At 45.0% G+C, this 71,196-nt stretch overlaps 3 protein-coding genes across 3 annotated transcripts; 1 reads left to right on the top strand and 2 right to left on the bottom strand.

The window, feature by feature from the left end:
- Positions 1-1,493: 1,493 nt before the first annotated feature.
- On the bottom strand, positions 1,494-5,799 carry LOC120017828 (leucine zipper putative tumor suppressor 2 homolog). Its single transcript, XM_038960797.1, has 5 exons — positions 5,068-5,799; positions 3,944-4,066; positions 2,769-2,915; positions 2,127-2,657; positions 1,494-1,781 (listed from the first exon to the last, which is right to left on the bottom strand). The coding sequence occupies exons 1-5, from the start codon at positions 5,797-5,799 to the stop codon at positions 1,494-1,496; spliced, it is 1,821 nt and encodes a 606-aa protein (XP_038816725.1).
- Positions 5,800-23,946: 18,147 nt separating this feature from the next.
- Positions 23,947-32,702, top strand: LOC120017724 (PDZ domain-containing protein 7-like). The gene is made up of 5 exons (XM_038960672.1): positions 23,947-25,096; positions 25,462-25,555; positions 26,350-26,900; positions 27,219-27,295; positions 32,425-32,702. The coding sequence occupies exons 3-5, from the start codon at positions 26,648-26,650 to the stop codon at positions 32,608-32,610; spliced, it is 516 nt and encodes a 171-aa protein (XP_038816600.1). The 5' UTR covers positions 23,947-25,096; positions 25,462-25,555; positions 26,350-26,647; the 3' UTR covers positions 32,611-32,702.
- A 5,722-nt stretch (positions 32,703-38,424) lies between these two features.
- LOC120017723 (leucine zipper putative tumor suppressor 2 homolog) lies at positions 38,425-49,911 on the bottom strand. The gene is made up of 7 exons (XM_038960671.1): positions 49,608-49,911; positions 48,818-49,232; positions 44,522-45,256; positions 43,406-43,528; positions 42,360-42,506; positions 41,718-42,248; positions 38,425-41,372 (listed from the first exon to the last, which is right to left on the bottom strand). Exons 1-7 carry the CDS (start codon positions 49,808-49,810, stop codon positions 41,085-41,087), a joined length of 2,442 nt encoding a protein of 813 aa, XP_038816599.1. The 5' UTR covers positions 49,811-49,911; the 3' UTR covers positions 38,425-41,084.
- Between the last annotated feature and the right edge of the window lie 21,285 nt (positions 49,912-71,196).

The raw sequence follows: 71,196 nt of genomic DNA, 5'->3' as shown, positions 1-71,196 counted from the left end.
GAGATCTCCCAAGCTGCACTCTCTCTTATTGCTACATGCTTCTATCTCTTCTGTGTCCATACAAAGAGGTCAACTACATGAGAAAGACAGAACAGTCACGTCCAGAACTGAAAAGAGCATTATGAATTTTTGTGCAAAATGATCCCAGGTATTCTCTTGGTGTAGCCTAGTTTGTGTCTTAGCCGGTGTTGATAACTGAATGGTTGACACTTACTATGTGCCAAGAATCCTTATACATTCCATTAAAATACTCCAGTGTTTCTGTAACTCAGAAAAGACCAGGCTGTAGCTTAAAATTGCTACGTCTAGATCAGTTGATGATCCATTGAATAGTGTATATGTAACATGAGAACACATTGTAAAAGTGGGACTTTTGCTCTGAGTCCTGTGGACAAACGTAAACACAGTCGAGGGGTGATGTCATCTTTATTGTGATGTCATCATTATGTGCTGGTCGTCAGATAGTCACCCCTGTGTGCTATATACAGATATGATTTCACTTGATCTGAGATCTGTGCCCTTTTTCTGCGACTCCCATTGCTTTCAATACCCTGATTTGAGCAAGGTTTGAGTGATGCCTGCTTGTTTCTCAAGTCAAAAGTCTACGTCCCATAGAGTGCTGGTACTATAGCTGGGAAATCAAACCCATGTGAGAAGGCAATGAGGATGTGTTGGTCTGAGGGTGAATCTCAATCTGGAAAGGAAGCCACTTTAAACTGTTGAGATACACCCTAAACTTCTTTCAAGTCCGAATGACGAAATGATGGAGTCCTTTCTGACTGCAGGTAGTCAGCTGTTCCTGTGAGGGCCTAGAGGAGGGTGCATCCCAGTGTCTAGTAGAGTAAATCAACCCTGAGACAGAGATGCTCCCTTAATGTCCATGACAGCATACACACTTAGAAAAAAGGGTTCCAAAAGTATACTTCGGCTGTCCCAATGGGGGAACCCTTTTTGGTTTGAGGTTCTGCCTGGAACCAAAAGGGTTCTATCTGGAACCAAAACTAGTTATTCAAAGGGTTATCCTATGGGAACAGACAAAGAACCCGTTTAGGTTCTAGATAGCACATTCTTTCCCAAGAGTGTAGAGAAGTAAAGAGTGCTGGTACTGTGGTTAGGGGAGTAAGTCCAGGTACACCCTCTGTAGTCTGGATGCAAATTTAAAACGGTAACCTGTTCTCTATCCAAAATAAGTGCACTACATAGCGAATAGGGTTCCATTTTGGACGCAGACCTCTCAGTAGCAGTGATGGGGAAATCAGATCAAATCAGGGTGCTGGTACTAATTGTCATGGGAGCGAGAGGACACTGGGGTTAGACAACGCCCTGTCTGGTCTCTAAATCTCACTGGGGTTAGACTACGCCCTGTCTGGTGTCTAAATCTCACTGGGGTTAGACTACGCCCTGTCTGGTCTCTAAATCTCACTGGGGTTAGACAACGCCCCTGTCTGGTCTCTAAATCTCACTGGGGCGAGAGGACACCCTGTATGGTCCCTCTAGATCTCAGTAGCGGCGATCTCCTCGAAGTGGATGTCGTTGCTGCCACTGTGGATGTCGTAGTCCTCTACATCTCTGTTCTCCAGCTCTAGACTGAGCTCTCTCATCACTCTCTCCAGATCTCTGTTCCTCCTGTACATCTGGATGTAGTTCTGCTGCAGCTGCTTCTGGTAGCGGATCACCTTTTCCTTTTCCTGCTGCCAGACCCTCCTCTCCTCCTCAAATCCGCCCAGCTGCTCCTCACTGCTCCTCCTCTCGTACATCAGCTCTGCCCTCAGCCTCTCCACCTGACACACAACACATGGATTGATTGGTTGATTAACTGATTAATGGAAGTTATTTGATAATTTCAAAATCCATATGAAGTTGTTCTATCACAATGTTAAAACAATACACAACAGAGCAGTATAAGTATTATTCAAGCACTATTCTGCAATGAAAATGGTAAAAAAATTATTGAAACAAGGTCGGTCATTGTTTTTTCAAGTGTGTGGTTTTAACATGTATTACAGTACAGGTTTTACTGTCTGAACACCAATAGAGAAACCACAGAAACTAGTGCAATGGTGTGAGGGTTGGGGGTTCATATGAGACTGAAAGAAAGTATAAACATCGTTGTTGTTGGAGCTCACCTGTTGCCTGAGTCCCAGCACAGCTTCAGCACTCTGCCTCTGAGCCTTGGTCTCATCACTCTCCCCACCCCAACCCAGCCTCCCCTCCTCCGCATCTCGGTACCCCACAGAGGGGCTGAGGCCCTCCCTTCCACCCCCCACACCCCCACGCCCCTGGGGGAGGGGCAGGCTCATACATTGGCCCTTAGTGGCTGATGCCTGGCCTCCAGGAAGATAACCTCCTTCCTGATTGGCCAGGGCATCTCGGAGGCGGGCCAACTCTTCCTCCAAGCGTCCGACTTTCTCGCGGAGCAGCTCGGCTTCGCTCTTCCTGCGCTGGAGCTCATTCTCGCAGACCTCCAGCTCCAGGGAGCGTGTTCGTAGGGCCGGCCCAGCCTCCTGGGTCGTAGCCTGGCTGTTCTGGAGATCGGACCTTAGCTCTCTCAACTGGGACTTCAGGACCACCAGCTCCCCGCCCTTCTGGCTCAGCTCTGACTGGCACTCCTTCAGTTGCTGTTTCAAAAGGGAGATCTCACCTGATTTCTGACACACCTGGGGAGGGAAGGAAGGAGGAAATGAGGGAGAATAAATATTTTGTGAATATTGAGATCACTTACTTTGAAATGGTGTACATGAATCAACCCTAATGTCTGACCCACCCACCTCCCACTTGGTCTCTTCTAGGCGTGGTCCCAGCTGGGTCTGCTCTCTCTGTATAGAGGCACACCTCCTCTCCAGCTCTTCCCTGTTCTGCAGCAGAGAGGAGAAGTCCTCCTGAAGCTTCTTCTTCTCTTCCTGCAGTTGGAACACCTGAAATAAAGACACAGACAGTTACATGCTGACCACACCGCTCACGTCGCATTTGCGAGCATTGCAAAATAAATTGTAACATACATGTTATTCAATTATTGCACCCACACTGCTCGCGTGCCCCATTGAGCGTCTGCATTGCCAAGCGCTAATATAGAAGTCAGTTCTATTTGTGACGCTGAATGGAGTGCAAGTCCTGCCTCTCCCATCTCCTCATTGGTTTATAGAAGCAGATACCCACGTGCCATCTCCTCATTGGTTATGCCCACGTGGGTGATTGAAAGATGAACTGAGTTCGGTCGGTCATCGTGGTAACTATGGAAGTTAGATGCCAATCGCCATATAAAGTCCAAAGAAGAAAAAGCCTGGAAGGAGGAGGGATGACTAGAAACGATTCGGTTGACCGTTTTATGTGTGGATTAATTTTCGGAGTAGAGGACCTTGTGCCCCGTGTGGCTCAGTTGGTAGAGCATGGCGCTTGCAACGCCAGGGTTGTGGGTTCGATTCCCACGGGGGGCCAGTACAAAAAAAGTATGAATGTATGTACTTGTAAGTCGCTCTGGATAAGAGAGTCTGCTAAATGACTTAAATGTAAATGTAAATGTAATGTGCATTTCAGGTAAGATAGCAACTCAACGTTTATATCCCAGGACAAATTAGCTAGCAACAGCAAGCTAGCTAGCTAAATTGCCATAAATGTTTAATGCTTTTCAACCTGTCCCCAAATTAATATAATTGGTTCAGAGTTTGTTTTGATATTTCAACCTGCGTGTCGGGATCGCGTTTGGTGTGGGGAACAAAATCAATTTGCGCACAATGGTGCACGTGCGCGGCCTGTTTGGGTACGGTGTTAGGGTGACATTTTGACAGTCCGAAAATGAAGAGACGCTACCGAAACAGAAGTAACATATCATACAGTAATAAACAATAATAATAATAGCTTTTTATGTAACTTGCAACAATACCTGTCACACAAAGAAGGGCCCTGCTTCTCAAACTAAGTTGACTGAAGTATCTCTGTCTGTTACCTGTAGCTGTAAGGCCTGTTGTACTCTCTGGGCCTTCTGTGAAGCCTGTTTCATCTTAGAGGAACAGCTCTGTCTCAGCTCTTCCAGCTCTCTCTCACAGCGAAGCTGCTTCTTCTCGTATACCTACAGGACAGGAGGTCAGGGGTTAGACGTCACAGTTTAGAGGTTACATACAGTTACCACATCCAGAGGTCAAACTGTGAACCAGCACTAGTATGGCTCAAAAGTATACCGGTACACTGAACAAAAATATAAATGTAACATGTAATGTGTTGTTGCCATGTTTCATGAGCTGAAATAAAAGATCCCAGACATTTTCCATACGCACAAAAAGCTTATTTTTTCCGCAAATTATGTGCACAAATGTATTTACATCCCTGTTAGTGAGCATTTCTCCTTTGCCAAGTTAATCCATCCACCTGACAGGTGTGGCATATCAAGAAGCTGATAAAATAACATGATCATTACACAGGTGCTCCTTGTGCTGGGTACAATAAAAAAACACTCTAAAATATGCAGTTTTGTCACACAACACAATGCCACAGATGTCTCAAGTTTTGAGGGAGCGTGCAATTGGCATGCTGACTGCAGGAATGTCCACCAGAGCTGTTGCCAGACAATCTAATGTTCATAAGCCACCTCCCACATCGTTTTAGTGAATTTGGCAGTACGGCCAACAGGCCTCACAACCGCAGACCATGTTTAACCACGCCAGCCCAGGACCTCCACATACGGCTTCTTCACCTGCGGGATCGTCTGAAACCAGCCACCCAGACAGCTAATGAAACTGAGGAGTATTTCTGTCTGTAATAAAGCCCTTTTGTGGGAAAAACTAATTCTGATTGGCTGGGCCTGGCTCCCAAGTGGGTGGGCCTAGGCCTTCCCAGGCCAATCCCTAGCTGCGCCCCTGCCCAGTCATGTGAAATCCATAGATTAGGGCGTAATTTATTTATTTAAATATCAACTGTATCATTGAAATTGTAGCATGTTTCATTTATATTTTCGTTCAGTATATATGGAATAATTGAGCTTAGTAATAGAACCAGCAGAAATGACAGAAACAAACATTTTAATCATATTGCTCCTCGAGGAAACACTTTAGGCCTGCTTAAATCCCCTCTCACCTGACAGATGGCGGCCTCGTTCTCGTCCAGGTTCTCTCTGAGTTGCTGCAGCTCCAGGTCTCTCTCCCTCAACTTCTCCTCCAGCTCCCTAACCACCCCCTCGTAACCCTCCAGGGTCGGGGGCGAGCGCCCACACGACCCGCTGTCCGACAGGGGCTGGCCTCGCCCACTCAGCGACCCTGTGCTCTTACTGGACGACGACCGCCCGCTGTCCGAGTTTGAGTGACCGTGGGAGGTAGAGTGGGCGTGACCTCCGTTGATCCCCGACCCCCCGTTTGTGGTGGTGGTTCTCCCAGGCTCCGGGCCCACCCCGGACCCCACAGACCCTGAACCCGACCCGGAGGCCTCGCTATTGGCCAGGCTGCTGTGGGTGGGCAGGCTGGACAGGGAGTTACGGCCAGAGTCTGACATGGAGCAGGAATGGCTGCTGCGAGCGTTGCGTCCTCCGCTGTATGAGTTCCTCTTGCTATCTGAGGAAGAGGACGAGCCGACCAGAGGTACAACGTTCCCGTAGCTCCCCGTGCCATTGACCACGTTATTGAACACGGTATTCACGTTATTGACCACTGTATTTCCGTTATTCCCGTTGATAGACAGGGGCATGAGGAGGTTGAGGGTGCCTTGGCTCTCAGAGAGGTTGCCCCCTGGTCTCGGGGAGAGGTACTGCACTGAGTGGCGGTTCATCGGGACCACCGGTTTGAACGCGGTGGGACGGATCAGAACCTTCTCCATGTTCTGCAATGGAAGACAGTATTTGTTAATGAAGACAGTATTTGTTAATGAAGACATTATTTGTTAATGGGAGACAGTATTTGTTAATGAAAACACTATTTGTTAATGAAGATAGTATTTGTTAATGAAGACATTATTTGTTAATGGGAGACAGTATTTGTTAATGAAAACACTATTTGTTAATGAAGATAGTATTTGTTAATGAAGACAGTATTTGTTAATGGAAGACAGTATTTGTTAATGGAAGACAGTATTTGTTAATGAAGACATTATTTGTTAATGAAGACAGTATTTGTTAATGAAGACAGTATTTGTTAATGGTTCCTGTTGTTCGTATCAAGTGCATTTCCAGAAAACTCACTTTAATACATCTTAACATTGTTGTTGTTAACGATAAATAATGAATTATTATCATGTTCATGATTTTCCTTATTGCCTGATATCAAAATCAATTGAATCTAGACAAGACCCTCTCAATCCTGTAGTATCATAGCTCCGACCAACACTTTACTGGCATTACCTTGTTAAATAAAGGGAAAGAAATATAAAAGAAACTGACGTTGGTGATTTATACCAGCAGTGTTAATTAGAAATGCCTGGTCTCCTCCCATTGAAGACAGGCACACTGATAGGACGGAAGGTCATTCTGAAAGCTCTGATTGGCTTCATTAATAGTCACAGGTTTCCAGTACGCAGCTTTTGTAATGATTTTGAGTATAACTTTTTGAGGCTCTGAGGACCCGTGCCAAATCTTTTCAGCCTCCTGAGGGGGAAGAGGTGTTGTGTCCTTTTCACAACTGTAGATGTGTGTGGACCATGACAGTTCCTTAGTGATGTGGACACCGAGGAACTTGAAGCTCTCGACCTGCTCTACAAGAGCCCTGTCGATGTGGAAGGGGGCGAGCTCGGTCCTCCGTTTCTTGTAGTCCACAACCAGCTCCTTTGTCTTGTTGACGTTGAGGAAGAGGTTGTTGCCCTAGCACCGCACTGCCAGGTCTCTGACCTCCTCCCTGTTGGCCGTCTCATCGGCATCGGTGATCAGGCATACCACCATTGTGTCATCAGTAAACGTAATGATGATATTGGAGTTGTGCACTACCACACAGTCGTGGGTGAACAGGGAGTACAAGAGGGGACTAAGCACGCACCCGATGGGCCCCCGTGTTGATGGTCAGTGTGGCGGATGTGTTGTTGCCTACCCTTACCCACTGGTCCAGGATCCAGTTGCAGAGGGAGGTGTTCAGTCCCAGGGTCCTTAGCTTAGAGATGAGCTTGGAGGGCACTATGGTGTTGAACTCTGAGCTGTTTTCAATTAACAGCATTCTGACATAGGTGGTCCTCTTGTCCAGGTGGGAGAAGGCAGTGTGGACTGCAGTAGAGATTGCTGTCATGCAGAGCAGTGGAATGACTCTTCAGCTGTGAAAAGCTGCCTTGTCTCATTGAGGCTCTCTGCTCCCTCTGATACCTGTTGACCCTCACCTGCACATCTTTGGAGTTCCATTCATGAAGTGTGTCGTGTCTTTGGCTATGCCGGATTAAGTGATATGACATGCTATTCTATAAAATCCTTTCTCTGTAATTAATATTACCTGATTGAGCTAATCATGTAAATGTAATTAACTAGAAAGTTGGGGCACCACAAAATAATATTTATAGAGCAGTTAACTTCTGAATAAACTCTTAAAGACCTAGTAATATTTTACATCAATAGCAGTCAATATTAATCGTCACCTTATTTCAGTCTCATCTGAAAGTTGTAAATTCTTGGTTATCTTCACAAACCCTGGCTAACAAGTTGAATCAGCAATAGAAAATTGGGTTTAATTATTTATTAACTAAATACCTAACTAATCACACAGAATTACATATACACAGAATGAATCATACGTTGATTACAAATTATATCATAAAGGAAAACGTCCCTAGCGGACGGAACAGATATGACAGCTGGTTACACAAAGAAAAGGGGGCTGGGTTTGAGTGAAAGAGCGGGAAGACTGAAGAACAAAGGGAGAAGCGATGTCTATCGTAAATACAGAATCTTATGCATTCTAAATTACCGCCCTGTCACGCCCTGGCCTTAGTATTCTTTGTTTTCTTTATTATTTTAGTTAGGTCAGGGTGTGACATGGGGAATGTTTGTGTTTTGTCGGTTTTGGGTGATTATATGGTAAAGGGGGTGTTGGGTGTAGTGTATGGGTTTGTGTTGAGTGCATGTGTCTATGTTGGTTTAGTTTTCTAGGAGAGTCTATGGTTGCCTGAATGAGTTCCCAATTAGAGACAGCTGATTTCTGTTGTCTCTGATTGGGAGCCATATTTAGGGTAGCCATAGCCTTTCATTGGATGTGGGTAAGTGTCTATGTTATACGTTTGTAGCCTGTATGTGCACTTCGTTCTTAGCTTCACGATCGTTTTCTTGTTTTGTTAGTGTGTAAGTGTTTTTTGTTTCGTTTTTGCCTTCGTATTCATTAAAAGGAATATGGCTTATTTTCCTACTGCTGCGTTTTGGTCCGTCAATCCTCCACACGATCGTGACAGAATTACCCACCAATACAGGACCAAGCGGCATGTAAAGCGGCAACAGGACCCACCTACACAGGATTCTTGGACATGGGAGGAGATACTGGATGGTAAGGGGCCGTGGGCACAACCGGGAGAATATCGCCTTCCTCGTGAAGAGCTGGAGGCAGCTAAAGCCGAGAGGAGGCGATATGAGGAGGCAGCACGGAGACAAGGCTGGAAGCCCGTGAGTACAACCCAAAAATTTCTTGGGGGGGGCCTTAAAGGGAGTGTGGCGAAGTCAGGTAGGAAACGTGCGCCTACTCCCTGTACTTACCGTGGAGAGCGAGAGTACGGGCAGACACCGTGTTACGCAGTAGAGCGCAAGGTGTCTCCTGTACGCGTGCATAGCCCGGTTCGGTACATTTCAGCTCCTCGTATCGGCCGGGCTAGACTGAGTGTTGAGCCGTATGTCATGAAGCCGGCCCAACGCATCTGGTCACCAGTGCGTCTCCTCGGGCCGGCGTACATGACACCAGCCTTACGCATGGTGTCCCCGGTTCGCCAACATAGCCCTGTGCGGGTTTTTCCACCTCCCCGCACTGGTCAGGCGACGGGGAGCATACAACCAGGTAAGGTTGGGCAGGCTCGGCGCTCAAGGGAGCCAGTACGCATGCACGGTCCGGTATTTCCGGCGCCACCTCCCCGCCCCTACCCAGTACCACCAGTGCCTCCTCCACGCACTAGCCCTATGGTGCGTGTCTCCAGCCCTTTACCACCAGTGCATAAACCACGCACCAAGCCTCCTGTGTGTCCCCAGAGTCCTGTGCGTCCTGTTGCTGCTCCCCGCACTAGCCCTGAGATGCGTGTCCCCAGTCCGGTACCACCAGTTCCGGCACCACGCACTAGGCCTAATGTGCGCTCCCAGGGTCCAGTATGCCCTGTTCCTGCTCCCCGCACTAGCCCTGAGATGCGTGTCCCCAGCCCGGTACCACCAGTTCCGGCACCACGCACCAGGCCTACAGTGCGCCTCAGCCGGCAAGAGTCTGTCGTCTGCACAGCGATGCCTGAACTGCCCGTCTGCCAAGCGCCATCTGAGCCATCCGTCTACCCAGCGCCATCTGAGCCATCCGTCTACCCAGCGCCATCTGAGCCATCCGTCTACCCAGCGCCATCTGAGCCATCCGTCTGCCCCGAGCCATTAGAGCCGCCCGTCTGTCCCGAGCCGTTAGAGCCGTTCGTCAGTCAGGAGCCGCTAGAGCCATTCGTCAGACAGGATCTGCCAGAGCCGCCAACCAGACAGGATCTGCCAGAGCCGCCAACCAGACAGGATCTGCCAGAGCCGCCAACCAGACAGGATCTGCCAGAGCCGCCAACCAGACAGGATCTGCCAGATCCGCCAGCTAGCCATGAGCAGCCAGATCCGTCCGCTAGCCATGAGCAGCCAGATCCGTCCGCTAGCCATGAGCAGCCAGATCCGTCAGCCAGCCATGAGCAGCCAGATCCGTCAGCCAGCCATGAGCAGCCAGATCCGTCAGCCAGCCATGAGCAGCCAGATCCGTCAGCCAGCCATGAGCAGCCAGATCCGTCAGCCAGCCATGAGCAGCCAGATCCGTCAGCCAGCCATGAGCAGCCAGATCCGTCAGCCAGCCATGAGCAGCCAGATCCGTCAGCCAGCCATGAGCAGCCAGATCCGTCAGCCAGCCATGAGCAGCCAGATCCGTCAGCCAGCCATGAGCAGCCAGATCCGTCAGCCAGCCATGAGCAGCCAGATCCGTCAGCCAGCCATGAGCAGCCAGATCTGTCAGCCAGCCATGGGCCGTCCCTCAGTCCGGAGCTGCAGTCCCTCAGTCCGGAGCTGCAGTCCCTCAGTCCGGAGCTGCAGTCCCTCAGTCCGGAGCTGCAGTCCCTCAGTCCGGAGCTGCAGTCCCTCAGTCCGGAGCTGCAGTCCCTCAGTCCGGAGCTGCAGTCCCTCAGTCCGGAGCTGCAGTCCCTCAGTCCGGAGCTGCCGTTCCTCAGTCCGGAGCTGCCCCTTATCCTGGTGCTGCCCCTTATCCTGGTGCTGCCCCTTAGTCCGGAGCTGCCCCTTAGTCCGGAGCTGCCCCTTAGTCCGGAGCTGCCCCTTAGTCCGGAGCTGCCCCTTAATTCAGTGGGGTTAATGTGGAGGGGGGTCATTTGGAGGAAGCTAAGGAGGCGGTTAGTGACTGTGGTGGGGTGGGGACCACGACCAGTGCCGGAGCCGCCACCGTGGAAGGAAGCCCACCCAGACCCTCCCCTAGACTGTGTAATGGTGCGCCCGGAGTTCGCACCTTAAGGGGGGGGTTATGTCACGCCCTGGCCTTAGTATTCTTTGTTTTCTTTATTATTTTAGTTAGGTCAGGGTGTGACATGGGGAATGTTTGTGTTTTGGGTGATTATATGGTAAAGGGGGTGTTGGGTGTAGTGTATGGGTTTGTGTTGAGTGCATGTGTCTAGCTGTGTCTATGTTGGTTTAGTTTTCTAGGAGAGTCTATGGTTGCCTGAATGAGTTCCCAATTAGACAGCTGATTTCTGTTGTCTCTGATTGGGAGCCATATTTAGGGTAGCCATAGGCTTTCATTGGATGTGGGTAAGTGTCTATGTTATACGTTTGTAGCCTGTATGTGCACTTCGTTCTTAGCTTCACGATCGTTTTCTTGTTTTGTTAGTGTGTAAGTGTTTTTTGTTTCGTTTTTGCCTTCGTATTCATTAAAAGGAATATGGCTTATTTTCCTACTGCTGCGTTTTGGTCCGTCAATCCTCCACACGATCGTGACACGCCCATTTGGAAAAGGAAAATGCAATAAATATTTACTCTGAGCTGCGCTTCGGTAGGTTGGTGGTAGATGGAAGGCCTTTGTCCTTTGAAGAATGTCTCTGCTGATAAATTGGATGCGTTGTAGTAACATCGTTGTGTGGTAGACGGGATACTCTGTCTGTTCTTTCCTAGCCCACGTTTGCAGCTGCTGTTGCTAAGTCAACGGCTAGGAGGTATCACTTCTGTAGTGAATAAGAGTTCAAAGTTCATACCATTCGCAACCAAAGCTCACGCTGAGGTTGGCTACGTTCTGTAGTCATTTTCTTGTTTAAAAAAATGACGGCTAGCCAGGGGCACACTCCAACACTCAGACATTATTTACAAACAATGCATTTGTGTTTAGTGAGTCCACCAGACCATAGGCAGTAGGGATAACCACGTGTTCTGTGGATAAGTGTGTGAATTTCACAATTTTCCTGTAAATGTAACGAGTACTTTGGGTTGTCAGGGAAAATGTATGGAGTAAAAAGTACAATATTTTCTTTAGGAATGTAGTGAAGTAAAAGTTGTCAAAAAGATAAATAGTAAAGTACAGATACCCCCCAAAACAACTTAAGTAGAACTTTAAAGTATGTTTACTTACAGTGGGAAGACAAAGTATGTGAACCCTTTAGAATTACCAGGATTTCTGCATAAATTGGTCAGAAAATTGTATCTGATCTTCATCTAAGTCACAACAATAGACAAACAGTCTGCTTAAACTAATAACACACAAACAATGATAATTGTTCATGTCTTTATTGAACACACTGTGTAAACATTCACAGTGCAGGTTGGAAAAAGTATGTGAACCCTTGGATATAATAACAGGTTGACCCTCCTTTGGCAGTGTAACCGATGTGAAATGGCTAGCTAGTTAGCGGTGGTGTTGGTTTTGTCTTGATTGTTTTCACCTGTTGCTTATTTTGGTTCATTAAGGGTCTATTTAAACTTCCAGTGCCCGCCTGCTTTTTTGCGGGCTTATTCTTACTGTCAGTGGTGAAGTTGTTTTCCTCCTGCGTAATTTGTTGTATGTTATTTTCCTTGTTTTTGGAGACATACCTGTTTTATGGTCATTGCCTGTTTGTTGGCTAGACCAAGCGAAATAAACACATCTATTGGAAGTATTGCTCTCTGCGCCTGACTCTACACCCACCACTCCTAGAATTCCATGACAGACGCATACCATTACATATTTGTGATCATTGTTGAGTGGTCCCTGCAGCGTACTATCGCAAATATGTGTTTGGAACAGGAGCAACAGAATGTATGATGCAACACATATGTTTAAACAGCATTATTGTCTTAAAAGCATCTAAACAATATTTTGTGCTATTTTTCTTCAATTTCACCTTTTATTGTAAAAGATAAATGTGAACTTCCTTATCCAAGCATCACGGAACACATCCACAGCCAAACTCTATAAACCAGTCTAAATAACAGGCAAATAATAAAGTTAGCGACCTAACAGCTAGACTTGTTTACAATGTACCACATCTCTAGTAAGCACATGAGAGAAATGTAATATTGTTTAGAAAAGAGATACATTTCAGCTAAGCTAACAGCAGCTAAATTCTTTATGATGTCAGCCATGTTTGTTTATGTTTAACAAGCTAAAAACTCCCTTATCCCAGAATGCCATTCACTATAAGACGCAAATAAACAAAGTCAAAGTTGTCAGCGCCCATTGTCCGAAAAATATCAACTTAGTATGAACACTTTTCAGCATATTACAAATCTTCGATGTGCTTGCTACAGTGTATTCAAGAACCGGAGCACATGACTTGACAAGTCGTTTACAGTTTTTGACGAATCACAAAGCAAATCAAATGCTATCACCTCACAGATCATCACCCCAAATACAAGTCTACTGCCTAGACGTAGCGCGAAAGCTAAACAGGATTGCCAGATTTATTTCAAACCATTTTAGGGGGGGTATATCGGGGGGTCATTTAATTTGTGGGGGGTTTTCAATTCATCGGGTAGAAATGGGGGAAGGTATCATGAGGGGATATGATGGAGGAAATATTACTATGATGGGTGATTCATCAATAAACACAGATGTTTATAATCTGAATAAAAATAAAACTCCTGGGAAGGAAAGGTCTAAGCTGGCAACCCAGAGTAACCATACCTAGAATCTAAGTCAGTCATGACAAAAAATCGTAACTCTTGACAGACACTGATAGCCTTTGAGTATAGAGATAATGTCCGGTTTCAAAAGGAAACGCCTCACTGATGAGGAGGTACAATAAATATTTTGTAATTCTGAAGAACCTGTGTATGAGAGTGACAAGGGTGCCCAGTCCAACCTTGCAGGCAATAAGCATCCCTCACCTTCCCAAGATGCTGGTGCTACTGCCAATCTTGTAGGCTGTAAGAGAGAAGAGGTTGAAGTTGAGGAGGTCGCTCCCCGCTGCTGGAGATCCTGTCACATCAAACAATCAGAGATAGACTTCAATGACACCCTGTCTGGTGTACAAAGCACCCTGCCTACCTCCTCAGAGGCAGAGTGTTTTAAACTGTTCCTTGAGGAATTGGTGGAGAGTGTGGTGCAGGAAACCAACAGGTATTATCATTATCATATTACAGAAAACCCCAAGGCTCTTTTCAAATGTATCAAAATTCATAATGCCTTTAGCCTACTAAATGTGCATAACTTGTTTGCAGGTATTCTCATGAACTGAAAGAAAAGACTGTCGCTGGCATAAAGGGAAGTTCTCAAAATGGGTGAACAATACCATCAGTGAAATGTATACCTTCCAGGTCGCGGTGCTGCTGATGGGGCTAGTGAAGAAGGGCTCTGTGAGGGACTACTGGACCACTGACCCCATGCTGCAGACCCATTTTTCCCAACCCTTATCTCCCAGGACCGCTTCCTTGTCTTGCCGAGTGCGCTCCACTTTATGAACAACGCCACTGCCAACCTTGCCAACCCCCTTCACAAAATCAGGAATGTCCTGGGCAGCTTGACCAGGGCATTTGGAAGAATTTTTGTGCTTTACAAGGACTTGTGCTTTGATGAGCCTCTCATGGCTTGGAAAGGGAGGCTTACATTCTGCCAATACATCCCATCAAAGCATCACAGATTTGGAGTCAAGTTCTCTGTTTACGTGGCTCTCTGACAGGATATGTACAGGACCTGATCATCTACACCGATGCCACCACAGATATAAGGCATTTTGAGGGTCTTGGCATATCTGGGTCAGTGGTGATCACCATACTGCAGCCTTATTTATTAAAATATATATATATTTAACTAGGCAAGTCAGTTAAGATTTTTATTTTATTTACAATGACAGCCTAGGAACAGTGGGTTAACTGCCTTGTTCGGGAAAAGAACGACAGATTTTTAACTTGTCAGCTTGGGGATTCTATCTTGCAACCTTTCGGTTACTAGTCACTATAGTCTCTGGTCAATATAACGGATCATCTGTGACTACATGTAAAATTAGTCAAAACCGAATTGCACGGCGGGAGAATAACGTCACGTTCGTCTGTAGCTGTACCCCAACTAGCCACAACCACCTGACGAGGGACTTAAAGTGCTACTTAAAAATTCCACTCCGGCGCATGCTGCTGCTAGCTAGCAGGCGGTTTTAAGAAATAATGCTGAACAGATCTGTGAACTCAACTTTTTGTGTCTCGATTTTCTTTAAACACAATGCAGGCCAAGGGATTTGCTGTAGTCCACCACCAGTAAAGGTAACGGTACGTTATCTTAGGTAGGTAGCCTAGTAGCAAACTTAACGCTAACTAGTTATGTTACGGACAACTAGCTAGCTTGCTAACGATTGGTTAGCAGTTGCTAACCGCATTAACCTAGTTAGCAAAATACAATAAAAAGTTAAATCTAAATAGCTAACGTTAGATACATCGCCAAATACGATGTAGGCGTTTGTTGCCATTTAGCTAGCTAGCTAGCTCGTTAGCTAGCTAGGAAGTTGGCTGGCTAGCAGCTAGCTAGCTAGGAAGTTGACTGGCTAGCTTGGTCAGATCAGTTGTATGGTAATTTTTATAGCCCATGCATGTATTGGAAAGACACGGGTAGTCGCAAATTGGTGAATTATATATTTTTAGCAGTCTGACAGGGAGTATGATTCCCGGGGGGGTCTGAAATAGAATTTACAGTGTTTATCAATATTAAATAAATGACCAATTGCTGCTGGTGACTGGTTGTACCGTAAAGTGACGTTGACATTCCTTTTTTTTTAATAAGTTGTAATGTCAGATATCTAACAATCGACTGTTCTCAGTTTAGAGATTGTCATTTTTGACGAGTTTGTTTTTGTAGTTTATTGGTGCAAAATGGATGTTAAGATGGAGGACGATGAAGCAGAGAGTTCCCAAGTAACCATTTGGTCTGATTCAATTAATGCCTGCATAGATTACCCAAATTCTCCAGTGTCAGGAAACACAGAAACAAGTTATCTGGAAACCAAAACCAATTCAACATATGAACATGACTATACAGTGATCCAAACTACCAACAATTTATCAGACAGTTATTTTCCTTCTGAGATTGATGTAAAGCTTGAGGAGAATGACATGGGAATAACCCCAACTGTCCCATGGTCTTCATGTTCCTATGTGGGTTTACCAAAAGAGCATTCACATGTACCTTCCATCAGTTCCCAAACAACAAGTCAAGGGCAGATTTTACGTCTTTTCCCTGAAAAGACAGGCACAAGTGATGGGGAGAATAACGCTGTCAAAATGGTTTATTTCTGTAATGCCCAAGATCCCGTTAGTACATCTGAAGGGCATTTTCTCAAAGAGGAGTCATGGCATGGATCACCGTCCAGTGATATTCCCATAGCAAATGCATTCACCCTATGTGGTTCATTTGAAGCTCAAATCAACCCATCTTCACAGGTGTTTAGCGTAAACCAAACCCAGACCAATAATGAATTGCCATTGCCTGCTGAAAATGTTCATCTAGCAAGATATAGTACTGACATTCCTTCTGTGCTAACCTCACCTGCTACAGAAAGCGGATGTAATTTAGCTGTATCTACTAGATCGAGGCCTATTCTTTCTGACTACTGTGAGCCATTCAACTTTCCTTCTGATGAAGACTACAATGGCGATGGAAGACGAAGACTTCAATGCCAAAAAACAGTAGAGGATGAGTATATACGGCAGTGTCGTGTCAGTTACTCAAGAAAAACCCCAAGACATTTTGGAACGTATTGGAAAGCTCCATACAAGAAGTGCAAGGAAATGGGTGTAGTTTTCAATGTTGGATCTGGAGCGAAACAGAAACTTGATCGTCATTTACTGACAAATGGTGTAATGGTTGAGGTGTCTGAATATGCTAAAGAGATTAAAAGAGCTCACCGGCATGTTATCTATGATATTCTAGAATACAACTTTGATCTTGGTGTTGGTAGTGAATTACAATTTGATTTTGGCAGCCGGATTATGTTAAAACTAAAAGACATGAAAAATAATTACAAGAGGACACAACCTGGATGGTTAGCAGAAGTGTTTGAACTTCCTGATCCAAAGACAATGAAAGCAAGTAACGTCTCTCTTCAATGGGCAGGGTCCAATTTGCATAACGGCGTCTCAAAAAATCTAACACCCTTTGACACCTGTATAAAGGTTGTGGACCTGATATCTCCTCCGCATGTGAAGACTGAAAGCCTCTTTACTGAGACAGTTTTAACACGGTGTGCGGATGAGACTGCACTCATTGGCCCTGAAAATGGACCTAATGAAATATGCACAAAGGATGAGGCTCATCTGGATGTGATCTATCTTCGACATGTCCAGACAGAAAGCGTCTTCACTCAGACAGACATAACAATGGAGCAATCCTCAATGATGCCCACATTAGAAGAAGCATTGGAGTACCTCTACCCTCTCTGTAAGGAAAAAGGACTTGACCTGGATGTGAAATCTAAATGTGTGAAAAAGGAGAAACTTGACTTGCATCTATTGACCAGAGATGTAATGTTTGAAGTGGCTGATTTTGCTTCAGACGTGTGTGGAAATTACAGGCAGATTGTCTGTGATGTTCTAGACCAAAATTTTGATCTGGATTTACAACGTGGGAAAACTGAGCTGGCTCAAGAGATTATGGTTGCGTTAGGAGCAGTTTGGCAGAGAAAGACACATTTACATGGTCGAAAGAGATGTGAATTTTACAAGGATACTTTCATGAAAAAATGTCGCAAACGAAAGAATCCTGCAGAGATTTGCAGTAACCAGAATTTCACTACATCATCACTTGAGCTGAAATACCGAAGACGGAAAGAAGTAACAAAAAGGAGGAGGTTGGATTTAATGAGAAAAAAAAAAGAAATGGACATGTTATTAGCCAGGGTGTCGAAGGGAGGCGATTTGCTGGAAGTCAGACAAGTAGAACCTCATTGGGTCCAGCTAGAGAGCATCTCTGATAAGATTGACCTTGCACTTTGTGCTGATGAAACGAAGCAAAATGTTACCAACTTAGACCATTCAAATGTGACGTTTAACACCAAAGAACTGGTGAAAGACTGCTACCCACTCTGTCATGAAATAGGTCTGGGCCTTGATGTTGCATCCAAACCTGCATTCACTCACTGTGGTTATTTTGAAGCTCAAATCAACCCAACTTCACAGGTGTTTAGCGTAAACCAAACCCAGACCAATATTGAATTGCCATTGCCTGCTGAAAATGTTCATCTAGCAAGATATAGTACTGCCGTTCCTTCTGTGCTAACCTCACCTGCTACAGAAAGCGGATGTAATTTAGCTGTATCTACTAGATCGAGTCCTATTCTTTCTGACTACTGTGAGCCATTCAACTTTCTTTCTGATGAAGACGAAGACTACAATGGCGATGGAAGACGAAGACTTCAATGCCAAAAAACAGTAGAGGATGAGTATATACGGCAGTGTCGTGTCAGTTACTCAAGAAAAACCCCAAGACATTATGGAATGAATTGGAAAGCTCCATACAAGAAGTGCAAGGAAATGGGTGTAGATTTCAATGTTGGATCTGGAGTGAAACAGAAACTTGATCGTCATTTACTGACAAATGGTGTAATGGTTGAGGTGTCTGAATATGCTAGAGAGATTAAAACAGCTCAACCGCGTGTTATCTATGATATTCTAGAATACAACTTTGATCTTGGTGTTGGTAATGAAGTACAATATACTTTTTCCTCCCGGACTATGGCAAAACTAAAAGACATGAAAAAGAAGTACAAGAAGAAACAACCTGGGTGGTTAGCAGAAGTGTTTGAACTTCCTGATCCAAAGACAATGAAAGCAAGTAACCACTCTCTTACATGGGCAAGGTCCTTTTTGCATGACAGCGTCTCAGAAAATCGTACACCCTTTGACATCTGCATAAAGGAGGAGCCTGTTGTGGACCTGATATCTCCTCCGCATGTGAAGACTGAAAACCTCTTTACTGAGACAGTTTTAACACGGTGTGCGGATGAGACCGCACTCTTTGGTCCTGAAAATGGACCTCATGAAATATGCACAAAGGATGAGGCTGATCTGGCTGTGATCTATCCTCAACATGTCCAGACAGAAAGCGTCTTCACTCAGAAAGACATAAAAATGGAGGAATCCTTAATGATGCCCACAATAGAAGAAGCATTGGAGTACCTCTACCCTCTCTGTAAGGAAAAAGGACTTGACCTGGATGTGAAATCTAAATGTGTGAAAAAGGAGAAACTTGACTTGCATCTATTGACCAGAGATGTAATGTTTGAAGTGGCTGATTTTGCTTCAGAAGTGTGTGGAAATTACAGGCAGATTGTCTGTGATGTTCTAGACCAAAATTTTGATCTGGATTTACAAAGTGGGAAAACTGAGCTGGCTCAAGAGATTATGGTTGCGTTAGGAGCAGTTTGGCAGAGAAAGACACGTTTACATGGTCGATATAGATGTGAATTTTACAAGGATACTTTCATGAAAAAACGTCGCAAACAAAGGAATTCTTCAGAGTTTTCAAATCACCAGAAGGCCACTACAGTAACACTTGAGCCGAATTACCAAGGACTGAAAGAAGTAACAAAAAGGAGGAGGTTGGCTTTCATGAGAAAAAGAAAAGAAATGGACATGTTATTAGCCAGGGTGTCGAAGGGAGGCGATTTGCTGGAAGTCAGACAAGTAGAACCTCATTGGGTCAAGCTAGAGAGCATCTCTGATAAGATTGACCTTGCACTTTGTGCTGATGAAACGAAGCAAAATGTTACCAACTTAGACCATTCAAATGTGACGTTTAACACCAAAGAACTGGTGAAAGACTGCTACCCACTCTGTCATGAAATAGTTCTGGGCCTTGATGTTGCATCCAAACCTGCATTCACTCACTGTGGTTATTTTGAAGCTCAAATCAACCCAACTTCACAGGTGTTTAGCATAAACCAAACCCAGACCAATATTGAATTGCCATTGCCTGCTGAAAATGTTCATCTAGCAAGATATACTACTGCCGTTCCTTCTGTGCTAACCTCACCTGCTACAGAAAGCGGATGTAATTTAGCTGTATCTACTAGACCGAGGCCTATTCTTTCAGATTGTTGTGAACCATTCAACTTTCCTTCTGATGAAGACGAAGACTACAATGCCGATAGAAGACTAAGACTGCAATGCCAAAAAGCGGTAGAGGATAAATATATACGGCAGTGGCGTGTCAGTTACTCAAAACATAACCCAAGAGATTGTGGAAAGTATTGGAAAGCTCCATACACGAAGTGCAAGGAAATTGGTGTAGATTTCAATGTTGGATCTGGAGTGAAACAGAAACTTGATCGTCATTTACTGACAAATGGTGTAATGGTTGAGGTGGCTGAATATGCTAAAGCGATTAAAAGCGCTGAACAGCGTGTTATCTATGATATTCTAGAATACAACTTTGATCTTGGTGTTTGTAATGAAGTACAATATACTTTTTCTGCCCGGACTATGGCAAAACTAAAAGACATGAAAAAGAATTACAAGAAGATACAACCTGGGTGGTTAGCAGAAGTGTTTGAACTTCCTGATCCAAAGACAATGAAAGCAAGTAACCTCTCTCTTACATGGGCAAGGTCCAATTTGCATGACAGCGTCTCAGAAAATCGTACACCCTTTGACATCTGCATAAAGGAGGAGCCTGTTGTGGACCTGATATCTCCTCCGCATGTGAAGACTGAAAGCCTCTTTACTGAGACAGTTTTAACACGGTGTGCGGATGAGACCGCACTCTTTGGTCCTGAAAATGGACCTCATGAAATATGCACAAAGGATGAGGCTGATCTAGCTGTGATCTATCCTCAACATGTCCAGACAGAAAGCGTCTTCACTCAGACAGACATAACAATGAAGGAATCCTTAATGATGCCTACATTAGAAGAAGCATTGGAGTACCTCTACCCTCTCTGTAAGGAAAAAGGACTTGACCTGGATGTGAAATTTAAATGTGTGAAAAAGGAGAAACTTGACTTGCATCTATTGACCAGAGATGTAATGTTTGAAGTGGCTGATTTTGCTTCAGAAGTGTGTGGAAATTACAGGCAGATTGTCTGTGATGTTCTAGACCAAAATTTTGATCTGGATTTACAAAGTGGGAAAACTGAGCTGGCTCAAGAGATTATGGATGGGTTAGGAATGGTTTGGATGAGAAAGACACATTTACAAGGTCGAAAGAGATGTGAATTTTACAAGGATACTTTCATGAAAAAACGTCGCAAACAAAAGAATTCTGCAGAGTTTTCCAATCACCAGAAGGCCACTACAGTAACACTTGAGCCGAAATACCAAAGACTGAAAGAAGTAACAAAAAGGAGGAGGTTGGCTTTAATGATGAAAAAAAAAAAAGAAATGGACATGTTAATAGCCAGGGTGTCGAAGGGAGGCAATTTGCTGGAAGTTAGACAAGTAGAACCTCATTGGGTCCAGCTAGAGAGCATCTCTGATAAGATTGACCTTGCACTTTGTGCTGATGAATCGAAGCAAAATGTTACCAACTTAGATATGTGAAGTTTAACACACAAATGGGTGTAAGAGTGCTACCCGATCTCTCATGAAATAGGTCTGGACATTGATGTTGCATCCTAACCTGCAAAAACGAAACTGGAATTGAATTTACTGACTAACAGTGTCGTTATCGAGGTTCATACATACTTGCGTAAGAATCGTTGAGGTAAGATTGGAAAAGATGGGTGGATATTTTGTTTGCTCTCTGATATTCTAGAATACAATTTTGATCGTAGTTTGCAAAATCAGAGACGTTATCAAGCTCAATTATGTATTTAGAGTAAAGTGACGGTTCGAAAACACAAACCTGAGCTCTTGGGAAAGGGTCAAATGTCGAAAGAAGTGTTCATAATACCTAATGTGATTTCAAAGCCGTGCAACAACAAAAAAAAACAGTGCTTTCAGATGATTTACCTAAAGGAATATCAAAGAAATCTCACGGAAAACCATGGAACAAGATGCAAGACTGGTATAACCTAATCATGGCAAACACTATCGCCACGAAGAGCATTTAATCAAAGATTGTTCATGGAATGGCTCAACGCCAATTGATATTCTGATAGGAAATGTATTCAGCCTCCCAGAATTGTCACTACGCATTGCAGAAAAGGGTTCTTTTGAAAGTCAAGTCAACCCAACTTCAGATATTTAGCCAAACACCAACTGAACGACAAGATCAGGCCAACAATCTCCCAAAACATGGTACTGCCATACCTTTTGTTCTATCCTCATCTGCTACAGAAATCGGCTGCAATGTAGAACTACCTACTAGTCCTCCTCTTTCAGCCAATTGTGAATCATTTGAACTTTCCCTCTGAAGTCTTGAATGTCAAAACTGTAGAGGATGAATATAAACTCAGCAGAAAAAGAAATGTCCTCTCACTGTCAACTGCATTTATTTTCAGCAAACTTAACGTGTAAATATTTGTATGAACATGATTCAACAACTGAGACATAAACTGAACAAGTTCCACAGACATCTGACTAACCGTAATGGAATAATGTGTCCCTGAACAAGGGGGGTCAAAATCAAAAGTAACAGTCAGTATCTGGTGTGGCCACCAGCTGCATTAAGTACTGCAGTAAATCTCCTCATGGACTGCACCAGATTTACCAGTTCTTGCTGTGCGATACCCCACTCTTCCACCAAGGCACCTGCAAGTTTCCAGACATTTCTGAGGGGATTGGCCCTAACCCTTATCCTCCGATCCAACAGTTCCCAGACGTGCTCAATGGGATTGAGAGCCGGGCTCTTTGCTGGCCATGGCAGAACACTGACATTCATGTCTTGCAGGAAATCACGCACAGAATGAGCAGTATGGCTGGTGGCATTGTCATGCTGGAGGGTTATGTCAGGATGAGCCTGCAGGAAGGGTACCACATGAGGGAGGAGGATGCCTTCCCTGTAACGCACAACTTTGAGATTGCCTGCAATGACAACAAACTCAGTCCGATGATGCTGTGACACCGCCCCAGACCTTGACTGACCCTCCACCTCCAAATCGATCCCTCGCCAGGGTACAGGCCTCGGTGTAATGCTCATTCCTTCGACGATAAATGCAAATCTGACCATCACCCCTTGTGAGACAAAACTGCGACTCGGCAGTGAAGAGCACTTTTTGCCAGTCCTGTCTGGTCTAGCGACGGTGGGTTACAATTTGTTGCCCTGGCCACATCTGCAGTCCTCATGCCTCCTTGCATGCCTAAGGTACATTCATGCAGATGAGCAGGGACCTTGGGCATTTTCTTTTGGTGTTTTTCAGAGTCAGTAGAACGGTGTCTTCAGTGTCCTAAGTTTTTATAACTGTGACCTTAATTGCCTACTGTCTTTAAGCTGTTAGTATCTTAACGACTGTTCCACAGCTGCATGTTTGTTAATTGTTTATGGTTCATTGAACAAGCATGGGAAACAGTGTTTAAACCCTTTACAATGAAGATCTGTGAAGTTATTTGGATTTTTACGAATTATCTTTGAAAGACAGGATCCTGAAAAAGGGACATTTCTTTTTTTCCTGAGTTTATTTGTCAGTGTCGTCAGTTACTCAACCTTCCCCAAAATGGACTGGAAGATATTTGAAAGTGCCAAGAAATAGGCTTAGAATTGAATGTTGGAATTGGAGCAAAATATTATCTTGATTTGCATTTTTACTGGCTAATGCTGTAATGGTTGAGGTTTTGGATTTAGGTAAGTGGATTAGTAGAGCTTGCCAACATGATGGCTGAGATATTGTAGAATACAACTTTGATCTTCTTTTGCAAAATGAGTAACGATATGACTTTAAAAATGGCCAGAAGCAAGATGCATTACAAGAGAAGAAAACCTGGGTGGTTAACAGAAGTGTTTGAACTTCCTGATCCAAAGACAATGAAAGCAGGACAATACTCCCTTACATGGGCAAAAACCTATTTGCATACAGTGCCTTCGGAAAGTTTTCAGACCCCTTGACTTTTTCCACATTTTGTTACGTTACAGCCATATTGTAAAATTTATTAAATTAAACAATGTCCTTAGCAATCTGCGTTCAAAAGTGCTACCCACGCTGCAAGGAAATAGGCCTGGACCTCGACATTGCATCCAAACCTGCAAAAAACAAAACTTAAATTTCAGTTACTGGTAATGGTGTAAATATTTACTAATAGGATGTAAAAAGGCTAAAGGATATGCGTCTTCTCTATGATAGCCTAGAATACATTTTTGATCTTAAAGTGGAACTGACAGCGTTTTAGCAATATGTAATCTTAGATCTGTTCATATACATCCCAGGAAGATTATATATATATAATATATATATATATATATATATATATATATATATATATATATATATATAAAAAAAAATTATAAAAAAAAACGTTTTCTGACACATGATCACTTTTAGATATGCTCGTTTTTATAAATTCATTGAATGTTTGAGAATGAAGTATAGTAAGGCATTTGTGAAAATTCTATAAGAATATAGTCAGAGGTGTCCACATACTTTTGTGTATGGGATTTGTGTTAACGGTTAAATCTTTAAATAGTGGATTTTGCAGATTCCCTTGGCCTCCTGTTGGTTCACTTTTGTTCTTGCTGTGAAGACTGATTTATTTCTAGACTTATTTTTTCTTCACCATTAAACGACATGTTCATTGACTAGCCTAACTTTTCTACCTTTCAAAGCCTCTGTAGATGAACCTCCTGATCTTTTTTGATGTAAATAAGGTGAACAAGGATATTTTTTCTAAATAAGAGTAGCCCTAGGCATTGGTAAAAAAATCCTATGGATAATCTTTTTCTTTTTGCAAGTTTGTTTTTCAGCCATTTTTGGAGGTACTTATCAGTGGGCTATTTCTTTTTCATAAAAAAAAAAAATTTGAGGAAAGATTAAGAAAGACACTGCATCAAGACTTGCTTTGCAGTTACCCATACTTTTCTATTCTAAGGTCAACTATGAAGTGAAAGTATTTTTATTTTTAAGGACACTTTCATTGACATTCTCAGGTGTTCCTCTGACACCTGTGGCATTACAAGGTATGCAAGTAAATGTGTGACTGAGATGCACATTGCAGCTTTTTCTACTGCTTGCCATTCAAACTTTAAAACTTGCAAACCGGTCTATCCGGGATCCTTGAGACATCGCTACCGCATTGTTTTGAAACACCATGGAAACACTAAGAATGTACAGCAACTTTTTTTTAATGTCTACTTGGCATTTTCTTTGTTGGACTTTTTGTCACCTTTTTTAGACAAATGAGTGGATTGTCTTTGTTTATATTTTAATGAATAAATATCTACTTTTTTTGTCATTTAGACACTTATCCAAGTGCTTACAGGTTCGTGGATGTTTTTGTGATATACATTTTTCTGAGCAGATGTTAGTTTCAGCCATTTTTGGAGGCTGATTTATTTTATTTTTTTCCTTTTTTTTCTTGGGAGGATTAACACACGTTTTTGAAAGTCTTCATACTTCTCCCATTTGTGGACTGCTTAAAAGGAGTTTCTTTCTGGCATACTTTGGAGTGTCTTTGGAACAAAGGGTATGTAGCCTTTATGCTGCATTTTTGTTAATGAAATGTTAACTGTTAATTAGCTTATTCAAGACTTTTGCTATTTCAGTTATCATCTTGTGTTATCATGTAGTGTTGTAAATGTATATTTCTTAATTTCCACTCTTGAATGTATTTTGTAATCACTTGGGCCCTCCCTTGAAGCTACCACTATCCCCCAACCCCTAGGATTAGAAAGTATTTGATATGTTAAGGCCATATGGTAATAGCTCCAGCATGCCTTCTGATGGACTTTCAGCATTTTAGCCATATTCTTTTCATATCTAAGTGTAAGGGTTAGTAGTGTTTGCTGGATCCTGCCCTGTTCTGGTAACTGAATACACATTTCTTCCCAGGTGCTGCGTCTCTGTGTCAACCGGCTGAGCATGCGCCCCAAAAGCAGAATGGGCTTTCCGTCCTTTCTGCCATGTTTGACAGAACTCTTCAGAAGTGAGTAGCCTACCTCAAAGCCCTGAAGGGGTGTTATAGTCAGAGAATCAACTGGCAGCTTAAAAAATATATATATATTTTAATTAACCTTTAATTTAACCAGGTAGGCCAGTTGAGAACACGTTCTCATTTACCACTGCGACCTGGCGAAGATAAAGCAAAGCAGTGCGAGAGTTAAACATAGACAAAAGTACAGTCAATAACACAAAATAAAAGAAATTGAAAAATCTATGTACAGTGTGTGCAAATGTAGAAGAGTAGGGAGGTAGGCAATAAATAGGCCCTACAGGCGAAAATATTTACAATTTAGCGTTAATACTGGAGTGATAGATGTGCAGATGATGATGTGCAAGTAGAGATACTGGGGTGCAAGAGGGTAAGTAATAACATGGAGAGGAGGTAGTCGGGTGTGCTATTTACAGATTGGCTGTGTACAGGTAGTTCTTCTTTTGGTGTTTTTCAGAGTCAGTAGAATGGTGTCTTCAGTGTTCTAAGTTTTTATAACTGTGACCTTAATTGCCTACTATTACTCATGTTACTGAGTAGGTGGGTGTGATGGCTTCCGATAGAGAGTTGCTGATGGTTCCTGGGGTGAATGGACTCCATTTTGTGTTGACTGACACAAGAGAACTCCCACGCAATGTCACTGTCAAACACAGAGGGTTGACCAGGGCTGGGAGGGTGTAAAACTATAGTACAATACTGTTGGTCTACTGGGGTTAAAGGACTGAGTCTGTGTCTGTCTTCGCGTGTGTCTGCTAATATGTATGATGTCATGTATATCTTCTCTCCAGACTACCATGGTGGTTTCCAGCTTCAGCCAGCCCAGGACTTTAAGATAGACCGTCTGTCTGGCCTCTCTTAGGTCTCCTGCAACAAACACCACACCTTCCGCTCATGATCCCCTCACCGCTCAAATGGCTCCTCGCCAAGTCCCCACACACCACCCTACGCCAACGCCAACCGATCTACTCCCCACGTAGTGAGAATGGTACGCCCCGGCTCTATGATTAGACCTCATTGCTGTCGGAAGATACCACTCCAGAGCGGGGGTGGTCGCCTGTGAGGAATGGACACAGCGGGAGGGGCAAAATGGACCAATGGGAGTGCAGTGCTGAGAGGGGAGGTAGGAACACTCAACCCCTCCCCCTGAGCCCCCTCCGCAGGACTGAACCCTCTCGACAGGGAGGGAGAGGGGGGACTGGGACAGACAGGGAAGGGGAAACAAGTGAACAGATATTCGCCAGGACAGTCGCAGAATGGTCACCATGGAAACATACCACCTGTACCAGTTCAGGACATGAGATCGCCACGTTGACCATCTTTAAGACGAAACAGTCTCTGGGTGAGTATGCCCATCAGTCAGCCGCCCACTAATCAGTAGCCTAGTACCCGGCCCCACCAGTAGAGGTCAGTGCATCACCTGCTTATTGTTATTAATGGCCCAGTCTGAAAAATACCCTTAGTAAGGCTATTTACTGTGTCTCTTTAGTCTACAGCAACAGTTGGTCATCTTCCCCTGTAGATGCAGGATTTCAATCTTGCCAAAGCAGTAACACAACTGATTCAACTTAGTCTTGTACTAAAGACTATGATTTTTAGTTGATTGGCAAAAGCCTACACCTACACTGGCACTCTGTGGAGATATTCCGTGTCTCTACAGGTATCAGTATCTCAGGTGGGATGGAGAATGAGATGATGTTTCCAGGAGGAGCTGCCTCTACCAGTGACGCTCTGATGGTAAGCTTCTTTAGGAGATCACTGTAATATTCCGGCAGCTCATGCTTTAATCCAAGCTGAGCCATATAATACAAGGTGATGTGTTTAGCGATATGTATTGGTCTGTGACGTTTGTAAACAACACTCAAGTTTGGCCTGGGCTCAGAACTCTGAGTCTACAATACCTGAATGAAAAGGCTTTGCTAGTGTGTGTGCCTGTGTTGGTGTGTCAGGCTTTTGTCTGACTGACAGTCTTATGAGTGGTAGAATGAGAGCGAAGTGGTGGAGAGAGGAAACTATTTTAAGACACCCGCATGCTTCCCATCCAGAACAGTTTGCGTATACACTACATGACCAAAATTACGTGGACACCAGCTCGTCAAACATCTCATTCCAAAATCATGGGCATTAATATGGAGTTGGTCCCCCCCTTTGCTGCTATAGCAGCCTCTACTCTTCTGGGAAGAATTTCCACTTGGTGTTGGAACACTGCTGCGGGTACTTTATTTAAATATTTTTTACCTTTTATTTAACTAGGCAAGTCATATTTACAATGACGGCCTACCCTGGCCAAACCCTAACCCAGACAACGCTGGGCCAATTGTGCGCCGCCCTATGGGACTCCCAATCACGGCCGGTTGTGATACAGCCTGGAATCGAACCAGGGTCTGTTGTGACGCCTCAGGCACTTATATGTAGTGCCTTAGACCGCTGTGCCGCTCGGGGTTGTTCAATAACTTGCTTCCATTCAGCCACGAGCATTCGTGAGGTTGGGCACTAATGCTCGCAGTCGGCGTTCCAATTCATCCCAAAGGTGTTCATGGGGTTGAGGTCAGGGCCCTGTGCAGGCCAGTCAAGTTCTTCCACACCGATCTCAACAAACTATTTCTGTATGGACCTCGCTTTGTGCACAGGGGCGTTGTCATGCTGAAACAGGAAAGGGCCTTCACCAAACTGTTGCCACAAAGTTGGAAGCACAGAATCATCTAGAATGTCATTGTATGCTGTAGCTTTAACGTTTTCCTTCACTTGAAATACGGGGCCCAAACCATGAAAAACAGCCCCAGACCATTATTCCTTCTCCACCAAACTTTACAGTTGATGCTATGTATTGGGGCAGGTAGCGTTCTCTTGGCATCCGCCAAACCCAGATTCGTCAGTCGGACTTCCAGATAGTGACGTTTGATTCATCACTCCAGAGAATGCGTTTCCACTGCTCCAGAGTCCAATGGCGGCGAGCTTTACACCACTCCAGCCGATGCTTGGGATTGCGCATGGTGATCTTAGGCTTGTAAGCGGCTGCTCGGCCATTTCATGATGCTCCCGACAAACAGCTCTTATGGTGACGCTGCTTCCAGAGGCCGTTTGGAACTAGTGAGTGTTGCAACCGAGAACAGACGATTCTACTACAAATGTTTGTCTATGGAGATTGCAATGCTTTGTGCTCGAAGCAACAGTTGTGGCAGAAAAATCAGTGTCCACATACTTTTGTATTTATAATGCATTATAATGTTTTGTGATGTTTTTGTTCGTTTTGTTCATCAAAGGGTTTTTTCAGCTGTTCGTGCACACTTTTTTTTCCCTTCTCGAGGCAAGACTAAGTTCAGTGCCGAAGTCTTTGCCCCGTCGTTGGTTATTGGTCAACAGTAGGGATTGTTCAATGAAGTGTTTGTCATTCAATGATAGCCGACTCGTTTTCATGCAAATTTTTTCACTGGAGAAATACTGCACCAAACATCTTAGTTAGATGTAAAGTTGAGTGACGAAGATATCCTCGGCAAAAACGCCAAAATGAATTCCTTAATTACATACATTTTGACTATTTTGAGGAAGTGTATATTGACAACGGTGTCTGAACATAGTACTGTCTTTCAAGTGAGTATTTGAGTATAATCGTTCGGTTCACCTCGCCGAGTTCGGATGGGCGCCAGCTGACCAAAACATGAGGAAGTCACCTTGCTCACAGCTCTGTGAGGAGAATAGTGTACAATAGCTGAGTGTGTGAGTGTGCGTCTCCTGAATGATATGTAGGGTGTCCACTCCACTCACCCACTCTAACCAGAGTGGGTGAAAACACGCTTTGGTGATGACGTTTCACTTTCTTATGTTATAAAATACATTTGACCAAGACAAATATGATTCTTCATGTTATGAATCGCTCAGTGGGGTCGTTCTCTGACATCATTAATATTATGTCCTAGAGGTCATATTTCATAACCTAATACATCTGATAATATGCACTGAGCTCTGTCGACAGTGGTGCAGCCTCATCGGATTTCACTTCTTCCAAGTTGTTTCCGTGGGTCGCAAATAGCTAAATTAGCATGACACGAGCTGAAATAAATGTAAAAGGCTTTGAAAATAAAAAGCTTGTGGTACGCTCAGTGCTCCGTCTGTTTTTGTTCATATTAAAATTAAAAGCATAGAATTAAATATGAAAATACAAAATGTCATGTCTCAACATTGATATCGATCTTACCTCTATTGTTTTATGTCCTCCGGATTTGAGAAGAAAAATGAGTTAGCCTTAATTCTCTCACAGCATCCAGCCTGGCTGACACAATGCTTTTCTCCTGATTTATGACCACTGTTCTCTGGCCTCCATTGATTTAGTCACTCTAATTTTGACCATCCTACAAGGGTAAAAACACCAATAACTTTTCAACGGATTATGATGGAGACCATGGGGTTTCTTAGAGGAGTATCTACACAATTAACATATTATTTTACATATTGGTCAAAATGTTTTTGATTGGACACCCTATAATATCTTAGCCAGAGTGTATTACCAGAAAGAAAGATCCTGAATGAAGCAGGGGGATCAGGTCAGAGGTTACAGTGAGGTGAAAGGGGGGTGATGTCTGAGAGACATACTGTAGCTCTGTAACCTAAGAGATACTAGGTCACAGCTCTGTAACCTAAGATATACTAGGTCACAGCTCTGTAACCTAAGATATACTAGGCCACAGCTCTGTAACCTGAGAGATACTAGGTCACAGCTCTGTAACCTGAGAGATACTAGGTCACAGCTCTGTAACCTGAGAGATACTAGGTCACAGCTCTGTAACCTGAGAGATACTAGGTCACAGCTCTCTAACCTGAGAGATACTAGGTCACAGCTCTCTAACCTGAGAGATACTAGGTCACAGCTCTCTAACCTGAGAGATACTAGGTCACAGCTCTCTAACCTGAGAGATACTAGGTCACAGCTCTCTAACCTGCGAGATACTAGGTCACAGCTTCATTTATTGGTCACGTACAGTAGAGTTTTGCAGATGTTATCGCAGGTGCAGCAAAATGCTTATGTTTCTAGCTCCAACAGTGCAGCAATATCGTGTGTGTGTTGCTGCCGTGAACCTGGTGACAGCACTTCCCAGGTCCGATTAGTGTCATACACTCTGGGGATCTGGTGTCGGCTAAGCCTGTCAGTTTCTAAGAACTTCCCCTTAGAATCCCCCTTTCACACACACATACATACGCATGCGACAGAGACCTTTGAGGAGGGGAAGGACAAGGAGGGAGAGAAATGGTTGGGAGAGAGAGGGAAACAGACATGGTTGGTTTGCTCTACTCTGACCCCCCCCCCCCCCCCCCCCCCCCATCTCCAGTTTCTTAACTCAGCCTCACACCTCGCTGGCGTAGTCTGATAGCCGGTCCTTATCTGGTGTGTCTGCTGGCTGTCTCCCACACAGAGACCAAGTAGACAACTACAGCAGGCTTTCCTGTCCCCCTGTTCCTGTCTGAAAACACCCTACCTTTTAGCTAGCCACCAGGTGTGTGTGTGTCTCTCTCTGTGTGTCTCTCTCTGTGTGTCTCTCTCTGTGTGTCTCTCTCTGTGTGTCTCTCTCTGTGTGTCTCTCTCTGTGTGTCTCTCTCTGTGTCTCTCTCTCTGTGTCTCTCTCTCTGTGTCTCTCTCTCTGTGTCTCTCTCTCTGTGTCTCTCTCTGTGTCTCTCTGTGTGTGTCTCTCTCTGTGTCTCTCTCTGTGTGTGTCTCTCTGTGTCTCTGTGTCTCTCTCTGTGTCTCTCTGTGTGTGTCTCTCTGTGTCTCTCTCTGTGTCTCTCTCTCTGTGTCTCTCTCTGTGTCTCTCTCTGTGTCTCTCTGTGTGTGTCTCTCTCTGTGTCTCTCTCTCTGTGTGTCTCTCTGTGTGTCTCTCTGTGTCTCTCTCTGTGTCTCTCTCTGTGTCTCTCTCTCTATGTCTCTCTCTCTGTGTCTCTCTCTGTGTCTCTCTCTGTCTCTCTCTCTGTGTCTCTCTCTGTGTCTCTCTCTGTGTGTCTCTCTCTCTGTGTCTCTCTCTCTGTGTCTCTCTCTCTGTGTCTCTCTGTGTGTGTGTGTGTCTCTCCTTTTCATCTGTGCTGTTAGCTGAGTAAGGTCACTGTGTAGTCAACAGCACCAGGATTATACTATTTACCCTGTCCTAGAGTTCTGGTGTTGCTGTCTCCAGACATATGACCTGGAGTCTGGACAGTGATCCACTACCTACTAGGAGCAATGCCCATCTAACTAATGTTAAACACACTTACATGTGGATGATGCCCATTGGCTAGACAGGGACAGGGCGAGAGAGAAAGGCCCAAAAAGATAAATAAATGTTTACCTAAGAGGATGAATGAGATTGTCTAATATTCAAAATTACTTTGCTTTATAGATAAATGGATTGAAGTATTTTGGTGCTGGTGCCACGGAAGGGAAGGCAGCAATGTTTTGGGTTAACCAACGCTATCAAACATTAGTTTCATGAGGGGAGATGTATTTTCAGAGTTCCAACAGGGCCCTGGTTTGGGGGAAATCGAGAAGAGACCTTGTAATGTCACATACCTCTTGCCTTGTGATTGTGTGTGACCCTTCATTGGGGTTGTCAACCAGGTGCATCCTCAGCGAGCCCTGATGACATCACAGGAAGTTTCTCTCCTCAGGGTTCTAGAACTCTTCCTGCATTAAACAATGCATTGTGTGTGTGTGTGTGTGTTTTCAACATAACCTTCCGCTGAGGGTAAACCTTGAGCGTGTGTGTGTGAGCGAGCGAGAGAATATGGTAATGAATGTACTGGGATGAAGGAGAGCAGTAGATGCTGAGTGGGAGCCCAGGTCACTGCACAGTAAGCATGTGTTGGCGTCTGTACCTCTAACCTGTCTTTGTGTGTGTCTCCAGGCGAGGTATGAGCTGGTTTCAGTGGGCGGTGAGTCTCTGCAGCGTGTGACCCATCCGCATGCAGTGTTCAGCAACAAGGCCAATGACCCAGTGGTGTTCGTCAAGATTTTCAAGGGAACAGCTGACTTGCATCAGAGGAATCCACTGTCAGGCTTACACAAGTACTACACACAGTATTTTTATTGAACCTTTATTTAACTAGGCAAGTCAGTTACAATGACGGCCTACACCGGCCAAACCCGGAAGACGCTAGGCCAATTGTGCGCCGCCCTATGGGACTCCCAATCACAAACATATGTGATGCGTTCTGGATTCGAACCAGAGACTGTAGTGACGGCTCTTGCACTGAGATGTAGTGCCTTAGACCGCTGCCCCACTCGGGAGCCCAGTACTACTGGCCTGTCTACAAGGATGCTCTGAGGTGCAGTTCACCCATCCACTGGAAATGATCTGAGATGGTGTTCAAACCAGAACACATGTCGACTTAAAGAGGAGGAGATGGCTCGCTCCAGCTAGGCTGCAATGGAAGGGAATGGTCTATTCTCAGAGGAGAGCAGCATGGGTACCTCGACACTGACCAATAAGCTTGCTTCTCCTCTAGGGCAAAAAGGATAATGGTTGTTTCCATAGCAAACAGGAAATACTGCCAAAATTAAAATGTTTTTACATTTTGTTGTAACTGCAGTCGACATGTGGGACTATTGTGCTTGCTTTGTGTATAACAATAATGTGATAAATACTATTTATCAAAGATGGACTTGATTATATGTATCCTTTTTCTTATATGAACTTAAATTTTTGGAGAAAACACCCCATAGAATAAAAAGGTTATCTAGCATTGTCAGAAGTCAGCAGCTAGCTATCCATATTAGTATATGGATCATCAATGGACGGGAACTTTATTTTGTGAAAGCAGAGAACAAAAAACATGCACACGTAACCACACGCACCGTTCCAGGGAGCATCTCAGTCCATAGGGGTCCTGCCAGAGAGCGATGACTGTATCCAGCGTTATGAGATTTATAGTCCAGATTAAGCCTCTGTATTATGTCAAAAGTCATCGTTGTAGTTTAATAGATGTCTAGTACATTGGTACAAAATTCAGCTCTGTTTAAAGTAGTGTTTCTGGCCTGTTTAAAACTGTTTCTGGCCAACAGAGCCATGTTTCTGGATCAGGCTTGATGACATGCTTGTGGACTGAGCCTGTGAAGACGTGTAGGAGTTGGAGAACCTAAATGTTAAATGCAGGATATGAGGACCAGTGGCATGGCTTAAACTAGGACTGGGGTGAGAGAAGGTAGGAGAGAGGGGCTGGGTAGAGAGAAGGTATGAGAGAGGGGCTGGGTAGAGAGAAGGTAGGAGAGAGGGGCTGGGTAGAGAGAAGGTAGGAGAGAGGGGCTGGGTAGAGAGAAGGTATGAGAGAGGGGCTGGGTAGAGAGAAGGTAGGAGAGAGGGGCTAGGGCTGGGTGAGAGAAGTTGGGGGTAGAGAGAAGGTAGGAGAGAGGGGCTGGTGAGAGAAGTTGGGGGTAGGAGAGGGGCTGGGGTGAGAGAAGTTGGGGGTAGAGAGAAGGTAGGAGGGGCTGGGGTGAGAGAAGTTGGGGGTAGCGAGAAGGTAGGAGAGGGGCTAGGGTAAGAGAAGGTAGGAGAGAGGGGCTAGGGTTGGGGTAAGAGAAGTTGGGGGTAGCTAGAAGGTAGGAGAGGGGCTGGGGTGAGAGAAGGTAGGAGAGAGGGGCTAGGGTTGGGGTAAGAGAAGTTGGGGGTAGCGAGAAGGTAGGAGAGGGGCTGGGGTGAGAGAAGTTGGGGGTAGCGAGAAGGTAGGAGAGGGGCTGGGGTGAGAGAAGTTGAGGGGTAGAGAGAAGGTAGGAGAGGGGCTGGGGTGAGAGAAGGTAGGAGAGTGGCTGGGGTGAGAGAGAAGGGAGGAGAGAGGGGCTGGGTTGAGAAGTTTGGGGTAGAGGGGCTGGGGTGAGAAGGTAGGAGAGGGGCTGGGGTGAGAAGGGGGTAGAGAGAAGGTAGGAGATAGGGGCTAGGGCTGGGGTGAGAGAAGTTGGGGGTAGCGAGAAGGTAGGAGAGGGGCTGGGGTGAGAGAAGTTGGAGGTAAGAGAGAAGGTAGGAGAGGTGCTAGGGCTGGGGTAAGAGAAGTTGGGGGTAGAGAGAAGGTAGGAGAGAGGGGCTGGGGTGAGAGAAGGTAGGAGAGGGGCTAGGACTGGGGTGAGAGGGTGGGAGACGGACTGTGTGGGTCTGGTGCAGGGAGTGGGGCTAAGGCTGGGAAAGATTGGCTAGAGCTGGGATAGATCCATGGAAAAGAGGGACTACATGGGTCTGGGAAGGACTGATGCCAGGTCAAAGGCTAAGTTTAGGTTCCTAACTCCAAAGAATCACCAGTGTAGTACATTACGCATAGTGCCTTTTACATTTATGAGACAAAGAGAGATGCTTACATATGACTTGCTGGAGTGTCTGGCTGCTGTATAATGTTCAAAGGCAGTATGGTGAAATAAGCTTCTGTTTTATACATTTAGTTGATGCATACTACGCACGTAACTAGCATGTAATCAGGTGCATCTATAATGCCTTTTGATCATCATACAAATTGATCACAGTAAATGTTCATTTTATTTACACTTTACACAGTCTTCCTGTGTCTCTGGATCGTGTTCTGTCGTTAATGGAAGTAGTTCAGTTATCAACTGATAAATGTGAATCCTAACTTCCACTTAAGTCACATTTTTACTAAGGCCGGGATTCGTCCAAAGGCGCATTGTGCACTGCACAGTGCACCATCTCGCCTTTTATATAGATATGCTCTAGTCGTGCATTAATATCAATGGCAGAGAGTGAAAATGTGTTAGGATTCGCCCCGAAAAGCCTTCTTCACTTCAGCCAGTTGCAACATATATATATATATATATATATATATATATATATATATATATATATATATATATATATATATATATATAGTGGGGCAAAAAACGTATTTAGTCAGCCACCAATTGTGCAAGTTCTCCCACTTAAAAAGATGAGAGAGGCCTGTAATTTTCATCATAGGTACACTTCAACTATGACAGACAAAATGAGAAAAAGAAATCCAGAAAATCACATTGTAGGATTTTTAATGAATTTATTTGCAAATTATGGTGGAAAATAAGTATTTGGTCACCTACAAACAAGCAAGATTTCTGGCTCTCACAGACCTGTAACTTCTTCTTTAAGAGGCTCCTCTGTCCTCCACTCGTTACCTGTATTAATGGCAACTGTTTGAACTTGTTATCAGTATAAAAGACACCTGTCCACAACCTCAAACAGTCACACTCCAAACTCCACTATGGCCAAGACCAAAGAGCTGTCAAAGGACACCAGAAACAAAATTGTAGACCTGCATCAGGCTGGGAAGACTGAATCTGCAATAGGTAAGCAGCTTGGTTTGAAGAAATCAACTGTGGGAGCAATTATTAGGAAATGGAAGACATACAAGACCACTGATAATCTCCCTCGATCTGGGGCTCCACGCAAGATCTCACCCCGTGGGGTCAAAATGATCACAAGAACGGTGAGCAGAAATCCCAGAACCACACAGGGGGACCTAGTGAATGACCTGCAGAGAGCTGGGACCAAAGTAACAAAGCCTACCATCAGTAACGCACTACGCCACCAGGGACTCAAATCCTGCAGTGCCCGACGTGTCCCCCTGCTTAAGCAAGTACATGTCCAGGCCCGTCTGAAGTTTGCTAGAGAGCATTTGGATGATCCAGAAGAAGATTGGGAGAATGTCATATGGTCAGATGAAACCAAAATATAACTTTTTGGTAAAAACTCAACTCGTCGTGTTTGGAGGACAAAGAATGCTGAGTTGCATCCAAAGAACACCATACCTACTGTGAAGCATGGGGGTGGAAATATCATGCTTTGGGGCTGTTTTTCTGCAAAGGGACCAGGACGACTGATCAGTGTAAAGGAAAGAATGAATGGGGCCATGTATCGTGAGATTTTGAGTGAAAACCTCCTTCCATCAGCAAGGGCATTGAAGATGAAACATGGCTGGGTCTTTCAGCATGACAATGATCCCAAACACACCGCCCGGGCAACGAAGGAGTGGCTTCGTAAGAAGCATTTCAAGGTCCTGGAGTGGCCTAGCCAGTCTCCAGATCTCAACCCCATAGAAAATCTTTGGAGGGAGTTGAAAGTCTGTGTTGCCCAGCAACAGCCCCAAAACATCACTGCTCTAGAGGAGATCTGCATGGAGGAATGGGCCAAAATACCAGCAACAGTGTGTGAAAACCTTGTGAAGACTTACAGAAAACGTTTGACCTCTGTCATTGCCAAAAAAGGGTATATAACAAAGTATTGAGATAAACTTTTCTTATTGACCAAATACTTATTTTCCACCATATAAATTAAATTCATAAAAAATCCTACAATGTGATTTTCTGGATTTTTTTTCTCATTATGTCTGTCTTATTTGAAGTGTACCTATGATGAAAATTACAGGCCTCTCTCATCTTTTTAAGTGGGAGAACTTGCACAATTGGTGGCTGACTTTGCCCCACTGTATATACACACACACACACACACACACACACACACACACACACACACACACACACACACACATATATATATATATATATATGTATATGTATGTGTACCAATGCACCACAGGGAATTCCAACAACCATGGGGACATTGTGTATCTTTTCATAAAAAGTCATTTTGTCGAAGAAATTTACAGCATGAAAATATACATGAATGACTACAAACACCACAGATTAATAAACAAAACACTAAATACACAAATATATAATTGTATATTTATGCACACTAAGGAAGAAAACAAACAAGACTAATAAACAAACGCGTTGCTTTGGTCTAGACGCAGTGGCTACATTTGAAATATATATTTTGTCTGCGTAAAGGACTAGAATGTCGTTCGTTGTTAGACATTTACACAGCAAATGGTTATTATGGGATACTGAAAAACAGTGAGAGATGTGAAAAGGGTTCACTACACCTGTGCTACTTATTCCACTTGTGTTAAAATCATGCTACAGAGGATATGATGGAGGTATCTGTTTCTATGTGATGAACACACATTAAATATTATTTGGATTAAATGCTTTGTGTTAACACATGTAGTCTGAAGATGCCAAACACAACAAATTATGAAGATATGTGACATGAATGATGATGACAGCCAAATGAAAGATCAATCTCATTGAACAATGATGACCATTAACGTGCTGACCAATGTAAACCTTGGCTAAAAGCTGGATATTTCCCAAATTTTTGTATATACACTGAACAAAAATATAAATGGAACATGTAAAGTGTTGGTCCCCCCCAAAAAATCACACATTTTCCATATGCACAAAAAGCTTATTTCTCTCAAATTTGTTTACATCCCTGTTAGTGAGCATTTCTCCTTTGCTAAAATAATCCAACCACTTTACAGGTATGGCATAAAAAGAAGCTGATTAAACAGGATTATTACACAGGTGCACCTTGTGCTGGGGACAATAAAAGGCCACTTTAAAATGTGCAGTTTTGTCACACAACACAATGCCACAGATGTGTCAGGTTTTGAGGGAGCGTGCAATTGGCAGCTGACTGCAGGAATGTCCACCAGAGCTGTTGCCAGATAATTAAATGTTTATTTGTCTACCATAATCCACCTCCCACGTTGTTTTAGAGAATTTTGCAGTACGTCCAACCGGTCTCAGAACCGCAGACCATGTGTAACCACGCCAGCCCAGGACCTCCACATCTGGCTTCTTCACCTGTGAGATTGTCTGGGGGGTATTTATGTCATTAATAAAGCTCTTTTGTGGGGAAAAAATTGTCTGGGTCTGGCTCCCCAGTGGGTGGGCCTATGCCCTCCAAGGCCCACCCATGGCTGCACCTGTGCCCAGTCATGTGGAATCCATAGATTATGGCCTAATTTATTTATTTCAATTGACTGATTTCCTTATATGAACGGTAACTCAGTAAAATCTTTGAAATTGTTGCATGTTGCGTTTATATTACAGTAAGTTGAATCAAAATGCAGCTTGGTCAACAAAAAATTATTGAGTTTGTAAAATATGATGTAAAAAATGATTTTTAATGCATGCAATAGATCACTCCACTCTTTCTAGACATTTTCCAATTCTTATTGATCATCTCATTGGGATATGTGTGGTCCTGCAAAGATATATAAAAATCTTTATTATACTTTGTATATTAAACCCACAATGGTACCGGTTTTACCACAAAATATCTTCAGGCGCTATATAAAAAATATACACATCATCATCATAGATCATATTGATTTTTATTTTATCTGTTAAGAATTTTTTTTATATACTTTGTTTTACTCTGTAATACAAAAGATCACACCTCTAGTTGAATCCATTCTTATGAGAAAGCACAACTGAAGACCACCTTATTAATTCATGGTTCCCAGCATAGACATAGAATTACATTATAGTAAGTATATTTCTATGGTTCCCAGTGGCTGCCAATATGTTGACCAGAGATTTCAGTCCCATCCCCCTTGGAGCTCCCAAGGCAATAACATAACCAGTGTAACAGTTCCATAATGACCGGGGTGTCATGCCTTAGGCTACTCTATCATGCAATGTCCAGCACAAACCCCTACATTATCTGGACCGACTCTGACAGACAGGGAAAGACATGCAATCATGCCACCCACATTATCTACATGTCAGTGAGGGAGTCTCACAGTCATGGACAGGAAGACTAGGAAGTGTTATTTGTTTTTTTTGAGTGAGGGAGGGAGAGGGGGGGGTCTAGTAATACTCGGAAGAGTATTCACAGTCCAGAGTGTGTGACAGTGAGAGAGGACAAGGGAGGGAGGTCTACAGTACAGTTTGGCATTGATGTTTTGTTGCTTTCACTGTGATACCATCAGGGAAAGTGCCACCAAAGGCTTCCTGATCCACGACCCCTGACCTCACGGATCCAAGAAGGCTCCATAACAGTCCCAGCAGCCGATGCAGCATCAATATCTTTGACGGGCAGCTTTAGTTTTAACCAATAAATGTTTGTTTTTTCCTTTGATATGAAAATCTGTGCTAGTTAACAGGAAAGAGAGAGAGATTTGTTTCTTCCTTTGATATGAGAGCGAGATCTCCCAAGCTGCACTCTCTCTTATTGCTACATGCTTCTATCTCTTCTGTGTCCATACAAAGAGGTCAACTACATGAGAAAGACAGAACAGTCACGTCCAGAACTGAAAAGAGCATTATGAGTTTTTGTGCACAATGATCCCAGGTATTCTCTTGGTGTAGCCTAGTTTGTGTCTTAGCCGGTGTTGATAACTGAATGGTTGACACCTACTATGTGCAAAGAGTCCTTATACATTCCATTAAAATACTCCAGTGTTTCTGTAACTCAGAAAAGACCAGGCTGTAGCTTAAAATTGCTACGTCTAGATCAGTTGATGATCCATTGAATAGTGTATATGTAACATGAGAAGACATTGTAAAAGTGGGACTTTTGCTCTGAGTCCTGTGGACAAACGTAAACACAGTCGAGGGGTGATGTCATCTTTATTGTGATGTCATCATTATGTGCTGGTCGTCAGATAGTCACCCCTGTGTGCTATATACAGATATGATTTCACTTGATCTGAGATCTGTGCCCTTTTTCTGCGACTCCCATTGCTTTCAATACCCTGATTTGAGCAAGGTTTGAGTGATGCCTGCTTGTTTCTCAAGTCAAAAGTCATAGTATACGTCCCATAGAGTGCTGGTACTATAGCTGGGAAATCAAACCCATGTGAGAAGGCAATGAGGATGTGTTGGTCTGAGGGTGAATCTCAATCTGGAAAGGAAGCCACTTTAAACTGTTGAGATACACCCTAAACTTCTTTCAAGTCCGAATGACGAAGTGATGGAGTCCTTTCTGACTGCAGGTAGTCAGCTGTTCCTGTGAGGGCCTAGAGGAGGGTGCATCCCAGTGTCTAGTACAGTAAATCAACCCTGAGACAGAGATGCTCCCTTAATGTCCATGCCAGCATACACACTTAGAAAAAAGGGTTCCAAAAGTATACTTCGGCTGTCCCAATGGGGGAACCCTTTTTGGTTTGAGGTTCTGCCTGGAACCAAAAGGGTTCTATCTGGAACCAAAACTAGTTATTCAAAGGGTTATCCTATGGGAACAGACAAAGAACCCGTTTAGGTTCTAGATAGCACATTCTTTCCCAAGAGTGTAGAGAAGTAAAGAGTGCTGGTACTGTGGTTAGGGGAGTAAGTCCAGGTACACCCTCTGTAGTCTGGATGCAAATTTAAAACGGTAACCTGTTCTCTATCCAAAATAAGTGCACTACATAGCGAATAGGGTTCCATTTTGGACGCAGACCTCTCAGTAGCAGTGATGGGGAAATCAGATCAAATCAGGGTGCTGGTACTAATTGTCATGGGAGCGAGAGGACACTGGGGTTAGACAACGCCCTGTCTGGTCTCTAAATCTCACTGGGGTTAGACAACGCCCTGTCTGGTCTCTAAATCTCACTGGGGTTAGACTACGCCCTGTCTGGTCTCTAAATCTCACTGGGGTTAGACTACGCCCTGTCTGGTCTCTAAATCTCACTGGGGTTAGACAACGCCCCTGTCTGGTCTCTAAATCTCACTGGGGCAAGAGGACACCCTTGTATGGTCCCTCTAGATCTCAGTAGCGGCGATCTCCTCGAAGTGGATGTCGTTGCTGCCGCTGTGGATGTCGTAGTCCTCTACATCTCTGTTCTCCAGCTCTAGACTGAGCTCTCTCATCACTCTCTCCAGATCTCTGTTCCTCCTGTACATCTGGATGTAGTTCTGCTGCAGCTGCTTCTGGTAGCGGATCACCTTTTCCTTTTCCTGCTGCCAGACCCTCCTCTCCTCCTCAAATCCGCCCAGCTGCTCCTCACTGCTCCTCCTCTCGTACATCAGCTCTGCCCTCAGCCTCTCCACCTGACACACAACACATGGATTGATTGGTTGATTAACTGATTAATGGAAGTTATTTGATAATTTCAAAATCCATATGAAGTTGTTCTATCACAATGTTAAAACAATACACAACAGAGCAGTATAAGTATTATTCAAGCACTATTCTGCAATGAAAATGGTAAAAAAATTATTGAAACAAGGTCGGTCATTGTTTTTTCAAGTGTGTGGTTTTAACATGTATTACAGTACAGGTTTTACTGTCTGAACACCAATAGAGAAACCACAGAAACTAGTGCAATGGTGTGAGGGTTGGGGGTTCATATGAGACTGAAAGAAAGTATAAACATCGTTGTTGTTGGAGCTCACCTGTTGCCTGAGTCCCAGCACAGCTTCAGCACTCTGCCTCTGAGCCTTGGTCTCATCACTCTCCCCTCCCCAACCCAGCCTCCCCTCCTCCGCATCTCGGTACCCCACAGAGGGGCTGAGGCCCTCCCTTCCACCCCCCACACCCCCACGCCCCTGGGGGAGGGGCAGGCTCATACATTGGCCCTTAGTGGCTAGTGCCTGGCCTCCAGGAAGATAACCTCCTTCCTGATTGGCCAGGGTATCTCGGAGGCGGGCCAACTCTTCGTCCAAGCGTCCGACTTTCTCGCGGAGCAGCTCGGCTTCGCTCTTCCTGCGCTGGAGCTCATTCTCGCAGACCTCCAGCTCCAGGGAGCGTGTTCGTAGGGCCGACCCAGCCTCCTGGGTCGTAGCCTGGCTGTTCTGGAGATCGGACCTGACCTCTCTCAACTGGGACTTCAGGACCACCAGCTCCCCGCCCTTCTGGCTCAGCTCTGACTGGCTCTCCTTCAGTTGCTGTTTCAAAAGGGAGATCTCACCTGATTTCTGACACACCTGGGGAGGGAAGGAAGGAGGAAATGAGGGAGAATAAATATTTTATGAATATTGAGATCACTTACTTTGAAATGGTGTACATGAATCAACCCTAATGTCTGACCCACCCACCTCCCACTTGGTCTCTTCTAGGCGTGGTCCCAGCTGGGTCTGCTCTCTCTGTATAGAGGCACACCTCCTCTCCAGCTCTTCCCTGTTCTGCAGCAGAGAGGAGAAGTCCTCCTGAAGCTTCTTCTTCTCTTGCTGCAGTTGGAACACCTGAAATAAAGACACAGACAGTTACATGCTGACCACACCGCTCACGTCGCGTTTGCGAGCATTGCAAAATAAATTGTAACATACATGTTATTCAATTATTGCACCCACACTGCTCGCGTGCGCCATTGAGCGTCTGCGTTGGCAAGCGCTAATATAGAAGTCAGTTCTATTTGTGACGCTGAATGGAGTGCAAGTCCTGCCTCTCCCATCTCCTCATTGGTTTATAGAAGCAGATACCCACGTGCCATCTCCTCATTGGTTATGCCCACGTGGGTGATTGAAAGATGAACTGAGTTCGGTCGGTCATCGTGGTAACTATGGAAGTTAGATGCCAATCGCCATATAAAGTCCAAAGAAGAAAAAGCCTGGAAGGAGGAGGGATGACTAGAAACGATTCGGTTGACCGTTTTATGTGTGGATTAATTTTCGGAGTAGAGGACCTTGTGCATTTCAGGTAAGATAGCAACTCAACGTTTATATCCCAGGACAAATTAGCTAGCAACAGCAAGCTAGCTAAATAGGACAAATTAGCTAGCATTTGCAAGCTAGCTAGCTAAATTGCCATAAATGTTTAATGCTTTTCAACCTGTCCCCAAATTAATATAATTGGTTCAGAGTTTGTTTTGATATTTCAACCTGCGTGTCGGGATCGCGTTTGGTGTGGGGAACAAAATCAATTTGCGCACAATGGTGCACGTGCGCGGCCTGTTTGGGTACGGTGTTAGGGTGACATTTTGACAGTCCGAAAATGAAGAGACGCTACCGAAACAGAAGTAACATATCATACAGTAATAAACAATAATAATAATAGCTTTTTATGTAACTTGCAACAATACCTGTCACACAAAGAAGGGCCCTGCTTCTCAAACTAAGTTGACTGAAGTATCTCTCTCTGTTACCTGTAGCTGTAAGGCCTGTTGTACTCTCTGGGCCTTCTGTGAAGCCTGTTTCATCTTAGAGGAACAGCTCTGTCTCAGCTCTTCCAGCTCTCTCTCACAGCGAAGCTGCTTCTTCTCGTATACCTACAGGACAGGAGGTCAGGGGTTAGACGTCACAGTTTAGAGGTTACATACAGTTACCACATCCAGAGGTCAAACTGTGAACCAGCACTAGTATGGCTCAAAAGTATACACTGAACAAAAATATAAATGTAACATGTAATGTGTTGTTGCCATGTTTCATGAGCTGAAATAAAAGATCCCAGACATTTTCCATACGCACAAAAAGCTTATTTTTTCGCAAATGATGTGCACAAATGTATTTACATCCCTGTTAGTGAGCATTTCTCCTTTGCCAAGTTAATCCATCCACCTGACAGGTGTGGCATATCAAGAAGCTGATAAAATAACATGATCATTACACAGGTGCTCCTTGTGCTGGGTACAATAAAAAAACACTCTAAAATATGCAGTTTTGTCACACAACACAATGCCACAGATGTCTCAAGTTTTGAGGGAGCGTGCAATTGGCATGCTGACTGCAGGAATGTCCACCAGAGCTGTTGCCAGACAATCTAATGTTCATAAGCCACCTCCCACATCGTTTTAGTGAATTTGGCAGTACGGCCAACAGGCCTCACAACCGCAGACCATGTTTAACCACGCCAGCCCAGGACCTCCACATACGCTTCTTCACCTGCGGGATCGTCTGAAACCAGCCACCCAGACAGCTAATGAAACTGAGGAGTATTTCTGTCTGTAATAAAGCCCTTTTGTGGGAAAAACTAATTCTGATTGGCTGGGCCTGGCTCCCAAGTGGGTGGGCCTAGGCCTTCCCAGGCCAATCCCTGGCTGCGCCCCTGCCCAGTCATGTGAAATCCATAGATTAGGGCGTAATTTATTTATTTAAATATCAACTGTATCATTGAAATTGTAGCATGTTTCATTTATATTTTCGTTCAGTATATATGGAATAATTGAGCTTAGTAATAGAACCAGCAGAAATGACAGAAACAAACATTTTAATCATATTGCTCCTCGAGGAAACACTTTAGGCCTGCTTAAATCCCCTCTCACCTGACAGATGGCGGCCTCGTTCTCGTCCAGGTTCTCTCTGAGTTGCTGCAGCTCCAGGTCTCTCTCCCTCAACTTCTCCTCCAGCTCCCTAACCACCCCCTCGTAACCCTCCAAGGTCGGGGGCGAGCGCCCACACGACCCGCTGTCCGACAGGGGCTGGCCTCGCCCACTCAGCGACCCTGTGCTCTTACTGGACGACGACCGCCCGCTGTCCGAGTTTGAGTGACCGTGGGAGGTAGAGTGGGCGTGACCTCCGTTTATCCCCGAACCTCCGTTTGTGGTGGTGGTTCTCCCAGGCTCCGGGCCCACCCCGGACCCCACAGACCCTGAACCCGACCCGGAGGCCTCGCTATTGGCCAGGCTGCTGTGGGTGGGCAGGCTGGACAGGGAGTTACGGCCAGAGTCTGACATGGAGCAGGAATGGCTGCTGCGAGCGTTGCGTCCTCCGCTGTATGAGTTCCTCTTGCTATCTGAGGAAGAGGACGAGCCGACCAGAGGTACAACGTTCCCGTAGCTCCCCGTGCCATTGACCACATTATTGAACACGGTATTCACGTTATTGACCACTGTATTTCCGTTATTCCCGTTGATAGACAGGGGCAGGAGGAGGTTGAGGGTGCCTTGGCTCTCAGAGAGGTTGCCCCCTGGTCTCGGGGAGAGGTACTGCACTGAGTGGCGGTTCTTCGGGACCACCGGTTTGAACGCGGTGGGACGGATCAGAATCTTCTCCATGTTCTGCAATGGAAGACAGTATTTGTTAATGAAGACAGTATTTGTTAATGAAGACAGTATTTGTTAATGAAGACATTATTTGTTAATGGGAGACAGTATTTGTTAATGAAAACACTATTTGTTAATGAAGATAGTATTTGTTAATGGAAGATAGTATTTGTTAATGAAGACATTATTTGTTAATGAAGACAGTATTTGTTAATGAAGACAGTATTTGTTAATGAAGACAGTATTTGTTAATGAAGACAGTATTTGTTAATGAAGACAGTATTTGTTAATGAAGACAGTATTAGTTAATGAAGACATTCTTTGTTAATGAAGACATTCTTTGTTAATGAAGACAGTATTTGTTAATGAAGACAGTATTTGTTAATGAAGACAGTATTTGTTAATGAAGACAGTATTTGTTAATGAAGACAGTATTTGTTAATGAAGACAGTATTTGTTAATGAAGACAGTATTTGTTAATGAAGACAGTATTTGTTAATGAAGACATTATTTGTTAATGAAGACAGTATTTGTTAATGAAGACAGTATTTGTTAATGAAGACAGTATTTGTTAATGAAGACAGTATTTGTTAACGAAGACAGTATTTGTTAACGAAGACAGTATTTGTTAATGAAGACATTATTTGTTAATGAAGACAGTATTTGTTAATGAAGACAGTATTTGTTAATGAAGACAGTATTTGTTAATGAAGACAGTATTTGTTAATGAAGACAGTATTTGTTAATGAAGACAGTATTTGTTAATGAAGACAGTAATAGTTAATGAAGACAGTATTTGTTAATGAAGACAGTATTTGTTAATGAAGACAGTATTAGTTAATGAAGACATTATTTCTTAATGAAGACATTATTTGTTAATGAAGACAGTATTTGTTAATGAAGACATAATTTGTTAATGAAGACAGTATTAGTTAATGAAGACAGTATTTGTTAATGAAGACAGTATTTGTTAATGAAGACAGTATTAGTTAATGAAGACATTATTTGTTAATGAAGACATTATTTGTTAATGAAGACAGTATTTGTTAATGAAGACAGTATTTGTTAATGAAGACAGTATTTGTTAATGAAGACAGTATTAGTTAATGAAGACAGTATTAGTTAATGAAGACATTATTTGTTAATGAAGACAGTATTTGTTAATGAAGACAGTATTTGTTAATGAAGACAGTATTTGTTAATGAAGACATTATTTGTTAATGAAGACAGTATTTGTTAATGAAGACATTATTTGTTAATGAAGACAGTATTTGTTAATGAAGACATTATTTGTTAATGAAGACAGTATTTGTTAATGAAGACAGTATTTGTTAATGAAGACAGTATTAGTTAATGATTTCACGATCGTCTTGTGAAGAGCGTGAGGACCAACATGCAGCGCGTGGAAAATACAACTTCTTTTTATTTTGAAGAAGGTAAAACGAAACAAAACAATTACAAACTAACAAAACAACAAACGACCGTGAAGCTACAAAACGAAAGTGCACACACAAGCTACTAACGTTTAGACATAGACAATTCCCCACAACAAACTAAAGCCTATGGCTACCTTAAATATGGCTCCCAATCAGAGACAACAGAAACCAGCTGTCTCTAATTGGGAACCCATTCAGGCAACCATAGACTTTCCTAGACAACTACACACAACATAGACACAGCTAGACAACTATACTAAACATAAACCCAACTACTCTAAATAAACCCCCTAAACCTTACAACCACCCTGGACACTACAAAACCCACATAAATTACCCATGTCACACCCTGACCTAACTAAAATAATAAAGAAAACAAAGAATACTAAGGCCAGGGCGTGACAAATGAAGACATTATTTGTTAATGAAGACATTATTTGTTAATGAAGACAGTATTTGTTAATGAAGACAGTATTTGTTAATGAAGACAGTATTTGTTAATGAAGACAGTATTTGTTAATGAAGACAGTATTAGTTAATAAAGACATTATTTGTTAATGAAGACAGCATTTGTTAATGAAGACAGTATTTGTTAATGAAGACATTATTTGTTAATGAAGACATTATTTGTTAATGAAGACAGTATTAGTTAATGAAGACATTATTTGTTAATGAAGACATTATTTGTTAATGAAGACAGTATTTGTTAATGAAGACAGTATTTGTTAATGAAGACAGTATTTGTTAATGAAGACAGTATTAGTTAATGAAGACATTATTTGTTAATGAAGACAGTATTTGTTAATGAAGACAGTATTTGTTAATGGAAGACAGTATTTGTTAATGAAGACATTATTTGTTAATGAAGACAGTATTTGTTAATGAAGACAGTATTTGTTAATGGTTCCTGTTGTTCGTATCAAGTGCATTTCCAGAAAACTCACTTTAATACATCTTAACATTGTTGTTGTTAACGATAAATAATGAATTATTATCATGTTCATGATTTTCCTTATTGCCTGATATCAAAATCAATTGAATCTAGACAAGACCCTCTCAATCCTGTAGTATCATAGCTCCGACCAACACTTTACTGGCATTACCTTGTTAAATAAAGGGAAAGAAATATAAAAGAAACTGACGTTGGTGATTTATACCAGCAGTGTTAATTCCTGGTCTCCTCCCATTGAAGACAGGCACACTGATAGGACGGAAGGTCATTCTGAAAGCTCTGATTGGCTTCATTAATAGTCACAGGTTTCCAGTACGCAGCTTTTCTAATGATTTTGAGTATGTCACGACATAAGAGAGGGGGTGGGAGAGAAAGAGACGGGGGGCGGAGAGGGTGGGGAGAGGAAGAGAAAGATGGAGGGACGGAGAGCGAGAGGTAGGGACGGATCAAGAGAAGGAGGAGAGAGAGAGACAGAGAAAGGTGGAAGGACGGAGAGCGAGAGGTAGGAGAGCGAGAGGTAGGGACGGATCAAGAGAAGGAGGAGAGAGAGAGACGGGGGGGGGGCGGAGAGCGAGAGGTAGGGATGGATCAAGAGAAGGAGGAGAGAGAGAGGTAGGGACGGATCAAGAGAAGGAGGAGAGAGAGAGACAGAGAATGACAGCTCTCTACACAGGTTTGGTAAGCGGTTTTCTTCATGGTTTCCCTCAGCCCTCATTGAGTGCGTCAGAGAATATAAGATAGCTCTGACATTGATTATAAGACGCGAGGTGACTGACTGTTAAAATATGTGATTATGGTTCCCGCTCTATAAATAGAAATGAATAGCCAATCAGACAGCAGAGAGGATCTAAGGTAAAACATGTCGCATAGTAGCACCTCACCACCGGTGCTGCTTATTAGCTGGGAGTAGTTGGTTAATAGTGAGGTACTGAAACGTTCACCATTATATAGAAGTATTATTAGCTAGCTAGACTCTATGTTCTGTATATGAGGTTAGTGAGGATTTTACAAGTCAAACTTACAACTGAGAAAGAAAGAAAAGTATACTAATGATAGTGGGCATTACCAACAGGAAGCTGGGATGGTCATTTCTTGACTATATAGTTAATATAGGACTTATTAGGGATACACAGATACCACAAGCTCGGAAACCACTTGACATTTTGGGAATCCCCCTCCGAAACTCACCTTCTCCAGTTTTCCCGACACAGGGATGAGTTTGGGCGGAGGACCGCCGATATTCCCGTTGAGACCTCGGTTATCCCTCTGCTCCTCCAAGTCGCTACACGGACTCCCCACCGTCACCACATGGTTATCATTCTGGTCTCCTACAGTCACTACCTCCTCACTCACAAACCCATAGTTCCCATTCCCTCCACTACCACCACCACCTCCAGCCACACACCCAGCTCCGCCAGCAGAGTTACCCGCTCGGGGCTGCTTCTTGGTGGGCAGTGGCGGCGGCTGGAGCTTGGTGGGCTGGAGCTGGGTCTGGTTGTTGATGACCAGTAGTTGTTCCAGGGAGCTCCCGCTGCGCAGGGTGTGGCTATCACCCTGGAGCCTGAAACAATTGGTGGTTGGGGTGTTACGGCGTGGCTTAGTGCTGAAATAAAAATTATTAGCATTTAGAATAATGATTGATAAGAATTACAGCACACAGCACTTTTCCAGTAGCTCTTTTCCATAGTAAGGGAATAATCACTAGGATGGCCCCAGGTCTGTTTGTGCTCTTGTTTGGTATGACAATCCCATAAGGAGTTGGCAAGAGAGCAGAAACAAGGCAAAAGACTGGCATCCAGGCTAGAAAATCACCTTGTCCACAACCAATATAGTCTGAGTGCCAGATCTGTTTGTGCTACCATGCCAACTCCTTGTCACTTATTCTCAAGCCATGTTTGTCTTAACCAGGACACCAATAGAGCTGGCAAGGGCATGAACAGAGTGGCACCCGGGCTACGACCAATGAGTAGCACCCTACCTGAACTCTCTGGCAGCCCGGCAGTGTCGCTGCTCCTGATGGGTCCGGCCAGAGATGAGGCTGCTGACGGAGCCCATGGTGGCTCCGGGGACAAAGGGGCCACAGGGCCCTCCGACGACAGGGGAGAGGGTGACGATATGGAGGCTGGTGGGAGGCTTGGGGTGGTCAGTCACAGACACAGGCAGGGTCTGAACCAGAGCCATGTTACCTGGACAACACCAGACATACACCCAACACACTCTGCAGAGAGAGAGAGAGAGTGAGAGAGAGACAGTAACACAATTAGACCCAACCCAATGAAGAGAAAACTAAAATATATTTACACATTGGAAAGAATTAACACAAAAACTGAGCAAACTAGAATGCTATTTGGCCCTAAACAGAGAGTACACAGTGGCAGAATACCTGACCACTGTGACTGACCAATTATTAATGAAAGCTTTGACTATGTACAGACTCAGTGAGCATAGCCTTGCTATTGAGAAAGGCCGCTGTAGGCAGACCTGGCTCTCAAGAGAAGACAGGGTTTTTGACCATGATAGATCGTTGGTGATGTGGACACCAAGGAGTAGACCTCAGATCGCCTTTTCCTGTAGTCCACGGTCAGCTCTTTTGTCTTGCTCACATCGAGGGAGAGGCTGTTGTCCTGGCACCATACTGCCAGTTCTCTGACCTCCTCCCTATAGGCTGTCTCATCGTTGTCGGTGATCAGGCCTACCAATGTTGTGTCATCAGCAAACTTAATGATGGTGTTGGAGTCGTGTTTGGCCACTCAGTCGTGGGTGAACAGGGAGTACACGAGGGGACTAAGTACACACCCCTAAGGGGCCCCAGTGTTGAGGATCTGCGTGGCAGACGTGTTGTTGCCTACCCTTACCACCTGGGGCCGGCCCGTCAGGAAGTCCAGGATATCGTTGCAGAGGGAGGTGTTTAGTCCTAGGGTCCTTAGCTTAGTGATGAGCTTCATGGGTACTATGGTGTTGAATGCTAAGCTGTAGTCAATGAACAGCATTCTCACATAGGTGTTCCTTTTGTCCAGGTGGGAAAGGGCAGTGTGGAGTGCAATTGAGATTGTGTCATCTGTGGATCTGTTGGTTGTGGTATGCGAATTGGAGTGGGTCTAGGGTATCCGTGAGGATGCCTTTTATGTGAGCCATGACCAGTCTTTCAAAGCACTTTATTGGCTACTGTGAGTGTGAGTGCTACGGGGCGGTAATCATTTAGGCAGGTTACCTTTGCTTCCTTGGGCACAGGGACTATGGTGGTCTGCTTGAAACATGTAGGTATTACAGATTCAGTCAAGGAGAGGTTGAAAATGTCAGTGAAGACACTAGCCAGTTGGTCGGCGCATGCTTTGAGTACACATCCTGGTAATCCATCTGGCCCCGCGGCTTTGTGAATGTTGACCTGCTTAAAGGTCTAGCTCACATCGGCTACCGAGAGCGTTATCATACAGTCATCCAGAACAGCTGGTGCTCTCGTGCATGCTTCAGTGTTGCTTGCCTCGAAGCGAGCATAGATGCATTTAGCTCGCCTGGTAGGCTCGAGTCACTGGGCAGCTTGCGTCTGGGTTTCCCTTTGTAGTCCGTAATAGTTTCCAAGCTCTGCCACATCCGACGAGCATCAGAGCAGGTGTAGTAGGATTCAATCTTAATCCTGTATTGATGCTTTGCTTGTTTGATGGTTCGTCTGAGGGCATAGCGGGATTTCTTATAGGCATCCGAATTAGTGTCCTACTCCTTGAAAGCGGCAGCTCTAGCCTTTAGCTCGATGCGGATGTTGCCTGTAATCCATGGCTTCTGGTTGGGATATGTACGTACGGTTACTGTGGGGATGACGTTGTCGATGCACTTATTGATGAAGCTGATGACTGAGGTTGTATACTCCTCAATGCCATTGGATGAATTCCGGAACATATTCCAGTCTGTACTAGCAAAACAGTCCTGTAGCGTAGCATCCTTGTCATCTGACCACTTCTGTATTGAGCGAGTCACTTGTACTTCCTGCTTGAGTTTTTGCTTGTAAGCAGGATTCAGGACGAAATAATTATTGTCAGATTTGCCAAATGCATTCCTATTTTCCTCCGTCTTTTTTTCACGCAAATGGCAGGGATCTGGGCCTGTTCCCGGGAGAGCAGTATATCTTTCTCGTCAAACTTGTTGAAGGAATAAGCTTCTACCAGTTCGTGGTGAGTAATAGCTGTTCTGATGTCTAGAAGTTATTTTCGGTCATAAGAGACGGTACCAGAAACATTATGTACAAAATAAGTTAAAAAATAAGTTACAAACAACGCAAAAAAACTAACAAAATAGCACAATTGGTTACGAGCATGTAAAACGCCAGCGTTCCTCTTCGGCGCCATCATCACTCAGGTTGTTGTCATTGATGATCTTTTTGGCCTTCCTGTGACATCGGGAGCTGTAGGTGTCCTGGAGGGCAGGTAGTTTGACCCCGGTGACGCGTTGTGCAGGTATGAGGGTGACTGTGTGCTGAGTGAGTGTGTGTGTGTGAGAAGTTGACCACTTCCCAGGCCAGAATCATCATGGATCACATCCTCCTTTCACCTTCAGCCCCCCACCCCTCTCCTCACCCCCAGCCCAGCCAAGGTCTACTCTGCCTGAAATAATGGCATTAGAGGACCCTCCAGGACGGTGGGTGCCCCCCCCTACCCTAACCCTGTGACCCCAGCAGGAGTGGGCCGTAGCTGGGCAGACTCCCTCCTCTCCCCCTTGACCTCCAGGGGCCCGGTTTTGTTCCTGCTACTCTGGGATACAAATCCCCAGAGCTAATTTCTCTCTGATGTTGTTCACCGATTATTTCTAAAGTTATTGAAGTAACTCCTCCTCCTCCCTCACACACACATTCCCCGCTCCATTCTCCTTCACTAGTTAGACCGAGCTAAAATACACTTCACCTTCTCTTCTCCAAATCATGCTGAGAAAGTGTGTTTGTTGTCTGAGCTCTACTTTGCCTCAGATGCAGTGAGGGTAATTAGCAGAGGATGATTTGGAAGAATGCCACAAAAACACTGCAGAAGTATCTTGTTCTTTGGAAGCTTATGTAAATAAGTTTTGAAAAACTTTAAAGTATGACAATGCCTTAAACAGAAAATGCTTTAAACTGTAACAAAGTGCCTAACGAGCTTGTCTGGTGATGCAACTCCATTCCCCATCTTTGAATAGCATCTGACGAATGACTGAAGAGATGTAAAAGAGGAATGAGGCTCCAGATAACTCTCTCTTTCTGATATCTAGTAGATGAGACTGAGGGGTAGTGGTGTGACCGAGGATCTTTACCTCTACCTCTACCCAGATAGGATCAGTCACTGGGAAGTACATGATAAATCTGTTAATAACTCCAGGGTTGCCACAGGGAGGAAAGGATTATTACGGATATCTGAGTCACCTCTGGGATTTTACAGAATCTCTACAGACTTCCGGAATGTCTATGGTGCTCCAGAGAGAAAGAAAGGGTGGAAAAGCCAGGTATTCCAATCAAGAGGCACAGCAGAGATCCCAAATCTCTTGGGAATGAGGACACTTGAGACTTAATCCTGTTTGGTTAGTGTTTGGTGTGCATACAGATATTGAGCATCATGGGTAAGAGGGGTTTTCAAGGAATGGCCATCTCCTGTCTCTGTACGCACATACACTGAGTGTACAAAACATTATGAACACCTTCCTAATATTGAGTTGCACCCCCTTTTTCCTCAGAACAGCCTTAATTTGTTGGGGCATGTACGCTACAAAATGTCAAAAGTATTCTACAGGGACGCTGGCCCATGTTGACTCCAATCCTTCCCACAGTTGTGTCAAGTTGGCTGGATGTCCTTTGGTTGGTGGACCATTCTTGATACACATGGGAAACTGTTCAGCGTAAAAAACCCAGCAGCGTTGCAGTTCTTGACACACTCAAACCAGTGCGCCTGGCACCTACTACCATAACCTGTTCAAAGGTTATTTTGGCAGTTACTTGTACGTTTGATCATGCTAATAAAAATCTTTAACAATTCAAGAAAAGTATGTACACATATAATATATTATTTATGTACCTGCTGAGGGGAGGACGGCTCATAATAATGGCCGGAACGGAGCGAATGGAATGACATCAAACCATGTGTTTGATGTATTTGATACCATTCCACTGATTCTACTCCAGCCATTACCACGAGTCTTTCCTCCCCAATTAAGATACCACCAAGCTCCTGTGCTCTGTACTGCCTTAGTAATCATGATTCATGACATGTCATATCAAAAGTCCCTTCCAATAACCAAGTTCTCCCTAGTTGCTGTAGGGTGTCTGGCCATTTGGCTGAAGAATGCTCTCCTTCCCTCCCTGATCTTCTGTCTAGCAACAAGGATAGATAGAGTTGCAGAGAGCAGTAAATGTCAAGTAACTTACTTCAGCATGGAGCCAACACAATGTTTCCGTCTTTTACCTCTTCTCCTCCCTCCACTCATTCCTCTTTCCTGTCCATGTTTATTTTCTGCCACATCCTCTTCCTCCCTTTCTCCCTAAATTTTTTCCTGTTCTGGATTATCACTCCACCGCACTCCTGTCTTTCCTCCTGTCCCTTCCCTCTCCAACCCCATTTCCACACCGCTCCATTTCGATGTATCATTTCCCTTACTAAGCCACCATAGCGTGACGGAACCATGGCAAAGCAACCGTGAGCAACAGGTGTAGGATATCAATCTGATTACAGTAGGAATCCAGTAGGGCTACAAAGGTCAAAAGTGACAATATTAATTTCACAGAACTCATGGGCATTGAGCAAGTGCATAAGCTTTTTGTCCTTACAGCAGCTTAGGGTTAGGGTAACAGTTAGGGTTTGTGGTGAAAATCACACCTGTGGAACGGCAGGTAGCCTAGCGGTTAAGAGCGTTGGGCCAATAACTGAAAAGTTGCTGGTTCGAATCCCTGAGCTGACAAGGTGCAAAATCTGTTGATGTGCCCTCAAGCAAAGCACTTAACCCTAATTGCTCCTGTAAGATGCTCTGGATAAGAGCGTCTGATAAATGAGTAAAATCTACAAACAATGCTTGCCCATATGGTGACTGTCATACTTCCCTCCTCTCTAGCATGGCTAAAGTGACGACAGTTGGATCTAGGTCACAACAACGGCAAAGAAACATCCCCACACACGCGCTTCAAATCAACATTTATTGGACACATACACATATTTAACAGATGTTATTGCGGGTATAGCGAAATGCTTGTGTTCCTAGCTCCAAGTATGCAGTAACACACACAGCTGCAGAAGCATTGTCTCCGTTTATCAGATAAGATTGTGTTGTCTGGAGGCAGAAATGCACGCACGCACACAAGTGTTACGACATGGATGTATAATTGATGTAAGGAGGGATTTACGTTTCAGGAATACAGCTTAATTATGGGTCTCTCTGTTGATTAACGCAAAGACACATGCACACGAACACACACACACACTTGAACACTTAAAGCTGCAATATGTACAATTTTGGAATGGAAGTTATAGATCTGTCGTTCTCATTGAAAGCAGGTCTAAGAAGTGGTAGATCTGTTCTATGTGCGCTATTTCTATGGTTCCTGGTCTTAAGTTTCGTTTTTTTCGTCTTCTACTTTTGGTTTTGTACACCAGCTTCAAACAGCAGAAAATACAATATTATTGGTTATTGAAAAGATATTTCACAGCGGTTGATTCTCTACACTATAGTTGCTGGTTTTGTCACATAAACTGAAATTAGGCGAACTATTAGAATTTTAACAACCAGGAAATGGCGGAGCGATTACTGCATAGTGCACCTTTAAAATAGATCAATTCTAAACTGACTATAGAGATCCCAATAATACACTGTCACAGTTAACGATATCAGACAGACATATAAATGAGCAGAGAGGTTTAACACAGAGAAGAGAGAAGGGATAAGAGAGATAGAGAGATAGAGAAGAGAGAGAGAAAGAGAGATAGAGAAGAGAGAAGGGATAAGAGAGATAGAGAGATAGAGAAGAGAGAGAGAAAGAGAGCGAGAGAAGCAAGATAGTTAGTGAGTAACTCACTGACTGACTGAGTGACTGGCTGACTCTCTGACTCACTGACTGACTGAGTGACTGGCTGACTCTCTGACTCACTGACTGACTGAGTGACTGGCTGACTCTCTGACTCACTGACTGACTGAGTGACTGACTGACTCTCTGACTCACTGACTGGCTGAGTGACTGGCTGACTCTGACTCGCTGACTGACTGAGTGACTGGCTGACTCTCTGACTCGCTGACTGACTGAGTGACTGGCTGACTCTCTGACTCGCTGACTGGCTGAGTGACTGGCTGACTCTCTGACTCGCTGACTGACTGAGTGACTGGCTGACTCTCTGACTCGCTGACTGGCTAAGAGAAACAGAGATATAGGAAAAGAATGAGTGAGTCATGTTAAAGTTTAAACCATACCTAATAAGGAGCCATGTCCATTGGTCACGCATCCACTGAAACTTTACATTCAAATCTCAGACGGGTTGAAACAGATACTGTTACTTTAACTCTTTAACAAAGAGAGATCTCCTTTCATGCCTGTCCAAAAGCTTGGAGGTTATTGCCCTTACATTCCTCCACAGAGACTGTCTGTCTGATGTCTCTGTCACCTTCCCTCACATGGCTTTTAGACCTGTAGCGCGTGTGTGTCCACTCCTTACTAGCTTATGGCTCCTGAGCGGCGCACTGGTCTAAGGCACTCTGGTTCGATCCTGGGCTGTATCACAACCGGACGTGATCGGGAGTCCCATAGGGCGGAGCAAAATTGGTCCTGCGTCGTCCGGGTTAGGGGCGGGTTTGGCCGGGGTAGGCCGTCATTGTAAATTAAAATTTGTTCTTAACTGACTTGCCTAGTTAAATAGAAAAATTAAATAAAAAATAGCCTCTATGGCTGCCAGTCGGTTTCTGTGTTTGCCAATTGTTCCTAGTACGTAAAAAGTACGTAGCTTTGCTGAATGAATCAGTCTGCCACCAGGTTACTAACCCACTACATTAAAGTCCAGCTTGTGAACACTGGATATAGTCAGATGAAACCAGCTAGTGAACGCTGCCTGTAGTCAGATGAAACCAGCTAGTGAACGCTGGATGTAGTCAGATGAAACCAGCTAGTGAACGCTGGATGTAGTCAGATGAAACCAGCTAGTGAACGCTGCCTGTAGTCAGATGAAACCAGCTAGTGAACGCTGCCTGTAGTCAGATGAAACCAGCTAGTGAACGCTGTCTGTAGTCAGATGAAACCAGCTAGTGAACCCTTCCTGTAGTCAGATGAAACCAGCTAGTGAACGCTGCCTGTAGTCAGATGAAACCAGCTAGTGAACGCTGCCTGTAGTCAGATGAAACCAGCTAGTGAACACTGCCTGTAGTCAGATGAAACCAGCTAGTGAACACTGCCTGTAGTCAGATGAAACCAGCTAGTGAACACTGCCTGTAGTCAGATGAAACCAGCTAGTGAACGCTGCCTGTAGTCAGATGAAACCAGCTAGTGAACACTGGATATAGTCAGATGAAACCAGCTAGTGAACACTGGATATAGTCAGATGAAACCAGCTAGTGAACGCTGCCTGTAGTCAGATGAAACCAGCTAGTGAACCCTTCCTGTAGTCAGATGAAACCAGCTAGTGAACGCTGGATATAGTCAGATGAAACCAGCTAGTGAATGTTGCCTGTAGTCAGATGAAACCAGCTAGTGAACACTGGATATAGTCAGATGAAACCAGCTAGTGAACGCTGCCTGTAGTCAGATGAAACTAGCTAGTGAACGCTGGATATAGTCAGATGAAACCAGCTAGTGAACGCTGGATATAGTCAGATGAAACCAGCTAGTGAACGCTGCCTGTAGTCAGATGAAACCAGCTAGTGAACGCTGGATATAGTCAGATGAAACCAGCTAGTGAACGCTGCCTGTAGTCAGATGAAACTAGCTAGTGAACGCTGCCTGTAGTCAGATGAAACTAGCTAGTGAACGCTGCCTGTAGTCAGATGAAACTAGCTAGTGAACGCTACCTGTAGTCAGATGAAACCAGCTAGTGAACACTGCCTGTAGTCAGATGAAACCAGCTAGTGAACGCTGCCTGTAGTCAGATGAAACCAGCTAGTGAACGCTGCCTGTAGTCAGATGAAACCAGCTAGTGAACGCTGCCTGTAGTCAGATGAAACCAGCTAGTGAACACTGCCTGTAGTCAGATGAAACCAGCTAGTGAACGCTGCCTGTAGTCAGATGAAACCAGCTAGTGAACGCTGCCTGTAGTCAGATGAAACTAGCTAGTGAACGCTGCCTGTAGTCAGATGAAACCAGCTAGTGAACGCTGCCTGTAGTCAGATGAAACCAGCTAGTGAACGCTGCCTGTAGTCAGATGAAACCAGCTAGTGAACACTGCCTGTAGTCAGATGAAACCAGCTAGTGAACGCTGCCTGTAGTCAGATGAAACCAGCTAGTGAACACTGCCTGTAGTCAGATGAAACCAGCTAGTGAACGCTGCCTGTAGTCAGATGAAACCAGCTAGTGAACACTGCCTGTAGTCAGATGAAACCAGCTAGTGAACGCTGCCTGTAGTCAGATGAAACCAGCTAGTGAACACTGCCTGTAGTCAGATGAAACCAGCTAGTGAACGCTGCCTGTAGTCAGATGAAACCAGCTAGTGAACACTGCCTGTAGTCAGATGAAACCAGCTAGTGAACGCTGCCTGTAGTCAGATGAAACCAGCTAGTGAACACTGCCTGTAGTCAGATGAAACCAGCTAGTGAACGCTGCCTGTAGTCAGATGAAACCAGCTAGTGAACGCTGCCTGTAGTCAGATGAAACCAGCTAGTGAACACTGCCTGTAGTCAGATGAAACCAGCTAGTGAACGCTGCCTGTAGTCAGATGAAACCAGCTAGTGAACGCTGCCTGTAGTCAGATGAAACCAGCTAGTGAACGCTGCCTGTAGTCAGATGAAACCAGCTAGTGAACGCTGCCTGTAGTCAGATGAAACCAGCTAGTGAACACTGCCTGTAGTCAGATGAAACCAGCTAGTGAACGCTGCCTGTAGTCAGATGAAACCAGCTAGTGAACACTGCCTGTAGTCAGATGAAACCAGCTAGTGAACGCTGGATATAGTCAGATGAAACCAGCTAGTGAACACTGCCTGTAGTCAGATGAAACCAGCTAGTGAACGCTGGATATAGTCAGATGAAACCAGCTAGTGAACGCTGCCTGTAGTCAGATGAAACCAGCTAGTGAACACTGCCTGTAGTCAGATGAAACCAGCTAGTGAACGCTGGATATAGTCAGATGAAACCAGCTAGTGAACGCTGCCTGTAGTCAGATGAAACCAGCTAGTGAACACCAGCTAGTGAACGCTGCCTGTAGTCAGATGAAACCAGCTAGTGAACACTGCCTGTAGTCAGATGAAACCAGCTAGTGAAAGCTGCCTGTAGTCAGATGAAACCAGCTAGTGAACACTGCTGTAGTCAGATGAAACCAGCTAGTGAACGCTGCCTGTAGTCAGATGAAACCAGCTAGTGAACACTGCCTGTAGTCAGATGAAACCAGCTAGTGAACGCTGCCTGTAGTCAGATGAAACCAGCTAGTGAACACTGCCTGTAGTCAGATGAAACCAGCTAGTGAACGCTGCCTGTAGTCAGATGAAACCAGCTAGTGAACGCTGCCTGTAGTCAGATGAAACCAGCTAGTGAACACTGCCTGTAGTCAGATGAAACCAGCTAGTGAACGCTGCCTGTAGTCAGATGAAACCAGCTAGTGAACGCTGCCTGTAGTCAGATGAAACCAGCTAGTGAACGCTGCCTGTAGTCAGATGAAACCAGCTAGTGAACGCTGCCTGTAGTCAGATGAAACCAGCTAGTGAACACTGCCTGTAGTCAGATGAAACCAGCTAGTGAACGCTGCCTGTAGTCAGATGAAACCAGCTAGTGAACACTGCCTGTAGTCAGATAAAACCAGCTAGTGAACGCTGGATATAGTCAGATGAAACCAGCTAGTGAATGCTGGATATAGTCAGATGAAACCAGCTAGTGAACGCTGCCTGTAGTCAGATGAAACCAGCTAGTGAACACTGCCTGTAGTCAGATGAAACCAGCTAGTGAACGCTGGATATAGTCAGATGAAACCAGCTAGTGAACGCTGCCTGTAGTCAGATGAAACTAGCTAGTGAACGCTGCCTGTAGTCAGATGAAACCAGCTAGTGAACGCTGCCTGTAGTCAGATGAAACCAGCTAGTGAACGCTGCCTGTAGTCAGATGAAACCAGCTAGTGAACACTGCCTGTAGTCAGATGAAACCAGCTAGTGAACGCTGCCTGTAGTCAGATGAAACCAGCTAGTGAACACTGCCTGTAGTCAGATGAAACCAGCTAGTGAACGCTGCCTGTAGTCAGATGAAACCAGCTAGTGAACGCTGCCTGTAGTCAGATGAAACCAGCTAGTGAACACTGCCTGTAGTCAGATGAAACCAGCTAGTGAACGCTGCCTGTAGTCAGATGAAACCAGCTAGTGAACACCAGCTAGTGAACGCTGCCTGTAGTCAGATGAAACCAGCTAGTGAACACTGCTGTAGTCAGATGAAACCAGCTAGTGAACGCTGCCTGTAGTCAGATGAAACCAGCTAGTGAACACTGCCTGTAGTCAGATGAAACCAGCTAGTGAACGCTGCCTGTAGTCAGATGAAACCAGCTAGTGAACACTGCCTGTAGTCAGATGAAACCAGCTAGTGAACGCTGCCTGTAGTCAGATGAAACCAGCTAGTGAACGCTGCCTGTAGTCAGATGAAACCAGCTAGTGAACACTGCCTGTAGTCAGATGAAACCAGCTAGTGAACGCTGCCTGTAGTCAGATGAAACCAGCTAGTGAACGCTGCCTGTAGTCAGATGAAACCAGCTAGTGAACGCTGCCTGTAGTCAGATGAAACCAGCTAGTGAACGCTGCCTGTAGTCAGATGAAACCAGCTAGTGAACACTGCCTGTAGTCAGATGAAACCAGCTAGTGAACGCTGCCTGTAGTCAGATGAAACCAGCTAGTGAACACTGCCTGTAGTCAGATAAAACCAGCTAGTGAACGCTGGATATAGTCAGATGAAACCAGCTAGTGAATGCTGGATATAGTCAGATGAAACCAGCTAGTGAACGCTGCCTGTAGTCAGATGAAACCAGCTAGTGAACACTGCCTGTAGTCAGATGAAACCAGCTAGTGAACGCTGGATATAGTCAGATGAAACCAGCTAGTGAACGCTGCCTGTAGTCAGATGAAACCAGCTAGTGAACGCTGGATATAGTCAGATGAAACCAGCTAGTGAACGCTGCCTGTAGTCAGATGAAACTAGCTAGTGAACGCTGCCTGTAGTCAGATGAAACTAGCTAGTGAACGCTGCCTGTAGTCAGATGAAACTAGCTAGTGAACGCTGCCTGTAGTCAGATGAAACTAGCTAGTGAACGCTGCCTGTAGTCAGATGAAACCAGCTAGTGAACGCTGCCTGTAGTCAGATGAAACCAGCTAGTGAACACTGCCTGTAGTCAGATGAAACCAGCTAGTGAACGCTGCCTGTAGTCAGATGAAACTAGCTAGTGAACGCTGCCTGTAGTCAGATGAAACCAGCTAGTGAACGCTGCCTGTAGTCAGATGAAACTAGCTAGTGAACGCTGCCTGTAGTCAGATGAAACCAGCTAGTGAACGCTGCCTGTAGTCAGATGAAACTAGCTAGTGAACGCTGCCTGTAGTCAGATGAAACCAGCTAGTGAACGCTGCCTGTAGTCAGATGAAACCAGCTAGTGAACGCTGCCTGTAGTCAGATGAAACCAGCTAGTGAACGCTGCCTGTAGTCAGATGAAACCAGCTAGTGAACGCTTCCTGTAGTCAGATGAAACCAGCTAGTGAACGCTGCCTGTAGTCAGATGAAACTAGCTAGTGAACGCTGCCTGTAGTCAGATGAAACCAGCTAGTGAACGCTGCCTGTAGTCAGATGAAACCAGCTAGTGAACGCTGCCTGTAGTCAGATGAAACCAGCTAGTGAACGCTGCCTGTAGTCAGATGAAACCAGCTAGTGAACGCTGCCTGTAGTCAGATGAAACCAGCTAGTGAACGCTGCCTGTAGTCAGATGAAACCAGCTAGTGAACGCTGCCTGTAGTCAGATGAAACCAGCTAGTGAACGCTGCCTGTAGTCAGATGAAACCAGCTAGTGAACGCTGCCTGTAGTCAGATGAAACCAGCTAGTGAACGCTGCCTGTAGTCAGATGAAACCAGCTAGTGAACGCTGCCTGTAGTCAGATGAAACCAGCTAGTGAACACTGCCTGTAGTCAGATGAAACCAGCTAGTGAACGCTGCCTGTAGTCAGATGAAACCAGCTAGTGAACGCTGCCTGTAGTCAGATGAAACTAGCTAGTGAACGCTGCCTGTAGTCAGATGAAACCAGCTAGTGAACGCTGCCTGTAGTCAGATGAAACCAGCTAGTGAACGCTGCCTGTAGTCAGATGAAACCAGCTAGTGAACGCTGCCTGTAGTCAGATGAAACCAGCTAGTGAACGCTGCCTGTAGTCAGATGAAACCAGCTAGTGAACGCTGCCTGTAGTCAGATGAAACCAGCTAGTGAACGCTGCCTGTAGTCAGATGAAACCAGCTAGTGAACGCTGCCTGTAGTCAGATGAAACCAGCTAGTGAACGCTGGATATAGTCAGATGAAACCAGCTAGTGAACGCTGCCTGTAGTCAGATGAAACCAGCTAGTGAACGCTGGATATAGTCAGATGAAACCAGCTAGTGAACGCTGCCTGTAGTCAGATGAAACCAGCTAGTGAACGCTGCCTGTAGTCAGATGAAACCAGCTAGTGAACGCTGCCTGTAGTCAGATGAAACCAGCTAGTGAACGCTGCCTGTAGTCAGATGAAACCAGCTAGTGAACACTGCCTGTAGTCAGATGAAACCAGCTAGTGAACGCTGGATATAGTCAGATGAAACCAGCTAGTGAACACTGCCTGTAGTCAGATGAAACCAGCTAGTGAACGCTGGATATAGTCAGATGAAACCAGCTAGTGAACGCTGCCTGTAGTCAGATGAAACCAGCTAGTGAACACTGCCTGTAGTCAGATGAAACCAGCTAGTGAACGCTGGATATAGTCAGATGAAACCAGCTAGTGAACGCTGCCTGTAGTCAGATGAAACTAGCTAGTGAACGCTGCCTGTAGTCAGATGAAACCAGCTAGTGAACGCTGCCTGTAGTCAGATGAAACCAGCTAGTGAACGCTGCCTGTAGTCAGATGAAACCAGCTAGTGAACACTGCCTGTAGTCAGATGAAACCAGCTAGTGAACGCTGCCTGTAGTCAGATGAAACCAGCTAGTGAACACTGCCTGTAGTCAGATGAAACCAGCTAGTGAACGCTGCCTGTAGTCAGATGAAACCAGCTAGTGAACGCTGCCTGTAGTCAGATGAAACCAGCTAGTGAACACTGCCTGTAGTCAGATGAAACCAGCTAGTGAACGCTGCCTGTAGTCAGATGAAACCAGCTAGTGAACACCAGCTAGTGAACGCTGCCTGTAGTCAGATGAAACCAGCTAGTGAACACTGCCTGTAGTCAGATGAAACCAGCTAGTGAAAGCTGCCTGTAGTCAGATGAAACCAGCTAGTGAACACTGCTGTAGTCAGATGAAACCAGCTAGTGAACGCTGCCTGTAGTCAGATGAAACCAGCTAGTGAACACTGCCTGTAGTCAGATGAAACCAGCTAGTGAACGCTGCCTGTAGTCAGATGAAACCAGCTAGTGAACACTGCCTGTAGTCAGATGAAACCAGCTAGTGAACGCTGCCTGTAGTCAGATGAAACCAGCTAGTGAACGCTGCCTGTAGTCAGATGAAACCAGCTAGTGAACACTGCCTGTAGTCAGATGAAACCAGCTAGTGAACGCTGCCTGTAGTCAGATGAAACCAGCTAGTGAACGCTGCCTGTAGTCAGATGAAACCAGCTAGTGAACGCTGCCTGTAGTCAGATGAAACCAGCTAGTGAACGCTGCCTGTAGTCAGATGAAACCAGCTAGTGAACACTGCCTGTAGTCAGATGAAACCAGCTAGTGAACGCTGCCTGTAGTCAGATGAAACCAGCTAGTGAACACTGCCTGTAGTCAGATAAAACCAGCTAGTGAACGCTGGATATAGTCAGATGAAACCAGCTAGTGAATGCTGGATATAGTCAGATGAAACCAGCTAGTGAACGCTGCCTGTAGTCAGATGAAACCAGCTAGTGAACACTGCCTGTAGTCAGATGAAACCAGCTAGTGAACGCTGGATATAGTCAGATGAAACCAGCTAGTGAACGCTGCCTGTAGTCAGATGAAACTAGCTAGTGAACGCTGCCTGTAGTCAGATGAAACCAGCTAGTGAACGCTGCCTGTAGTCAGATGAAACCAGCTAGTGAACGCTGCCTGTAGTCAGATGAAACCAGCTAGTGAACACTGCCTGTAGTCAGATGAAACCAGCTAGTGAACGCTGCCTGTAGTCAGATGAAACCAGCTAGTGAACACTGCCTGTAGTCAGATGAAACCAGCTAGTGAACGCTGCCTGTAGTCAGATGAAACCAGCTAGTGAACGCTGCCTGTAGTCAGATGAAACCAGCTAGTGAACACTGCCTGTAGTCAGATGAAACCAGCTAGTGAACGCTGCCTGTAGTCAGATGAAACCAGCTAGTGAACACCAGCTAGTGAACGCTGCCTGTAGTCAGATGAAACCAGCTAGTGAACACTGCTGTAGTCAGATGAAACCAGCTAGTGAACGCTGCCTGTAGTCAGATGAAACCAGCTAGTGAACACTGCCTGTAGTCAGATGAAACCAGCTAGTGAACGCTGCCTGTAGTCAGATGAAACCAGCTAGTGAACACTGCCTGTAGTCAGATGAAACCAGCTAGTGAACGCTGCCTGTAGTCAGATGAAACCAGCTAGTGAACGCTGCCTGTAGTCAGATGAAACCAGCTAGTGAACACTGCCTGTAGTCAGATGAAACCAGCTAGTGAACGCTGCCTGTAGTCAGATGAAACCAGCTAGTGAACGCTGCCTGTAGTCAGATGAAACCAGCTAGTGAACGCTGCCTGTAGTCAGATGAAACCAGCTAGTGAACGCTGCCTGTAGTCAGATGAAACCAGCTAGTGAACACTGCCTGTAGTCAGATGAAACCAGCTAGTGAACGCTGCCTGTAGTCAGATGAAACCAGCTAGTGAACACTGCCTGTAGTCAGATAAAACCAGCTAGTGAACGCTGGATATAGTCAGATGAAACCAGCTAGTGAATGCTGGATATAGTCAGATGAAACCAGCTAGTGAACGCTGCCTGTAGTCAGATGAAACCAGCTAGTGAACACTGCCTGTAGTCAGATGAAACCAGCTAGTGAACGCTGGATATAGTCAGATGAAACCAGCTAGTGAACGCTGCCTGTAGTCAGATGAAACCAGCTAGTGAACGCTGGATATAGTCAGATGAAACCAGCTAGTGAACGCTGCCTGTAGTCAGATGAAACTAGCTAGTGAACGCTGCCTGTAGTCAGATGAAACTAGCTAGTGAACGCTGCCTGTAGTCAGATGAAACTAGCTAGTGAACGCTGCCTGTAGTCAGATGAAACTAGCTAGTGAACGCTGCCTGTAGTCAGATGAAACCAGCTAGTGAACGCTGCCTGTAGTCAGATGAAACCAGCTAGTGAACACTGCCTGTAGTCAGATGAAACCAGCTAGTGAACGCTGCCTGTAGTCAGATGAAACTAGCTAGTGAACGCTGCCTGTAGTCAGATGAAACCAGCTAGTGAACGCTGCCTGTAGTCAGATGAAACTAGCTAGTGAACGCTGCCTGTAGTCAGATGAAACCAGCTAGTGAACGCTGCCTGTAGTCAGATGAAACTAGCTAGTGAACGCTGCCTGTAGTCAGATGAAACCAGCTAGTGAACGCTGCCTGTAGTCAGATGAAACCAGCTAGTGAACGCTGCCTGTAGTCAGATGAAACCAGCTAGTGAACGCTGCCTGTAGTCAGATGAAACCAGCTAGTGAACGCTTCCTGTAGTCAGATGAAACCAGCTAGTGAACGCTGCCTGTAGTCAGATGAAACTAGCTAGTGTACGCTGCCTGTAGTCAGATGAAACCAGCTAGTGAACGCTGCCTGTAGTCAGATGAAACCAGCTAGTGAACGCTGCCTGTAGTCAGATGAAACCAGCTAGTGAACGCTGCCTGTAGTCAGATGAAACCAGCTAGTGAACGCTGCCTGTAGTCAGATGAAACCAGCTAGTGAACGCTGCCTGTAGTCAGATGAAACCAGCTAGTGAACGCTGCCTGTAGTCAGATGAAACCAGCTAGTGAACGCTGCCTGTAGTCAGATGAAACCAGCTAGTGAACGCTGCCTGTAGTCAGATGAAACCAGCTAGTGAACGCTGCCTGTAGTCAGATGAAACCAGCTAGTGAACGCTGCCTGTAGTCAGATGAAACCAGCTAGTGAACACTGCCTGTAGTCAGATGAAACCAGCTAGTGAACGCTGCCTGTAGTCAGATGAAACCAGCTAGTGAACGCTGCCTGTAGTCAGATGAAACTAGCTAGTGAACGCTGCCTGTAGTCAGATGAAACCAGCTAGTGAACGCTGCCTGTAGTCAGATGAAACCAGCTAGTGAACGCTGCCTGTAGTCAGATGAAACCAGCTAGTGAACGCTGCCTGTAGTCAGATGAAACCAGCTAGTGAACGCTGCCTGTAGTCAGATGAAACCAGCTAGTGAACGCTGCCTGTAGTCAGATGAAACCAGCTAGTGAACGCTGCCTGTAGTCAGATGAAACCAGCTAGTGAACGCTGGATATAGTCAGATGAAACCAGCTAGTGAACGCTGCCTGTAGTCAGATGAAACCAGCTAGTGAACGCTGGATATAGTCAGATGAAACCAGCTAGTGAACGCTGCCTGTAGTCAGATGAAACCAGCTAGTGAACGCTGCCTGTAGTCAGATGAAACCAGCTAGTGAACGCTGCCTGTAGTCAGATGAAACCAGCTAGTGAACGCTGCCTGTAGTCAGATGAAACCAGCTAGTGAACGCTGCCTGTAGTCAGATGAAACCAGCTAGTGAACGCTGCCTGTAGTCAGATGAAACCAGCTAGTGAACGCTGCCTGTAGTCAGATGAAACCAGCTAGTGAACGCTGCCTGTAGTCAGATGAAACCAGCTAGTGAACGCTGCCTGTAGTCAGATGAAACCAGCTAGTGAACGCTGCCTGTAGTCAGATGAAACCAGCTAGTGAACGCTGCCTGTAGTCAGAAGAAACCAGCTAGTGAACGCTGCCTGTAGTCAGATGAAACCAGCTAGTGAACGCTGCCTGTAGTCAGATGAAACTAGCTAGTGAACGCTGCCTGTAGTCAGATGAAACTAGCTAGTGAACGCTGCCTGTAGTCAGATGAAACCAGCTAGTGAACGCTGCCTGTAGTCAGATGAAACCAGCTAGTGAACGCTGCCTGTAGTCAGATGAAACCAGCTAGTGAACGCTGCCTGTAGTACACCAGCAACAAAAGCCTTTTTTAAGGTCAACTTGTTGCTATTGCAAACTTCTGCTACTCTCTCTGTTTGGATCAGTTGCCATGGCACTAGAGAGGCCCACATGTTTTATGCCCAGGGTGAAATGCAATAGAGGGAGGGTGGGAGGGAGAGAGTGAGGTAGGGAGGGAGGGCTGGAATGAGAGAAAGAAAGAAAGGAAAAGAAAGACAGAACGAAAGAACAAAAGAAAGAATGAAATAAGACACTGGGAATAGGTGAAAGAAAAAAAAGAGAGAAAGAAAGAGTGAATGAGTGTGTGTGTGTGTGTGTGTCAGTCTGACAGGGGGCAGGTTGGCTCCTTAGCATCTCAAAGCATCTGGGCTCCATTATGGCCTGACTATAGAGTATAGAATCACACACACACGCACGCACGCACGCACGCACGCACGCACGCACGCACGCACGCACGCACGCACGCACGCACGCACGCACGCACGCACGCACGCACGCACGCACGCACGCACACACACACACACACACACACACACACACACACACACACACAGTGAGTCCCTATGGGGGTTGAGAGAGCGGGAAGAGCAGGCAGTAATCCATTGTAAGTGGATGTAGTCAGAGACCTCAAGAAGACATAAGGAGAAACACAAACATCTGGGGTACAGTAGCTGTCAATCACACGAGGAGCGTCTTCAGTGGCACCACCCGGGAGTATACTGGTATAGTGTACACAAACAAATGCACGCAGGCAGGCACAGCAGGTGGGGTTCACTGTATGGGCATAGGAGGAGTGCTGTGCTGTTGGTGTGACAGTGGTATTGGTCTACAGCATTAATCATTATAATTGCTACAGGGATTGATTAATCAGGCCTTGGTTGGTCATAATAGTCGTTACAGGGATTGATTAATCAGGTCTTGGCTGGTCATCATAGTCGTTACAGGAATTGATTCATCAGGCCTTGACTGGTCATCATAGTTGTTACAGGGATTGATTAATCAGGCCTTGACTGGTCATCATAGTTGTGACAGGGATTGATTAATCAGGCCTTGACTGGTCATCATAGTTGTTACAGGTTTGATTAATCAGGCCTTGACTGGTCATCATAGTTGTTACAGGGATTGATTAATCAGGCCTTGACTGGTCATCATAGTTGTTACAGGGATTGATTAATCAGGCCTTGACTGGTCATCATAGTTGTTACAGGGATTGATTAATCAGGCCTTGACTGGTCATCATAGTTGTTACAGGGATTGATTAATCAGGCCTTGACTGGTCATCATAGTTGTTACAGGGATTGAATAATCAGGTCAGTGACTTTAAAAGTGGCCAGCTTTCCAACAAGTCAGTTCGTCAAATTTCTGCCCTGCTAGAGCTGCCCCGGTCAACTGTAAGTGCTGTTATTGTGAAGTGGAAACGTCTAGGAGCAACAATGGCTCAGCCGCGAAGTGGTAGGCCACACAAGCTCACAGAACGGGACCGCCGAGTGCTGAAGCGTGTAAATATTGTCTGTCCTCCGTTGCAACACTCACTACCGAGTTCCAAACTGCCTCTGGAAGCAACCTCAGCACAATAACTGTTCGTTGGGAGCTTCATGAAATGGTTTTCCTTGGCTGAGCAGCCACTCACAAGCCTAAGATCACCATGCCCATGGCAAGCATCGGCTGGAGTAGTGTAAAGCTCGCCGCCATTGGACTTTGGAGCAGTGGAAACGCGTTCTCTGGAGTGATGAATCACACTTCACCATCTGGCAGTCCGACAGACAAATCTGGGTTTGGCGGATGCCAGGAAAATGCTATCTTCCCGAATGCATAGTGCCAACTGTAAAGTTTGGTGGAGGAGGAATAATGGTCTGGGGCTGTTTTTCATTTTTCATGGTTAGGGCAAGGCCCCTTCATTCCAGTGAAGGGAAATCTTAACACTACAGCATACAATGACATTCTAGATAATTATGTGCTTCCAACTTTGTGGCAAATGTTTGGGTCTAGCCCTTTCCTATTTCAGCATGAGAATGCCCCCGTGCACAAAGCGAGCTCCATACATAAATGGTTTGTCGGGATTAGTGTGGAAGAACTTGACTGTTCTGCACAGGGCCCTAACCTCAACCCCATCGAACACCTTTGGGATGAATTGGAACGCTGACTGTGAGCCAGGCCTAATCGCCAAACATCAGTGCCCGACTCTCTAATGCTCTTGTGGCTGAATGGAAGAAAGTCCCCGCAGCAATATTCCAGCATCTAGTGGAAAGCCTTCCCAGAAGAGTGGAGGCTGTTTTAGCAGCAAAGGAGGGACCAACTCCATATTAATGCCCATGATTTTGGAATGAGATGCTTGACGAGCAGGTGTCCACATACCTTTGGCCATGTGTGTGTATATTAATCTATTCCACTTTATTCTATTATGTTCCATGTTATTTAGTCTGTGGGTGTGGCCATAAGGAATACAGTAGGAGACAGCTCTGGGGCAGATGAGGTTTACAGTTGGTCCTTAGTCAGCTGGTCTGGTCTGGTCTGGTCTGTCTGGTGTGGTCTGTCTGGTCTGGTCTGTTTGGTCTGGTCTGTTTGGTCTGGTCTGTCTGGTCTGGTCTGTCAGGTCTGGTCTGTCTGGTCTGGTCTGGTCTGTCTGGTCTGGTCTGTCTGGTCTGGTCTGTCTGGTCTGGTCTGTCAGGTCTGTCAGGTCTGGTCTGGTCTGTCTGGTCTGGTCTGTCTGGTCTGTCTGGTCCGTCTGTCTGGTCTGTCTGGTCTGTCTGGTCCGTCTGTCTGGCCTGTCTGGTCTGGTCTGCTTGGTCTGCCTGGTCTGTCTGTCTGGCCTGTCTGGTCTGGTCTGTCTGTTTTGCCTGTCTGGTCTTGCCTGTCTGGTCTGGTTTGTCTGGTCTGTCTGTCTGGTCCGTCTGATCTGTCTGGTCTGTCTATCTGGTCTGGTCTGTTTGGTCTGGTCTGTCTATCTGGTCTGGTCTGTCTGGTCTGTATTGTTTTGCCTGTCTGGTCTAGTCTGTCTATCTGGTCTGTCTGGTCTGGTCTGTCTGGTCTGTCTGTCTGGTTTGTCTGTCTGTCTGGTCTAGTCTGTCTGGCCTGTATGGTCTAGTTTGTCTATTTGGTCTGGTCTGTTTGGTCTGGTATGTCTGTCTGTCTGTCTGTCTGGTCTAGTCTAGTCTGTCTGGTCTGGTCTGTCTGTCTGTCTGGTCTAGTCTGTCTGGTCTGTCTGGTCTGTCTATCATTTCTGTCTATCTGGTCTGTCTGGTCTGTCTGGCCTGTCTGGTCTGGTCTGTTTGGCATGTATTGTCTGGTCTGTCTGGTCTGTCTATCTGGTCTGGTCTGCCTGGTCTGGTCAGTCTGTCTAGCCTGTCTGTCTGTCTGGTCAGTCTGGTCTGGTCTGTCTGATCTGTCTGTCTAGTTTGTCTATCTGGTCTGGTCTATCATTTCTGTCTATCTGGTCTGGCCTGCCTGGTCTGGTCTGTCTGGTCAGTCTGTCTAGCCTGTCTGTCTGTCTGGTCAGTCTGGTCTGTCTGATCTGTCTGTCTATCTGGTCTGGTCTAACATTTATGTCTATCTTGTCTGGTCTTGTCTGGTCTGTCTGGCCTGGTCTGGTCTGTCTGGCCTTGTCTGTCTGGTCTGTCTGTTCTGTCTGGTCTGTCTATCTGGTCTGTCTATCATTTCTGTCTATCTGGTCTGGTCTTGTCTGCATGGTCTGTCTGGTCTGGTCTGTTCTGTCTGGTCTGTCTGGCCTGGCCTGGTCTGGTCTGTCTGGTCTGGTCTGTCTGTCTGGTCTGGTCTTGTCTGTATGGTCTGTCTGGTCTGTTCTGTCTGGTCTGTCTGGTCTGTCTGGCCTGGTCTGGTCTGTCTGGTCTGGTCTGTCTGTCTGGTCTGTCTATCATTTCTGTCTATCTGGTCTGTATGGTCTGTCTGGTCTGGTCTGTTCTGTCTGGTCTGTCTGGTCTGGTCTGTCTATCATTTCTGTCCGGTCTGGTCTTGTCTGTCTGGTCTGTCTATCATTTCTGTCTGGTCTGGTCATGTCTGTCTGGTCATGTCTGTCTGGTCTGGTCTGTATGGTCTGATCTGTCTGGCCTGTGTGGTCTGGTCTGTATGGTCTGTCTGGTCTGGTCTATCTG

Source organism: Salvelinus namaycush, chromosome 22 (genome assembly GCF_016432855.1).
Source record: "Salvelinus namaycush isolate Seneca chromosome 22, SaNama_1.0, whole genome shotgun sequence".
Lineage (NCBI taxonomy): Eukaryota > Metazoa > Chordata > Actinopteri > Salmoniformes > Salmonidae > Salvelinus > Salvelinus namaycush.
Note: the sequence above shows the minus strand (reverse complement) of the source record. Positions and strands in the feature narration are given on the sequence as shown.

Coding starts and splice junctions, on each gene's coding strand:
- LOC120017828 (XM_038960797.1), bottom strand. CDS start 5,799: ATGGAGAAGGTTCTGATCCGTCCCACCGCGTTCAAACCGGTGGTCCCG. Junction 2,916..3,943: donor AACAGGCCTTACAGCTACAG/GTAACAGACAGA, acceptor TCTTTATTTCAG/GTGTTCCAACTGCAGGAAGA. Junction 1,782..2,126: donor TGCTGGGACTCAGGCAACAG/GTGAGCTCCAAC, acceptor GTTGTGTGTCAG/GTGGAGAGGCTGAGGGCAGA.
- LOC120017724 (XM_038960672.1), top strand. CDS start 26,648: ATGGACCAATGGGAGTGCAGTGCTGAGAGGGGAGGTAGGAACACTCAA. Junction 26,901..27,218: donor TAAGACGAAACAGTCTCTGG/GTGAGTATGCCC, acceptor GTGTCTCTACAG/GTATCAGTATCTCAGGTGGG. Junction 27,296..32,424: donor CTACCAGTGACGCTCTGATG/GTAAGCTTCTTT, acceptor GTGTGTCTCCAG/GCGAGGTATGAGCTGGTTTC.
- LOC120017723 (XM_038960671.1), bottom strand. CDS start 49,810: ATGGCTCTGGTTCAGACCCTGCCTGTGTCTGTGACTGACCACCCCAAG. Junction 49,233..49,607: donor CGGGCTGCCAGAGAGTTCAG/GTAGGGTGCTAC, acceptor TTTTTATTTCAG/CACTAAGCCACGCCGTAACA. Junction 41,373..41,717: donor TGCTGGGACTCAGGCAACAG/GTGAGCTCCAAC, acceptor GTTGTGTGTCAG/GTGGAGAGGCTGAGGGCAGA.